This window comes from Neomonachus schauinslandi, chromosome 11 (genome assembly GCF_002201575.2).
Source record: "Neomonachus schauinslandi chromosome 11, ASM220157v2, whole genome shotgun sequence".
In the NCBI taxonomy this organism is placed as follows: Eukaryota; Metazoa; Chordata; class Mammalia; order Carnivora; family Phocidae; genus Neomonachus; species Neomonachus schauinslandi.
In genome coordinates this window covers 49,437,345-49,505,782 of record NC_058413.1, presented here as the reverse complement: position 1 = coordinate 49,505,782, position 68,438 = coordinate 49,437,345, and the positions used below count along the sequence as shown (strand labels likewise).

At 51.0% G+C, this 68,438-nt stretch overlaps 5 protein-coding genes across 6 annotated transcripts; 1 reads left to right on the top strand and 4 right to left on the bottom strand.

Moving 5' to 3' along the window:
• Positions 1–14,299: 14,299 nt before the first annotated feature.
• Positions 14,300–18,495, bottom strand: RRP8 (ribosomal RNA processing 8). Its single transcript, XM_021685711.2, has 7 exons — positions 18,304–18,495; positions 16,631–16,997; positions 15,950–16,403; positions 15,731–15,860; positions 15,237–15,343; positions 15,056–15,152; positions 14,300–14,829 (listed from the first exon to the last, which is right to left on the bottom strand). Exons 1-7 carry the CDS (start codon positions 18,400–18,402, stop codon positions 14,710–14,712), a joined length of 1,374 nt encoding a protein of 457 aa, XP_021541386.1. The 5' UTR covers positions 18,403–18,495; the 3' UTR covers positions 14,300–14,709.
• On the top strand, positions 18,283–25,419 carry ILK (integrin linked kinase). 2 transcript variants are annotated; one of them, XM_021685712.2, is made up of 13 exons: positions 18,283–18,711; positions 19,141–19,275; positions 22,411–22,576; positions 22,729–22,824; positions 23,025–23,121; positions 23,220–23,303; positions 23,405–23,490; positions 23,632–23,741; positions 23,850–23,977; positions 24,060–24,181; positions 24,279–24,378; positions 24,485–24,615; positions 24,801–25,419. In XM_021685712.2, exons 2-13 carry the CDS (start codon positions 19,187–19,189, stop codon positions 24,948–24,950), a joined length of 1,359 nt encoding a protein of 452 aa, XP_021541387.1. In that variant the 5' UTR covers positions 18,283–18,711; positions 19,141–19,186; the 3' UTR covers positions 24,951–25,419. The 2 variants fall into 2 exon arrangements, with proteins under 2 accessions (XP_021541387.1, XP_021541388.1); XM_021685713.2 differs by lacking the exons at positions 18,283–18,711; positions 19,141–19,275 and adding an exon at positions 20,446–20,539 and having other exon boundaries at positions 24,801–25,229.
• On the bottom strand, positions 25,181–26,595 carry TAF10 (TATA-box binding protein associated factor 10). Its single transcript, XM_021685714.1, has 5 exons — positions 26,328–26,595; positions 26,040–26,194; positions 25,740–25,804; positions 25,534–25,648; positions 25,181–25,351 (listed from the first exon to the last, which is right to left on the bottom strand). The coding sequence occupies exons 1-5, from the start codon at positions 26,557–26,559 to the stop codon at positions 25,262–25,264; spliced, it is 657 nt and encodes a 218-aa protein (XP_021541389.1). The 5' UTR covers positions 26,560–26,595; the 3' UTR covers positions 25,181–25,261.
• Positions 26,596–29,085: 2,490 nt separating this feature from the next.
• Positions 29,086–34,496, bottom strand: TPP1 (tripeptidyl peptidase 1). Its single transcript, XM_021685716.1, has 13 exons — positions 34,408–34,496; positions 34,237–34,308; positions 33,823–33,962; positions 32,496–32,646; positions 32,158–32,285; positions 31,826–32,004; positions 31,449–31,647; positions 31,113–31,301; positions 30,812–30,881; positions 30,258–30,378; positions 30,015–30,173; positions 29,717–29,842; positions 29,086–29,548 (listed from the first exon to the last, which is right to left on the bottom strand). The coding sequence occupies exons 1-13, from the start codon at positions 34,449–34,451 to the stop codon at positions 29,408–29,410; spliced, it is 1,719 nt and encodes a 572-aa protein (XP_021541391.1). The 5' UTR covers positions 34,452–34,496; the 3' UTR covers positions 29,086–29,407.
• A 588-nt stretch (positions 34,497–35,084) lies between these two features.
• Positions 35,085–56,246, bottom strand: DCHS1 (dachsous cadherin-related 1). The gene is made up of 20 exons (XM_021685715.1): positions 54,455–56,246; positions 48,352–48,540; positions 48,023–48,254; positions 47,646–47,882; positions 46,277–47,302; positions 45,862–46,055; positions 45,552–45,648; positions 45,308–45,465; positions 44,245–45,109; positions 43,912–44,151; positions 43,697–43,822; positions 42,852–43,061; positions 40,734–41,612; positions 40,501–40,614; positions 40,120–40,331; positions 39,877–40,031; positions 39,553–39,683; positions 39,154–39,437; positions 38,662–38,800; positions 35,085–38,325 (listed from the first exon to the last, which is right to left on the bottom strand). Exons 1-20 carry the CDS (start codon positions 56,243–56,245, stop codon positions 35,714–35,716), a joined length of 9,891 nt encoding a protein of 3,296 aa, XP_021541390.1. The 5' UTR covers position 56,246; the 3' UTR covers positions 35,085–35,713.
• Between the last annotated feature and the right edge of the window lie 12,192 nt (positions 56,247–68,438).

The following is a 68,438-nucleotide window of genomic DNA, read 5'->3' as shown; positions in this document are numbered from 1 at the left end:
ATCACGACCTGAGCCAAAACCAAGAGTCAGATGTTCAACTGACTGGGCCACCCAAACGCCCTTACACTGACAGAACTTTTAAAAAATATATATGATATCTCAATTCAAAAGCAGCATTTGGCAAAATTTGAAATCTAGTTCATGATAAAAATAATAGCAAACAGAAAGGCACATCATTAATCTGACAACCATTAATCAGAACCTCACTGCAAATATCATACCCAATGATGAAATACTGAAAGCTTTTCTTTCAAGTTTGAGAACGAGACAAGCACTTCCACCAACATCACTTCTCTTGAACACAGTAACAGATCTCCTGGCCAGTGGAGTAAAGCAAGAAAAAGAAATAAATGGTACAAAATTGGAAAGAATGAAATAAAATTGATAACTTCAGAAATAATGAGTATGTTTGTAGAAAAGTAAAAAATACAGATATATTATTGAATTAATTAGTAAATGAGGTTATTTATATTTAGTAAAGGTGCTGCTCCATGGTCAACACATAAAAAATAGTAATGTATTTCTATGTATAAGCAAGCAGAAAATGAAATTTTAAAAGATCCCATTTGTAAGTCATTAAAAAAAAACAACCAGTAAATGCCAAGGAATAAATCTAACAAAAGAGATGCAGAACTCTGGGGCGCCTGGGTGGCTCAGTCGTTAAGCGTCTGCCTTCGGCTCAGCTCATGATCCCAGGGTCCTGGGATCGAGCCCTGCATCGGGCTCCCTGCTCGGCAGGAAGCCTGCTTCTCGCTCTCCCATTCCCCCTGCTTGTGTTCCTGCTCTCGCTATCTCTCTGTCAAATAAATAAATAAAATCTTAAAAAAAAAAAAAAAAGACATGCAGAACTCTGTACATAAATCTATAAAATATTATTGACAGCAATTAAAGAAATGGAGCATATAGGCCACAGACTTGAAGACTCACTATTGTAATTCACCCCAAACTGATCCAGTGTAAGAAAATCCCATCAGGGTGTCTGGGGAGCTCGACAATCATGAAAATGCAAAGGGCCAACAACAGTCCTTTCGGAAAAGAAAAATTGTGTGGGACATGCTGTACCACCTATGAGGACTAATATTAGAAAACTATTGCAATGAAAACACTGAGGTACTGGTGCCAAGATAGACATATAGATCTAGGAATGGATTAGGATCAGAAAACAGGCTCACACATACAGAGTAAAATATGGAAAGGAGGCAATGCATAGCAATGGGAAGGTTTTTTCAGTGAACAGTTTTGGATTAATTAGATATCCAGATGGAAATAAAATTAAACTCAGGTTCCTCTTCTAACCACACATAAAAATCAGTTACACATGGGTTGCTGGCAAAATACAAATACTTCCAAAAGATAATTTAGTAGAATATCTTCACCATTAGGGGGTAGGAATGACTCCTTAAATAGGTACACACAGCATTAATCATAAGGGAATGATCAATAAACTAGACTATATTAAAATTAAGACTTCCGGGCGCCTGGGTGGCTCAGTTGGTTAAGCGACTGCCTTCGGCTCAGGTCATGATCCTGGAGAGCCAGGATCGAGTCCCTCATCGGGCTCCTTGCTCGGCAGGGAGTCTGCTTCTCCCTCTGACCCTCCTCCCTCTCATGCTCTCTGTCTCTCATTCTCTCTCTCTCAAATAAATAAATAAAATCTTTAAAAAAAATAAAATAAATAAATAAAATTAAGACTTCTATTCATCAATAAACACCCATGAAGAGTGATAAGGCAAACTGCAGAATGGGAGAGGATACTTGTAATACATATAACTTAAAGGGGTTATATTCAGTATATAGCCAAAGAACTCCAAAAACAGTAAGAAAAAGATAATCCAATAGTAATGGGCAAGGGACTTGAACAGGCACTTTATAGAAGAGTATTTTCAAATAGCCAGTAGAATCATGAAAAGATCAATCCCATTAGTAATCAGGGAAATGCAAAGTAAAACCAAATGACGTTAACATTACACATACAACTGGGGGGAAATGCCACAAGATAGCAGAGATACGAAATAAAATGAATTCTCATATGGATTAAACTCTCATATTCTTGATGAAGAGTATAAATTGAAAAATTTGGAGCAGTCTGGCATTATCTGCTAAAGTTTAAGGATATTCGTACTTTACAACCAAACAGTTCTACTCCTAGTTATAATCCCAACCTAAATGTGTACACACGCACAAGAGGCATTTGCAAGATTATTCATAACATTATTTGCAGGAATCAGAAACTGGTTATTAGGTAGTTCACAAATCTTGTTTGTCTTCCCCCTGGGTACACGGTGGGAGTGTACTTTCTTTGTTTCTTTTTTTTTTTTACCTTGAACTATATATATATTTATTTTTTTACTATGTTATGTTAATCACCATATATCATTAGTTTTTGATGTAGTGTTCCATGATTCATTGTTTGCGTACAACACCCAGTGCTCCATGCAGTATGTGCCCTCAATACCCATTCACCAGGCTAACCCTTCCCTCCACCCCCCCTCCCCTCTAGAACCCTCAGTTTGTTTCTCAGAGTCCATAGTCTCTCATGGTTCGTCTCCCCCTCCGATTTCCCCCCTTCATTCTTCCCCTCCTGCTATCTTCTTTTTTTTTTTTTTTTAACATATAATGTATTATTTGTTTCAGAGGTACAGGTCTGTAATTCAACAGTCTTACACAATTCACAGCACTCACCATAGCACATACCCTCCCCAATGTCTATCACCCAGCCACCCCATCCCTCCTGCCCCCCACCACTCCAGCAACCCTCAGTTTGTTCCCTGAGATTAAAAATTCCTCATATCAGTGAGATCATCTAATACATGTCTTTCTCTGATTGACTTATTTTGCTCAGCGTAATACCCTCCAGTTCCATCCCCATCGTTGCAAATGGCAAGATTTCATTCCTTTTGATGGCTGAATATTCCATTGTGTGTGTGTGTGTGTGTGTGTGTCTACACACACACAACATCTTCTTTATCCATTCATCTGTCGATGGACATCTTGGCTCTTTCCATAGTTTGGCTATTGTGGACATTGCTGCTATAAACATTGGGGTGCACATACCCCTTCAGATTCCTACATTTGTATCTTTGGGGTAAATACCCAGTAGTGCAATTGCTGGATCGTATGGTAGCTCTATTTTCAACTTTTTGAGGAACTTCCATACTGTGCACTTTCTTACCAACTATGGAGTTATACATGGCAAGGAGACTTGTTTTGGCCAATTACATAGAGGCAAAAAGGACATGTGTTACTTCTGGGCTGAAACTTCTGGTGCCAGGGAGTGATGTACCTTGTTCCCTTTTCTTTCCTTTTGGAAGCATGTACTGCATTGGCTAGGGACCCTGAGTGACTATGAGTAGTCCCTGCCTCTTCTGTGGTGTTAAGCCATTAACATTTTGGATTTTTATTTCCTGCAGCATGGCCCAGCCCATTCTAATTGATATACCACTCAAGTGTACATGAATAGTTGAATCAATCAACTGTGGTTTACAGTTGTAATTTACTCACAGAACAGGATAATTCTACAGTAGTAACAGTGAAAGAAATTCATTGGTACTCAACAACATGGATGAATTCCATAAACTTAATGTTGAGTAAAAGAAGCCAGACACATGGAAATATATACTATTTAGGTATAGGTACTTAAAAAGGGGTCTGAGCACCGAATTCCACCATGGGGGGGGGTCCCCCATACCAACAAGTAATTCTCTGAGACACCAGCAGGTTGTCTTACAACTCACCTTAATTCTGACACTATCTGCCTAGAGACAGCATCAGATTGCACAGATTTAGGGCTCAGTCCTACAAGACTGCCCTCCTCCCTCATATCAGACACTAGTTGAAAATCCAGGTTTCAACTGGTACTTCTAACTGCCTACAGATTGGAGATTCCAATGACCGCCCCACTCCTGGGGTTCAATTAATTTCCTAGAATGGCTCACAGTTTACTTACATTTACTGGTTTCTTATAAAAGAATACAATAAAGAATGCAGCTTAACATCCAGGTGGAAAAGATGCTTAGGACAAAGCATGTGGGAAGGCAAACCTTCCATCCCAGGTGACTTGGGGCATTACAAAAGTTGTCTCATTAACACAAAAGACAGTTTCCCAGCTCTCATCACTTAGGAAATTCCAGTGGCTTTAGAAGCTCTGTGTTAGAAATGGGAGGAAGACCAAATATGTTTTTTTTTTTTTAAGATTTTTTATTTATTTGACAGACAGAGACATAGTGAGAGAGGGAACACAAGCAGGGGGAGTGAGAGAGGGAGAAGCAGGCTTCCCACCGAGCAGGGAGCCCGATGCGGGGCTCGATCCCAGGACCCTGGGATCATGACGTGAGCCGAAGGCAGACGCTTAACGACTGAGCCACCCAGGCGCCCCTGTATTTTTTATTATAAATCACAGTATCACAAGGCTTAACTAGTAAGACTATACAGAAAAGCAGGGAAATTAATGTCATGAGAGTCAGGATGATGGTAACTTTGTATGGCTGAGAGAAGAAAGTGGTTGATGTTTGGGAGGTAGCATAAAAGGCTTTCAGGTGCTGAGGCTTTCTCAATTTGGATGGTGGTTACAATGGTGCTGGCCTGTGACAAACAATGGGCCAAACATTTTTGTTTCATTTACTTTTCTATATGGGATGTGTGTTTTGTTTACTTTTCTGATGTGTTTAACTAAAAGGGATTTGAAAAAAAAGATCAATAGTTGCTGTAACAACAAACCTTCAAGGGTGTAATGGTTCAACCATAAAGAAAATGATTTCTCACTCATGTGAAGTCCAAAACAGGTGTTCCTAATGATGTGGAGAACAAAGGCAAAAGAAAAATTAAATTTCCTTACTACTTACAGTCCATTGACAAATCCTTGAAATAGGGAGAGTGACATTCCTCTAGGAACTCAGCTGCCTCGATGTTAATACTTTGCTAACGGCAAAAGGCAATCTTAGCCCGACCCCCCAGGATCCTGTCAGTCAACTTTAACATTTAAAAACTACTTTGGCAATTTCCTTTATCTCTAAACTCCCCCCAAGATACACGTTGACAAGCATCCTCCCGGCATCTGGCCCACTGATATCTGGGGCTTCTCTCAGTCATACAAAACAAAGTTACCATCATCCTGACTCTCACGACATTAACTTCTCTGCTTTTCTGTATAGTCTTACTATTTAAGCCTGTGATACTGTGATTTATAATAAAAAATACATATTTGGTCTTCCTCCCATTTCTAACACAGAGCTTCTAAAACCATTGGAATTTCCTAAGTGATGAGAGCTGGGAAACTGTCTTAACCTAAACAGTAATAAATGACCTTTTCCCAACAAGAGCTAGCCTCCTCAAGGTACTAGAAACCTGTGCTATCCCTAAATACCTCAAAGCCTGTGCTATCCCTCACCCCCTCCCAACTTGAAAGTATATAATCGGCCACTCCTCATGACCCCAGTGCAGTTTTCTGCCCACAGGTCCTGTCCCCGTGCTTTCATAAAACCATCTTTTTGCACCAAAGACATCTCAAGAATTCTTTCTTGGCCATCAGCTCTGAACCCCACCATTTCCTACATCACTAATTGGTGGGTGGCTCTTCTCTAAGTGATGTTTCAGGAATCTAGGCTCCCTCCATCTTTTGGTTCCAGCATCTTCAGCATGTAGCTTTCAAGGTCACATGTGCAAATGCATGAAGGTGGCCATAGTGGATAACAGAGGACTATGCATAGGAAAATATAAGGACCCAAATCTGCAAGTAGCACACATTAGTTCTGCTATCATCCAACTGGCTAGATTCAATCCTGTGGCCACACTTAAGCATGAGGGGAGCTGGGAAACAGAGTCCGGCTGATTTCCCAGGAAGAAGAACATGGGTGTGAGGAACACCAGGCAGGTTTCTGCCACAACACATGTATACCAAAACCATGTATCTGCCCAAAGATACATGGGACATGCTAGGGACATGCAACAAACACCTTTGTGGGGGTGAGGAACAGAAGAGCAAGAATCAGGAATAAAGGAAACAAAGAACAGAAGAGGGGGCTTTCATGAGCCAATCCTAAAACAGGACCACAAAGAGGCTTAACTCAATTCTTAGCATCAATCGATGCAGCAATGAAAGAGACAAGAAGTCCAGCAGCAACGGTGCCAGAAGCGCCATCCTAACCGGACTGACTCTGAATTGTGACCCTAGTCTTTACAGCTGTCCATCCTCTCCTGGTCCAGTCTGTTTTCTAAGCCTCACTCCTTGGACTTCTCACAAGTTCTTATTACTTACTGATGTCCTCCCAGGACTTTCTCTTCTTAACCACACTTTGTTATAGCCAAACTCTACGTGTCACAGAGTAGATGGGATTTTACCTGTTGAACCTCCGTCCCATGTGGAACTTCAGCCATTACAGTAAGCATCCTTACTTCATCCTTGGCGTCAGTGGGAAGGTGGCTACAGAGAGCCCAACATCTAGATAAACCTGCTTTCCAGCAGCAACAGCCAAGCAGCAGGAGGATGACCCTGGCCTCCCAAATCCCGTGAGTGCATCTAATTGATGGAACATAATTTTTATAAGAACGCTAGCTCCAAGGATTTTAATTTCTCCAGGTAGCAAAGAATTTGAAGCAACAAGGTGAATGGAGGCATATTACTATGTGGCTGACAGAAGTGACAAAGTCATTAGGAACGACATGGATTATATCCCTTATTTACCTATTTTCTTTGGGCTCCTAAACCACTACATTATCTCCGCCCACCCCCTTAACACACTCTGGTTGTGTTGCAGCAGCTGAGATTCTGCAAACTCTTATTTCCCAGAATCTACTGCCAGCTGGTTCCATTAGGTCCTGTCAATGGGACATCCTAAAGGGAAACTGAAAGTGAAAGTCAGGAGGAAGGCCCTTCATTCCTGTTTTCCAGATGCTGTCACCCTACTTCAGGGGCAGGCAGCTGTTTCCAGCTACTAGCCGCTTCTGCATTTAGCAGCAGCTTCGCCACACTTGTCAAGAGATTTTAGCAGCAGACAGGCCATCATGCCCTCCCTCAGATGTCCAAGCACTAGGTACATGGAAGGAGCTTCCCCCACAAAGCTCTGAGTATCAGCCAAAAGGGGCCCCTTCTCTGAGCTCCTAGTTTCCGGTGATTATACCATTTCTTCCTGTTTGTTTTCCCAGGACTTGGGATGTTCTCGGATATCTCCAGTTATTAATTTCCGAAATACATCAGCAACTTCTTCCTACTCTTTCAGCCTTCCGACACTTGGAATCAATTCTCCGTATTAAATGCCGTCACTTGAAATACTTAGTGTGGTTTGCATTTTCCTGACAGGGCCCTGATTGATAGGTGAATGGATATTAAAAACACAGCTGAGTGAGGGAGGGGGGTGGGAAAGTAAGAATACATGGTCAGTAATACTCTATATAAATAAAGCGTACACACACAAACAGTTCACACTTCCTAAGAATATGTACATAAGAACGAGGACATTAAATGAGGTTTTCAGTTGTCTAAGATCTTTGGGTAATACACCAAAATTGAACACAATAGGTAACAGGTACTGACACATTCTAATGAAGGTGCTGGGTATATCCACATGGGATTTACTCCTAAGATAATAAAGCTGATCCAGAGCCCCCCAACTTTCTACTGTATAAGAAGTGGGAAATGAAAGATGCATTGATGGGAATTTTTAGGAATAGAGAACTTTTCCTCCCTGAAAGGAAAAGGAGCAGTGCTGTTCCCTCCATCCTAAATCAAGTGAGGAGGGCTCCAAAGAAGCATCTATAGTCATTTTGTGTTTCCACAAGGGACAGGCTTTATATTCATTCAGATTACATTCTCTAGCTAGAGGTCTGCCACACTCAGAAACTTAACAGAGCCATCTCCATATGACCACTGAGGTGGAGCCTGGGGCAAAGGCTTCTTGGGAGAATAGAACCTGAATCACTTATGAAGGTTTGGAGTCCTATGACTGTAGAGATTGATGCTTTATTTCTCACATGGAGAAGTCAGTCGGGCTGGCAGGGGCAAGCAGGGAGAGAGGAGTCAGCTGCTGGGTGGCCTGCACTTTCAGTGTCTGGTGGGACAAATATGCATGAGTTTCCAGTGGGCTTCTTGAAAGAAAACCAGTCTTGAGGTGTTTGCTGGGACTGCTCCCAGGAGGGCTGCCCAGGGGGAGGGATGTTAGTATTAGGAGGCTGTGGATTCACGGACAGGGGCAGGAGCTGAAGGGGAGTGTGGGCTGTGTATCATAAGGAGGGAAGCAAAGCCAGTCAGTGCACAAGTCCCCATGGGGCCTCCAGAGAACCCCAATAGCTCACACAGAGGCAACACTTAAATGCCTGTCTTAGTAGAGCACACTGATGGGAGTTTAGCTTTTTCTCCTCCAATGTGCCCTCCCCATCCCAATCCTAAGTAACAGAGGAGGTAAAGAATGAGTGAAAGCAACAGACCATGTTTCCCCACCCCACTGAGTGGGAGGAAGAACAGCTCTGAATTGGATAAGTTGCTCACAGGTCACTGAGGTGTGGGAAGAGATGAGGGAGACAAATATATTTAAAATGCTAATATTTTAGATTGGCCTCAGTTATGTTGTAGAGAATAATGAAACATATTTACACCAGAGTATTAACAATGTAGAAAGACCCTTGAAGTAAGGTCAAAAAGGTAAGGGCTGTGGCAATCAGCGAGACTCCCAGGAAGCAAAAAAGTAGGGTGTCCCTGCCCAATCAAGAACACATCACCTTGTGACCATCAGAATCAAGAGACCAAGAGTAACAAAGATCTAATAACATCCTTGAGTTCCTAAACCAATGTCACCAGCCACCTACCTTTGGGTTTCTAATAATATTAGAATAAAAATCTAATTTGTTTAGGACATTCTTCAGTGGGATATTTTCTTCTGGTCACAATCAAAATGCAACTGACAGGGGCGCCTGGGTGGTTCAGTCGGTTAAGCATCTGCCTTCGGCTCGGGTCATGATCCCAGGTTCCTGGGATCTCCCTGCTTCTCCCTCTCCCTTTGCCTGCCGCTCCCCCTGCTTGTGTTCTCTGTCAAATAAATGAATAAAATCTTAAAAAAAAAAATGCAACTGATAAAATGAGTATCTCAACTTCCTCATGTGAGCATTTTTCCTCTCAATTAAGATTCAAAGTTATGGGACAGGTAGGAGTGTTGACTGGCACCTGGTAAAACAGTATGTTTGAAGCACCCTGAAGGAAACAAAAAGGGTTTTGTGATCTAGAGTAAGGTGGACAGGATGCCCAGAAAACATATATTAGCCAGGGTATATAATGCTAACTTCTGTAACCTTCCCAAAACTCAGTAACTTAATGTAATAGAGGTTTCTTTTTGTTTAAAGTCCAATGTGGATGTTCTTGGTCAAACAGCTTTCCTCCAAGCAGTGACTCAGACTCTATGTTCTGACTCCACTGTCTTCAAAACATGTGCTTCAAGATTACTGAGGAAGGCAGGAAGGGGTGTGGGAATGTGGAGAAGACTCATCTACTCTGTAGCTGCCTTGGTCTGGTAGTAAAACATCACTTCTACTTACTTTCCATTGGTGAGGACTATTCACAGAGCCCCACCTTGATGCAAGGAGCTGGGAAACGGAGTTTAACTGTGTGTCCATGAATAGGACATTTTGGTGAGCATCTAGCCAGTTTCTTCTACGGAAGAAATGCAGATACTGGCGTGAAGATCTGGAAGATGAAAATGAGCTCATCACGAAAAGTACTGTAGAAAGATGGGGCAGCATGTGTAAAGAGCCAGCAGGAGCAGCTTGGAATGCTTGAGGAAAGAAAAGAAAGCCTGTGTGGCTGGAGAACACTGAGAACCCAATGAAGGATTTTAAAAAGAGAAATAACATATCTGATATACATTTTAAAAATCACTTGGCTGTGTGGGAAATGAATGGCTTTGGGGGCAGGAATGGAAGCAATTAGACCAGTAAGGCAGTTGCTACAGTGGTCAAATGTCCTAGAACCAGGGGGCCAGTCTGAGAAGTCACCTGGGAAGGAGGACGACCTGTGGATAGAGAGCTCTAATTGCAGGTCTGTGTCTGTGAAAAGCTGTGAAGGGCTTTGTGCAATTATGTAAATGCTTGAGTGTTTGGAGCTGAGCTGTGTGTCTGCCAAGATCATGTTGTTTCCTTTGGAACGGTGTTCCCGCAGGACTGTGTTACAGGAACAAAAGCTGGAGCACACCAAAAACTGCAGCAGCAAGAAACCTCTCAAAGCACGCTGAACAAGCACAAGGCACAGGTTGCCATCCAAACCCAACCTTATTCCTACCCCCCCTCCAAACTTTTCTCATTAGCAGGCACTGTTCCCTGCTGTGGAGAGAAGCTGCAGCAAGCCTAGGACTTTTCAGCTCATTCTTAGTTAACAGTCTTACCATCTCATGCAATTAGAATGTCTAACCCTATGTAACAATAAATAATCTGCACCTACTGTAGCTTTAGCTACTTTCCTCTCCCAGCCCTGCCCCACTTACGTCTAGTCTCCAGGAGCCTGAGCTGGGGAGGGGAAGAATAATCTGTATGCTCTCTGCTCTTCTTACCTCCAATCTACCTAACAGCTGCTGACTGCTCTGGGCCCAGCTGCGCAGAAATAAGGGGGTAAGAAAGGAAAGAAGGTTCTTGCTGGACTGGGTGGTTCTGTGCCCTGTGGGCCTGACAGATATTTAAAGGGGACATCCCAGCTGCCCCCTTGACCCTGGTGGATGCAGCTGTGGTGGGTGGTCTCCTGCAACTCCCTCCTCAGCCCACATGGCACACTCCTAGCTGCTCTGTGCTGAGGTCTCCTTGCTTCCTCAAATGGTCCTACTGGAAAGGACCCGAGACCACCCCACGCTTCCTTCTCTCCTGCAAGATGCACAGGATACACACATGCCTCAACTGCAACGGCAAAGTGTGGGAATGCAGGCCAATGCAAAAGCAGCGGCACTCCCCCGGCTTCACCACTGAACAGTTAGTGAGCCTCTGCTTGCCCTCTACATGCCCAGGGCGGGAGTCAGACTCCAGGCTCATCACTCCTCGGCTGTAGGAATATAAATACCTCAAGCTTCCTGAATGGTCCCAGTGGAGTCCGCAGTTAGATCTGAGGTGAGGGGGGTGGGCCCTCACAGTCCAGCTGTGCTGTCTCACAACAGCAAGCTCTCTACAGAGATCCTACACTGTCTCTCCCCATGCATCCTCTTTCTGACCTTGAACCTCAAGCATGCTATTAATACCACCAGCAATCATACTCCATTTCCCTCATTCGTTCATTCCCTCTTAATTCTCGTAAGGACGTTTACGCTCTCCTCGCCTCAAAACTCCAACCCCTTCCCTGCTACTCTCTCAACCCTGCTTCCTGCTTCACTGTGAGAAACCAAAGCAACCAGAATAGAACTTTTCAAACCCTAGCCTGATCTCCTGAATTAGAAACTGGGGGAAGGCTCGGTAATCACTGGGTGATTATAATGCACTGCCTTGCATGGTAGAGCAACCCCCTCCCACTTACCGCTTACTACTCTTGCCCTTCCTTCAATCTTTTCTCCAATTGTTCTTTAAACTAGGTTGCTGTTTGAGCAGCTGGCATGCAGTTATTTCCTAAGGAAATATACTGTTCCCTCTCCAGCCTCGGCTCTCAGCATTAAACACTGAAGTCCAAGAGTCTGGGCTTGCCCAAGAGTCTGTCCTGAAGCTGATGATAGAGCCAGGAGGCCCCAGAGCAGGCTCAGGGGAGTCCTGCTTTCAGAATCAGAGCAACTGATGGAGACACTAGTGGGGCTGGGCTGAGTTACGGGGAGTCCAAGGTCTGAGTCAAACCCAGAGAGATATTTACTTGGGTGGATGGAGCCAGAATAGGCATAGGAAGAATCCAAATTATAAGTGAGGAGGACAAAAAAAGGAGAAAGGCAGACCACAGCTGTCCTGCTGAGAATTTAAAAAAACAGGGAAAATAACCAAGACCTACGGAATATAAACATTTGCAAAAGAACAGAGGTAGGGAGCTGTCAAAGGTAATGTGTGTCCCACAGCGAGATGCCTGCTACTCCAACACTTTCCTTGGACTTTGTGGCCTGCCTCCCCTTACCCCTGGAGGCTCCTGTCCCGTGCAGCTGCTGTAATAATCATTTCTCCAGAAATCCGCAGTGAATCCTGAGAAGCTGGAGAGGACTGTGAGGGTATTTTATCTTGGCTGCCTAGCAGCCAGCTCCTCACCAGCCTCACATCGCTCCCACAATGGAGGTCTCTCTAGTAGGCAGTCCAAACCCCCTGCACTTCTGAAATTCATGCCATCTAGCGTCCCCATCACTTTGTCTGCAGATCTCCTGGATCCACCCCCTCCCTTGAGAGGTTAGCACCTGTTCCATGCCAATTTCTACCATCATCCTGGAGAACGTCAGAGTCCATTCAGACAAGACCTCCCCATAATACCTGAGCCCTCAGTCCATTACCCAACGTATGGGCAACCTCTCTCGCACGCCTCTCAGGCACTAACCCCTGTGGCTTCACTCTAGACGCAGCCATCGCCTGGAGCTGCTGTGCTTCCAACACTAATAATTAAAGCACTCCAATTGCTGACCACCACCTCTCACCTGCCCAGGTCGCTTGTTTAATGATTCCCAGTGCAACAACCTACCCCTCTGTCTTCACTCTCCTACCTCTTCTACAATAGTGCATGATCCAGCAGTGATCAGTTACTTCTGAATGGTGTGAAATGCCTCCTTTCATTTCCACTGCATGGCAAGACTCCAACTCTGGATGATTCCTTAGTGCTCATTTTCCCCACAGCTACATTTAGATTCCTGAGTAGGCAGAGAAAACCACACCACTGGGCTGGCTGGTGTAACCATAAAGTCATGAATAATACCACTATAAATTCAAACAGGCCCTCAAGAGTATTCAGCAACCTTCACTCACTGCAGTCTGACTTCACTGTAAATTTTAACAGACCTTGCAACAGCGTTTGACTTCCCCATCCCTTCCTTCCATATTGAAAGCATCCATTCTCCCAGTTTTACTCCTCCATTTTTGGCCCAACCTTCTCACCTTGTCACCTTGACTGGTCCATTTGCCTTTGCCCATCCATCAAATGGTCCTCAGAGTTTTATTCAGAGCCATTTTCTCTTCTCACTACCTTACTCTGGATATCTTATCTATTCCCATGACTTGAATGACCACCTCTAGACTACTGATTCCCAAATCCTAGCACAGGTCTCTCCTGGCACGTTTACGTCCCTCTTCCAAATGAACATGGAACAGGTACCTACAACCCAACGTTCTAAACGGCAGCACCAGCCCAACCTGTTGCTCAAGTGAGAAATCAGATTCACTGAAGATTCCTCTCTCTCACAACCCTCATCAATCCCACCTGTTCTACCTGCTCAAGTTCTCCTATCTGCTTACTTCTTCCATCATCTCTAGTCCTCAGTGCCCACATCTTGTACCCTGAGCCTGGGTTCCTCCCAATACCCTGTTCTCATCCGTCCCACCCACCTAGACCCTGTTATTCCACCACCTAAGTGACAAGCTCTGGGAATACAAAGATAAATATGACTTGAAAAGACCACAGCCTAATGCACAAAGCAATCACAATGCAGCTTGGAGAATGCAGATGAAGAATTAATTCTGCTTTAGGAGAGGTGGAGTAGGGAACAACTAAGCTAGGATGACTAAGACTTCATCAGTCAGATGAGTATTCAGCAGACACAACACATGCGAAGACACTGCGGTACACTGCCTAGCCTCCAAACATGCCCTCTGGCCTACAGCCTACCTCAAAATCTCCATTCCCTCACTGGAGGCATCTGACTGGCTCAGAGCCCTGGAAGCTGTGTCCCAGCGGGCACTCTCAGTTTTTGCCCTTCCAAATAGGTAAGATGCTGCATCTTTATACCTGGACATGGCAGATACCTTCCAGGAGAGGCCAAGGGTCTATCATCCCAGTTCATCTTTTTCCAACACCAGCCTTCCTTGCCTGTAGCTTTCCCAGGACATGCTGATCTGGGCCCACTGCAAGGTGGAAACAACAGACACTTGTGCCAATGGACAGCCCAATCCCCCAGCCTACCATGGCATCAACCAGTTGTTATTTATGAAGAGACCCAGCTCCCTTACCACGCTCCTCCAAGAACAGCTCAGAGTCTTATCAACAATCTCTAAATACCCTGAAATGAAGCCCGTTGAAAGGCCTATCTTGAGCTCTCCCAGAGTATTCCTCAGTCAACAAATCCATTCTTCACTCTTCAACCTCCAACCCTACCTAGGGAAGGGCTGTAGAAAATAGTAAGGCTTACAACACATCACAGCCATAGCTACAGTTTATTGAGCACCTCTTACGCACCCAGCCCTGGCTGTAGATTTTCTCAGGAGACGGAGATGAGAAGAGAGTAGAGATGCCAGGGCAGAAAGTCCACATGACTCCTGATAGATGGAAAGAGGAGCCAAACCCAGAGATGCCTTGAATTCCAAACCAGCTAGTTCCCACATCTGGAGGACCCATATTTCCCAGATACCCTTGTATTTTCACAATAAACTCCTTATTCTTTAGCTAGCCTGAGTTACTTTATGCTTCTCACAAACAAGAAGCCTTCGTGAGAGCAGGGCTGAGCCAGGGGGTTTCATCACACTTTGGTCTTAAGACGGCGAAAGTGATGTTATCAGTTCCTGGGTCAGAGACTGGCTGGATACAGTCTTCAGAGTTCTGAGCCTGGAGTTCAAGACTTGCATCCCCTTTCAAGGCAGGCCCAGGGGTCACCTGCGCTTGTAGAGACATGGCTGAAGCTTCAGGCCTGTGAGTTGAGCCTTGGGCCCTACCCGAGGAGGCCCAGTCTTTTCAAAGTCAAACAAGAAGAAGTGGCTGTTGGTAAGATCCTAGGGGTGGAAAAAACCTAGTGAGCTCCAAATCCTCACCCCAGCTCCTCAAAACACCTCTGGTCCATGTCCCGCCCTTGCTCAGAAAGCTCCCCAGGGCTCTGCCATGCGTCATGCCTTCAAAGAGCAAATATCTGTGTCTGTGCCTATGGCCTCCTTCCTAAACACCATTACCCTAAAAAAGACCACACGAGACAAATATAGGGAGACTTCTTGAGGCCCTCACCTTGGAGATGACCTTGAAGCCCAGTTTGGTCACAGCCCCCAGAAAGGTCCGAACATCTTCAAACCGGCTACTGACTTCAGCCACTTTCAAGAGACCCCTGAGAAGAATGAGAAGTTCTGTGTATATAGACAGACATACATCTGTGCACATATACACATATCTGTGTCCCGGGAACTCCTACCCTTGCTTCAGCACTCGATTTGCCTCCTCTAGGAAGTCCCTGATGTTGGTTCCCATCAGCGAAAGGCAGAACACAGCCACATCCACAGACTCATCCTCCAGAGGCACCTGTAGAGAGTAGGAGTACTGTATAAAGCACACAACATGGGAAGCAGAAATCCAGCACTGAGGGGCACCTGGGTGGCTTAGTTGGTTAAGCATCTGCCTTCGGCTAGGGTCATGATCCCAGGGTCCTGGGACCGAGCCCCACATTGGGCTCCCTGCTCAACGGGGAGCCTGCCTCTCCCTTTCCCTCTGCCACTCCCCCTGCTTGTGCTCTCTCTCTCAAATAAATAAAATCCTAAAAAAAACAAAACAAAAAAGAAAGAAATGCAGCACTGACTGCTAGCGCCAGACACCAGGATGGGGGTGCAGAGGGAGGGAGCATTAGAGATTAGCACATAGAGGCTGGGTCTAGAGCACAGGCCAGAGACACAGAGAGATAGAAGGGTTTACCTGGGCCATGTCACACACAGTGACCCTGGGGTCCAGAGAGGCCAAGTCAAAGCAGTGCACAGGGTTCCGGATACTTGAAGCCAGGCGGCAGTCCCCGCAGCCGAAGTCAGCTACCACCAGGGACGCAGGCCTGGGAGTGGAGGGGAGGGATCACTCACTGGTCTAGTCTGAGCCATGACTGACCCACATCGATTCTCACAGTGCCCAACCCCCATTCACCGCTGGCGAAGATCCCTGGCGATGCGGTCCACTGGCTGTAGTGGCCACTTCTTGACTTGGCTCTGGAAGCCGCGGTGATAGAGAAGAAAGGCTTCAGGATCTTCCTGGAAGAGACGCTGTGCAGCACTGCTAGGCCCTGAGTATAGCTGTTCGTTGAGGTAGCGAAATCGGGCACCATCCAGCCGCTGTGCCATGCGGGCTCGCAGAGCCCCTGCCCGATCCTCATAGTTATCTGGGCTGGGGGCAGGAGGCATCTCTGTCTCCTCTTTGGGGGCTGTGGCTGGAGCCTGGTCTGGTGGCTGAGGTGGCCGAAACTTGTTCTTATGTCTACGTTTATTCTTCTGTCGGTTCCGCCACTGCTTGCGACTCAAGGTTTGCGGGGGGTTGGCAGAAGTGGACCCAGGACTTTGCTTGGATTGGTCATTTGTCGCACTACTCTTCCAAGCTTTGGGACCTGAAGAGAGGGAGATGAGAAAGCATATTTGGGGCAAGAACCCCTGAATTCAGAGGTTTGGCAATCATCCTGGCCATACCCCTGTCCTTGAGAAAGAGACTATGGCCTGGATGAAAACACTTCTTATTGCCTAACCCCGAACCTAATGGTGGCAGGTAACCTCTGTCATGTACAGGATCAGCTGATCCCCCTCCCTGTCCCACACACATATACACAGCTACTAGTACCTGTTTGGTTATCATTGTCCTGGTGCTGGGCGGGGTTTGAGGGGACCTGTTTCTGGCATTTCCTCTTTCTTTTCTGTTCTTCAGCAGAGTCACTGGCACTGAAAACCCCTTTGAGGCACTTTTTGCTCCTTTTTACTTCCTTTTCTTCATAGTCACTGCCAGGTGGGCCCTGTTGTTGACATTTCTTCTTCCTCTTCTTCTCTACTTCAATAGAAGCACTGGCAGATGAGGCCTTTTTTGGGTGTTTCTTCTTCCTTTCCACCACATCCTCCTCAGAGTCACTGCCAGGCAGGCTAGGGGGTTGCTGGGGAAGAGATGCTGCCTCTAGGGCCCGTAATGTGGCCAAGAGCTGACGGTGCTTGGAGCCCTGAGGGAAAACAAGGGAAGAGAGAAGGGGTGAGGTGAATAGATGGGGCCAGGAGAATAAGAAGGCAGAGATGGAGACCTGATTCAGATGCTGGCAGAAGCATCTGGATTATTCTTAGTTAACTTCACTAGCTTGTCCTGAAGCCTGCCAGACCCTGAACAACTTTTAAGTCACCATCTCAACCTTTGGGAGGCTGGAGAGCAGAGAAACCACCCACCTCACTTCTTCAATTTGCAGATGAGAAAATGGAGTTCCCCAGAGGACTGTGGTAAGGCCACAAGCAACAGGACCAAGGTCAGAGAATAGGAGTTCAACCCTCAATCTCAGCCTTTTGCCTGCAGCTTTCTATATCTTTCTGTAAAAGCTAGGGAGGTTTCTGAAAATAAGAGTGACAGGATCACAGGTGTGTACTTAAGATGAGTCTAGCCCTAGTGTAGAAAATAAACGGAAAGGGACAAGCTGCCGACGGAAAGACCTGTGGCATTGATTGTAGCCGTGGGTTGAGGGAATGAAGAGGAGGGAATAAAGCAGGCAGATTTCATGTTGGATGCTCACTAAAAGGCAGGAAGAGCCTGAGGAAGTACAGCAGCCTTCACATCTGCAAAGGCTTAAAGGAGAAGGTCTCTTGTCTGGGAGGCCTTCTGGATTGAAGTCCTACTGGGAGGTCCCAGGCCAGGTACTTAACCTGGTGGTTTTCAGTACCCACTCTGCACCACTCCTTTAGAATGGTAGCGCTGATAAAATCCTTCATTGTCATTCACTCTTTCTCTCTCTAATCCAAGCTCCACGCTGAAACCAATGACTTTTTCAAAATGCAAATCTTAAAAAATCATTCCCCTGCTAAAACCGCTTCATTGGCTTCTATCGGTAAAATATGCAACACTTCTCCTCTACCTCTCCAACTTCAATGGCATACCCTCTCACTCTCTGTGCTCCAACCACACGGATTACTGTGTGTGTGACCCTAAGAACAGGACATGCTTTCTTGCTCCAGAGCCCCTGCACGTGCTTTTCCGGTCCAAAAATGCGTCTTCACTAACTTCTACTCAACAGCTCTCACTTAGTCGGGTCTTCTATTGGCCGCAGCCCGCCCCCCCATTCTGTTGGCCGCAAGCGTCCCAACACACACACACACACACACACATTCTGTTGGTGGCAAGCGCCCCCCCAACACACATACACACACACATTCTGTTGGTGGCAAGCGCCCCCCGAACACACATACACACACACACACTGCGTGCCCACACGCTCAGATCCACCAGGGTAAGCTCGGCTCGAAACAGCTCCCTGCAGGGCCGCTCACCTTGATTTGCGAAGCTGAGGCGGGCCGAGGCCGCGAGGCTACAGGCGGGAGACCCGCGGCTACTGGAGCCTCCTCGGCCCACTCCGGCTCCTCAAACATGCCGGTGGGGTGGATGAAGTCGCGGGATCCACACAACTCTCCACGTGCAGAGCGCGTCTCTAGCGAACCGAGGGCCCGGAGCCGCCGATACTGAGCCGGAAACCAAAGAGTGAAGCATGGGTAGCTAGAGCGGTCGACGCGGCGCCGGAAACCATCGAGTTTAGGCACTGCTGGCTAGAAGGGCAAGGGAGGCGAGAGGGAGGGAGGAATGGGGGCCCGCGCTGGCCAGAGAGGGCCAGGGGCGGGGCCGGGCGGCGGGCGCGGCCGGACGGGAGTTCCCCGAAGAAGGCTCCTCCGGTCCGAGTCCCGGTGAGTGCGGGAGCACCCGTGGCCTTCCCCAAGACTCGACCCCTGCCAACCCGTCAGCCTTCACTCGGCCCGAATACCGAGTAGGGAACGAGGGCCACCCCTCGGGAAGGACCCCCGATCGCCTCTCCTAGGGTTTAGGGTGCCTGAACTCCCCCCTCCCCCCAGGTCTGTTCGCGGGTAGGGTCCCCGAGCTTGTTTGCCGACACCCCTTCAGGAGACTCTACTTCCTAATCACCCCCCACCTCGCGCGGACCCGCTTTCCCTCGCGCCCAGGGGACACGGTCAGGGATAATCCCGACTTCCCGAACTCCTTCCCAGACCTCCACTAGCTGGGGAGGCAGCAGGAGACCCTCACCCCCTTCACGAACACTTATCTCCAGTAGGGGACAAAGCTCGGGGTTCATCACCCTTCTCTGGATCCCTCCACAGTTGGCAGGCTTCCCCAATCTAGGGGACTCAGCGCCGGGACGCTGCTATGGACGACATTTTCACTCAGTGCCGGGAGGGCAACGCAGTGGCCGTTCGCTTGTGGCTGGACAACACGGAGAACGACCTCAACCAGGGGTGAGCTGAGGTGGCTGGTGGGTGAGAACGGCAAAGACATACTCCTCTCCGCGATGTGGGGTGCTCACGTTGGCTGGGGGCGGCTGACTTTCCTACCCAGTAGGACTAGTGCGAAGCACAGCCTGTGGGGGGCAGAGGGTCTCCACAGAGGAAGCTGTGTTTCGGCTGAATCTTGACTGCTCAACAAGAGTTTCACAGGCACAGGCTGCAGAGAGGCTTTCCAGCCTCAGTGAACTGCATGGGCGAAAGCTAGGAGGCAAGAGAGAGAGCGGAGTGTCTGGAAATTGTCTACAGGTCCTTATGGCTGGAGGATAGACTTCTATGAGCTTCAGTGGGCTGAAGCATTGGGTACAAGTGGTAAACCACAGGAGATAAGACTGGAGAAGTCTGCTGCAAGGGTCAGCCAGATCTTGCAAGGGTATTTATGCTATAATAAGGTCATTATTCTAAGAACAAGGGTTTAAAGCCCTGCTGTGATATGATGAGATTGTCCATTTAAGTGTCATCTTGGATACCTTCTGAAGAGCAGGTGGCCATGTGGAGAAGCAATTGCTTAGTCTGTACCAGAAGTGGTGACTAGAATGGGAGCAGATGAAAAAGAAAGAAGTGATCAGATTCCTGAAATCATTAGGATAAAGAATTGATGAGACTTGGTGTGGGAAGTGAGGAAGCAAAGATGATGACCAGGGTTCTGGCTCAGACTCTTGGGCAGATGGTGGTTGCTTTTACTGAGTTGGACAAGGCTGAAGGATGATGACTGCCGCTGTGACATGTTAAAGTGACTGTACAGTAGAGTAGAAATGTCATGTAGGTTGTTGGTTATGCAGATTCGGATTTCAGGAGAGCTGACTTGGAGAGACAGATTGGGAGGTGTTAGCATATCGATGATACCTGAAGACACGGGTGTGACAGAGACAGAAGCCTGCAAGACTAAAAAGGTGCAGCTGGAGGTTGCAGGAAACAGGAAAATATGTTAGTAAAGCTCAGAGAAGTGAATGTTTCAATGAAGGGGGAGTGGTCAACAGTAGTATAGGCTGTTGAGATGTCAAAGAACTTGAGCACTTTAAAGTAACTATTGAACTTACAATTAATAATGTATTTGATGATTTTTGTGAAGGCTGCCGTAGAGGAAAATGGATGAAGAAACCAGACAACACCGGGTTCCTTCACTTAAAGTACTATGAACACCTCCTGTGCTAAAGGCCCAGAATCAGACATAATGCCAGCCCTCACGGCAGCAGCCTGGTGGCAGGTTCAATGGGAGGTGAGGAAATAGAGTGAATGTAGACAAGTTCTTCAGGGTTGGCTGAGACAGGCAAGAAAAGCAATAGTGATGTTGATGATTCAGGGTGGTGGGTTTTAGGGGTTTTTTGTTTTAAAATTTTATTTCTTCAGTTTTTAGGTTTGAGAGGTAAGGATCACCTATAATCTTTATCTAGGCTTCACAGGTTCTCATTTGGCTTTATGCTCTTCCTCCATAATTCCTGGTCACTTTTTCCCATTTTTCGTACTGTTTTATAATTTCCATAATTCTTTCATAATTCTTCAAAGGGTGCTCAGATAAAGACAGTGAGTACTCTTACTATTTTTGTTGGTAGGATTATAAAGGCTTAGGTGAAGTTGTCCAGGGGAACTTGCATTTTATAAAACTCTTTAGTGCCAAAAGGTGAAGGGGTGGCATTAGTGAAACTGGAAGGCTTTGGGGGCCCAAGCAGGCTATATGCTGGATATGAGGTGGGGTGAACTCCCTGCAGGGCTCTTCGGGATTATAGTCTGTGGCCCTGAGGTGACAGGCATTCTGACAGTGAGTGGAACCTTTGTGCTCATATTTTGCCCTCAGGCTCTGGCCTGCTCGTGCCACAGACTGCAGGAGGCTGATAAACCAGGGCACAAATTAAAGATCTGGGAGGCAAAACTCACTGATAAGTAGGGAATGGCTGCTTCAGAGAGGGGGAGGAGGGAGTAATCCACCTCCCAGGAAAGCTTTTGGCTATCTCTAAGTGAGCAGATGAGGGCAGCTGTGGAGGGAAGTCATTAAAGGCCACACACACCCCATTCTCCTGGGGGGAGGGGGACATCTGGATGGCCTGCAGTGGCCAGACCCCTGATCTGTTTCAGGCCACGCGTAGAGCCCCCACAAGGGAAGTGACCGCAGCACTAAGGCATCCGGAGGCTGCGGTCTCAGACCAGGGACCGCCCCCTGCCCCGCCCCTTGGATCTTCATACACACGGCTGGAGGGAATTTCCTTTTATGGCCCCAGGCTGTCAGGCAGGCCCAGCTCCCACCAAGTGTTTTCTTTTTTTTTTTTGTACAGTTCTTTTACTTTAGAAAATACATGTCCTTGGGGGTGGGGGTGGGGGAGTTAGATAGTTTTCTTTCTAAAGAAGCCATTCTCATTTTCCTCTGTTTTCTGGGACCAGGACTGCTTGAGTAGAGGAATCCTGTTTTACCAAATCCTGGTTTGATATCTGCCTCATTAGTAATGACTTATCAAAAGCATTTCTCTCTTTCGTTATAAACCCTTCCAAAACATTATTTTAATTTCAGTCCATTTTTAGGTCTTAGGTTTCAGTACCAGAGCCAATCAGTAAGCTTGCTTCTTCTCCCATGAGTTGTGGCTTTCCTTCTCCAAGACACCTCTCCCTTGTATTAACATGCACTAAACACCTGCTGTCAGTCCATTCTGTCAAGAAGCTCAGTCTAGCAGACAAGACAGCTCATTAAGATTTTTACAATCCAGTGCCACAAGTAGTATACCAGAGGGATGTGAAATGCAGTGGAAACAAAAAGGACCAACAGATGTTGCAAAAGGAATGCAGAGGAAACCAGATGAAAAATGCTACCATTTAATGAGATAGGGCATGCCAAGGAAGAAAGGCTAGTGGGAGATGGTGATGAAGACAGTGAATCATACGGATTTGTTGAGATTTCAGGTGGTGGTTGGATAGGTTTGAAGCTCAGGGGAAAGTCTTAATTGGATGGCTTTGGGAGTTGCTGGCATGAATGAGAATCAGAGTCCTGGACAGGTACGGTTTTCCAGGGAGATTATTCAGAATAACTATCACTTTTTCCCATATCAAAGCCTTTGCCCCCATCCCACCTCCAGATCAATGACCATTGTCCCTTCCTCAAAGGGATGATCATGGCTTCTCCCCCTTGCACTGGGCCTGCCGAGAGGGCCGTTCTGCTGTGGTTGAGATGCTTATCATGCGGGGGGCACGAATCAATGTGATGAATCGTGGGGATGACACCCCCCTGCACCTGGCAGCCAGTCATGGACACCGTGATATTGTGCAGAAGGTAGGCATGAATGCTCCCTCTCACCTACATTACATACATGTCTGGAAGTCAGTCACAAGCAATATAACACGTGTACTCTTCTCCCTCCTTTCACGCCTCAACTCCCATCTCTCATTTGTCTTCTGCCTCTTCTACTTGGCCATGGGGACCAGCTGCTGCAGTATAAAGCTGACATCAATGCAGTGAATGAGCATGGAAATGTGCCCTTGCACTATGCCTGTTTTTGGGGCCAAGATCAGGTTGCAGAGGTGAGTACTAAGGCCCTGAGCCCTGGGATGGGTAGGAAGCAAAGTCTGAGCCTGAATGGAAGAGTCTAGAACCTTCAGTCCATCCTGTAAGTACTGCTGAATATGTGACACTCAGAGTTGGTACACCACTTGTATTGATGGTTGGTTGTGACTGCCAGGGAGGTGGCAGAGCCCCTCATCACAACCCCTTTTCATTCCAGGACCTGGTGGCTAATGGGGCCCTTGTCAGCATTTGTAACAAGTATGGAGAGATGCCTGTGGACAAAGCCAAGGCACCCCTGAGAGAGCTCCTCCGAGGTCTGTCCCCCAACTCCAGTTTGTATCCTCTTGTCTTGTCCCTGCCTATCTCCTCGCTCCATACTACAACTGGGACCAAAGCTGTTTTTCTTCCCCAGAGCGGGCAGAGAAGATGGGCCAAAACCTTAACCGTATTCCATACAAGGACACATTCTGGAAGGGAACCACCCGTACTCGGCCCCGTGAGTCAGTTGTAAGGGGAGGGGTGGTCAAGGGAATAACCCTGGGCTGCTGGAGCTGGGTTATGGTGAAGCTTGGGTACCTGACCTGCCCACACTCTCAGGAAATGGGACTCTGAACAAACACTCCGGCATTGACTTCAAACAGCTCAACTTTCTGGCGAAGCTCAACGAGAATCACTCTGGAGAGGTGACCCTGCCTTTCTTGCCCCTCCCTCCCCAATCTCCTACAAATTACCTGCTCTGCACCTGTTTTAAGTTTTTCTTCCAGTTAGTGGACAAGAAAGCAGTGGCCTTAGTTAAAGCTTCCTAACCCTTACCTGTCTCTCAGCTATGGAAGGGCCGTTGGCAGGGTAATGACATCGTCGTGAAGGTGTTAAAGGTTCGAGACTGGAGTACCAGGAAGAGCAGGGACTTCAACGAGGAGTGTCCCCGTCTCAGGTGGGGCAAAGCCTAAACAGGAAGCTGCTGGTTCCAAGGAACCCTGACTAGCACCCAAAGGGAGATCTTTTATGCTGATCTCAGCTAGGGATACTGTCCTTCTTCCAGGATTTTCTCGCATCCAAATGTGCTCCCAGTGCTAGGTGCCTGTCAGTCTCCACCTGCTCCTCACCCCACCCTCATCACACATTGGATGCCATATGGATCCCTGTACAATGTATTACACGAAGGCACCAGTGAGTAGTGGATACCAAATCTCATGGGATGGGGGGCAGGGTGTGTGAGCCTCCCCAAACTATTTGACTCTTGCCTCCTTAGATTTTGTTGTGGACCAGAGCCAGGCTGTGAAGTTTGCATTGGACATGGCAAGGGGCATGGCCTTCCTACATACATTAGAGCCCCTCATCCCACGACATGCACTCAATAGCCGTAGTGTAATGGTGAGGTCACACTTCACTCCTGGCCCAGGCCCCAGAGCCCTTTCCCTGTCTAGACTAGGACTTACCTCCTTCCACATATCTATCTTCTCTTCCTCAGATTGATGAGGACATGACTGCCCGAATCAGCATGGCCGACGTCAAGTTTTCCTTCCAGTGCCCTGGGCGTATGTATGCACCTGCCTGGGTGGCCCCTGAAGGTGAGTGAGGGCATCATGTTGGGAGGTAGAGAAGGGCCAGCTCAGTAGTAATGGAAGGGGCAGAGGCAGGATAGGCAGCTGGAACAGTTAAGTCCTGTTCCTCCAGCTCTGCAGAAGAAGCCTGAAGATACAAACAGACGCTCAGCAGACATGTGGAGTTTTGCAGTGCTTCTGTGGGAACTGGTGACACGGGAGGTACCATTTGCTGACCTCTCCAACATGGAGATTGGAATGAAGGTGAGAGCACAACTGTATGCACTTGTGTTGGGGGAATGGTGGTGGTGGTGACAATAACTATAGCAGGGCTGGGCTCTTCCCATATTTGTTCAAATATACAGTAATACTGTCCTGAGGACTAAGAGGCCTCTCCCCACAGGATATTCAAGTTCTGAGACCCATTTTGTTTTTTCCTGTATTTGCAGGTGGCACTGGAAGGCCTTCGGCCTACCATCCCACCAGGCATTTCCCCCCATGTGTGTAAGCTCATGAAGATATGCATGAATGAAGACCCTGCTAAGCGGCCCAAGTTTGACATGATTGTGCCTATCCTGGAGAAGATGCAGGACAAGTAGAGCCGGAAAGCCCTTGCCTAAACTCCAGAGGTGTCAGGACACGGTTAGGGGAGTATGTCTCCCCAAAGCAGCAGGCCCCTGGTTGCCTCCCCTGCCTCCAGTCATGGTACTACCCCAGCCATGGGGCCCATCCCCTGCCCCCATCCCTACCACTGCAGCCCCCAAAGGGGCTAGGCTCAGAGCTTTGTCACTTGCCACACGGTATCTCCCAGCATGGGAGGGACCAGCCCTGCCTGTCACAATAAAGTTTATTACGAAAACAGGCTGGTGTGGGGACAAGGGGACAGACAAGTACATTTAGGTTGGGTGGCTCAGGTGAAGTAGTGCGGCTTCTTCACATTGATGCCGTACTCGCTGAGGGCAGGGGTCAAGTCCTCCATGGTTAGAGTGTACTTGCGGTCCTGAGGGAAGAGGGAAGAGCACCAGCTGAGCACAGGAATCCCAGATTTCAATCCCAGGTGGGTGACCCTGAGTAGGTCTTTCACCTCCCCTAGGGCTTAGTTTCCCCAAAGGGATTTCAGAACAAATTAAGCCTCCGATGCTGTGGGAGGTAATTACTGATTCAATGAGCCTCCCCTCACACCTTGCTCTTGCTTCGGGAGCTGCCAGAAGCTGTGCCCTTCATTTTGCAGTGCTGTAGGGCATCGTTGGCAATATCTGAGATGAATTTCTGGGCAGCTAGGGAGATGAGCCGAATTCTAGAGAGAAAAAACTGGTGTGAGAAGATGGGACAATAAACTCCACACAAGCACTCAAGACTCTTAACCTACCCACCCAAACTGTACTCACATGCGTGGATCCGAGGCCTCAAAGCCAGCACGGTTCAGGTAGTAACCAGTCACTGCGTCTGGGATCTGAGAGATCAATGAGATGACTGTCAGTATTTGCCCTGGGCGCTGCGGGGTTGAGAGGGTGAGGGAAATGGAGGGCAGGCCTGGCTTTTAGGAAGCTCACAGTTTGGGTGGGCAGAGGGGATAAATCAAAGAGCTAGTAGGGGAGCAAGTACAAAAGGAAGCTGGAAATCCACGCGGTGTAGCAGAAAGTTGCCCTGACAGCGCGCCAATAGCCTTGTTCAGGCAGGAAGCCCACCGTAGGCGTGTAATCCTCCAGCTGCATCAGGAAATCCACCAGAGGCGTGCTGGACACCACCGGCTTCACGTCTCCGTTGGCCGCGCTCGGCAGTACATAAACCCCGTTAGACATGGCCCCCTCCGGGGGCGCCGCGCCTCCCGCCGACACCGGAGCTGGAGGAGAACCAGCAAACAGACATGGAGGTGGGAGATGCGGGGCCCCGGCTAGGTCGGCCTGAAACCCTCTGCCCTCACCCGCCACTGGACCCAGCCCTAGGCGCTGCCCTCACCCTCACCCGTCCCTCACCCGCCCCACGCCGCTCGGCCGGCTCCCCGGCCCGCGCCGCCACGGGTCCCGTGCCCCCTGCCGCAGCTCCAGCCCCAGGTCCCCCTGCTGTCCCCGCGGGGCTGGCCTTATTCTCCGCAGCGGTGCCAGCGGGCAACGCTGCGGGGGCCGAGACCGCGGGCGCCGGGCCCGGGGCCGAGGCGGCGGAGCCCGGCGCCGCCTCGGGGTCCGCGCCGGAGCCGCTGCAGCTCATCGGGCCGGTGGGAGAGGCGGCGAACAGAGCCGCTTCCGCTTCCGCTCACGTTACGCACACACCATGGGTGACGTCACACGCCCCGCGCTTTGCCCCTCCCATGCCATGTTTGCTGTCTCTCGGGTCTCCCGCCTCCTGGTTGTTTACCAGCCAGTGAGACGCCTCCGACAGGCCGCCTCCCACCCGCCCGTACTCCTAGGCCCTTTCGCCGGGATGTCAACCATCAATGTCTAGCACGCTTTTCCGCGGGCCTGGGACCCCTCTGGGAACCTGGCGCTTAAAGACCTTGTTTTGGGACACCCCTCAACCACAGGTTGCCTGCCAGTCTGCATCCTTTCTAGTTCCCTTACTCAGCCTTTTAAGGGTTGGAAAGCCCCACTCCCCTCCAGCTGCCAGGAGAAGTGAGGACAGCAGGGGAGCGAATAGTGCTGCTGTAGCTAGGAAGGGAGGTATTTCAGCTTGAGTATGCAAAATCACGTATGTTTGCAATATATGCAAAATCACGAGTGAGGGTGGGGTTTTCAACGCAACAAACATTTATTTAATTCGTATTTGCCACTGAGTTAGGGCCTGGGAGTACAAAGTTCGGTAGGGCAAGACTCTAGGCACCAACAGTCTTCAAAGGGAGGCAAAGAGGTAAACTGGCATTTTCAATACTATGCTGGAGTTACAATACTAGAGGTAGACACAGAGTATGCAGTGCAAAGAAGAAAGGGAACTAACATCTGCTGCCTACTTCTTTGTGTCAGGCACTCTATCAATTTTATTCCATTTAATTATTCCCTGATTATTGTTAGAGGCAGGTACTGATATCCCCACTTAACAGAGGAGGGAAAAGACTCAGGGAGATGGACTTGTCCAAGGCTCTCTCCCAGTCTACATCAGAACCAAGAATCAAACAATGTTTGGTTTGAAAAAATCTGGGATTTTTCTGCTATACCAAATCATTTTCTGCTATACCAAAATCAACTAGCTTCAGAGAGCCAAAGGTTCACTGGAGAAGACTTCTGAGCTGGGTCTTCAAGGAATCCTGGAAACCAACCAGGCAAAGGGAGTCAGGGGTCATGTTAAGGGCACAGAATATCTTGAGCAAAAGTGAAAGGGGGGAAGTGGAGGAAGGGGGAGGGAGAACACCGGAGGATAAACAATTTGTTACTCAGGAAAAATAGCAAGGAAAGGATCAGGTTTGTGAGTCAAAGCAAAAAGCCAGAACTTCATCAGTAATCTTTGAAGGGTCTTAAGTAAATGACCTGATGGGATTTGCATTTTACTCTGGAAAAATGGTTTTATGGACAGGCAGGAAGTAAGGACATCTTTTTCAAGAGCCTCCTAGAATTCAGAGGAGAGAAAATATGGTTCTAAGCTAATTTAGTAGCAGTAGAGATGGAGAGACGTAAATGAGTTCTAGATATTCTTAGGAAATGTTAGGCAGGACTTGTGGATTGATAAAAATATATTTAAGAGGTGAAATCAGTAGGACTTATTGATTGACAGTGGTAATAGGGAGTGGGAGGTGGAGGAAAAGGGAGTCTAAGATAATACTTAGGCTTCTGGCTTGCTTGGAAGAAGCACAGTCTCATCTACCAAGAAGGAACACAAGAGAATGGTCTGGAATTGGGAAGGAGGGAGATGAAGTATTGAGTGTCCTACACCTTGCATTTGAGGTATCAATCATCATCTGATAGAAAGTCTGATTTATGGAGGGGTAGACAAACCATGAGAGACGATGGACTCTGAAAAACAAACTGAGGGTTCTAGAGGGGAGGGGGTGGGAGGATGGGTTAGCCTGGTGATGGGTATTGAGGAGGGCACATTCTGCATGGAGCACTGGGTGTTATGCACAAACAATGAATCATGGAACACTACATCTAAAACTAATGATGTAATGTATGGGGATTAACATAAGAATAAAAAAATAAAAATTAAAAAAAAAAAAAGTCTGATTTAGTGAGATGGTGACAGCTGTGGATACAGGTGACTAACTTGTTCCAGGGAACACTGGGTAGATTGAGAAGAGCAAAAGAGTAAAGATGAAGCAATCAAGTATACCAACATTCAATGAGGAAGAAGAGAAAGAGAAGGAAGAAGAGAGAATGGTCAGAAAAGAAGTTAAGCCCTGAAGGCTAAAGAAGGAGAGGCAGTGGACAGCTGTGACAGAGAGCCCATAAAGCAAAGACTGGGAAGAGTGCACTGGATGAAGCAGCAGAACGGCCATTGCTGTCATTGTCAGGGGAGGAAAGAAGGAAAAATTGAGAGCAGAGGTCTCACTGCAGTGAACTGAGGAGAGAACATGAAGTGAAACAGTGTACACAGAGAGCATAGACAACTCTTTGAAAAAGCCTGGCTGAAAAGAGGAAGAAGAAATGGGGGGGGAGTGAAATAGGGGGGTTCGGGGGTGCCTGGGTGGCTCAGTCGTTAAGCGTCTGCCTTCGGCTCAGGTCATGATCCCAGGGTCCTGGGATCGAGTCCCACCTCGGGCTCCCTCCTTGGCGGGAAGCCTGCTCTCCCTCTCCCACTCCCGCTACTTGTGTTCCTGCTCTCGCTATCTCTGTCTCTGTCAAATAAATAAATATTTTTTTAAAAAAATAGGGGGGCTCGGGGGGGTCCCAAACAATACTAGTTATAGCATCTATAGAGAAACATGAGGCAGGAGTAGGGAGACCTGAGCATGATGGAGCAGCGTAGGGTTGGGAGTCAAGTCAAGCTCACAGAATTTCAGAGTTAGGGAGATAAGCTGTCTGAAGCAGTCTATGGTTGAGGGTTCAGCAGGGCTTCCAACAGGGCAGAATAAGGGACCAAGCCACCAGCTATGGGGCAGGGGATAGGTTCACTCTCCAGCAGGAAAGGGTCACGGGTTGATTAGTGTCTTCAGCAGAGCTGGGAAGTTGGGTGTTCCCCAGCCTGTCACAGGATCCCAGCCAGGGCCAGAGCAGAAACCCTGACCCTGCACCTCTTCATTCAGACAGGACTCATGGCAGCCATGGGTTACCTAGGGAGAAGGTGGATATCAGATCTGGGCCTGTCTGTACCAGTACTAACAGACTAAGCCCCCTTACCTTGTATTTACATTTCAGGACCCCGTCAGAACTGCCCTCAAGTTCATCTTTGCACTCCCCATATCCATGAAAATGTCCACACCCTTCCCTTCCATACTCACATCAAACAGTCCTGCTCCACGCTGCTGGTAGAGCCTTGGGTTGAGAAAGCCAAGAGGGGGGCGGCCACTGAGGATTCTATGTTCATTTATCAGGGACAGGACCCCACCAAATACTGGAGTAGAGGCCTATAAGAGTGAGGGTGTAAGTAGAAGTTAGGGGTTCAGAGTGATTGGATTTGGGGGAGGGATGTTTGAAAGGATCAGAGGTCTCTGAGGAGACAGGGGTTCTGGGTGCAAGGTCTTAGTAGAGGGTGAGAATAGTTCCTGAGTGGGGGCTTGGAGCCAGGCTGATTCTTACCGAGGTGCCAGACACCCATGGAATGGGCACGCTGTTGCTGACCACCCAGTAGCCATCGGAGAGTGCAGCCACATCTGGATAGGCACGGCCACTGGCATTGAAATAACTGGATGGTGGTAAGTGGGGACTGGAGCTCAGGAACTGGGCTACAGCTTCCTCCTGAAAGATGCTGTTGAGTGAGTATTGTCTGCTGAACTGAGGATCCCTCCCACCCATCCCATCCATACAAACACATACACATACCTGGTATGAAGGCTGTGGGAACACATTGCTGAAGCCACCACCACTGATGTAGTCAACGATCTCATTTGTGACTCGGAATGGATTCTGGAAGGATGTGCCTCCCACTGTGGTGACATAGGGGCTGAAAGCAGAAAACAGCACTCACATTGTATGGGTTCCAAGGGGACTTCCAAAATGTGTGGAGATGGGTAAGTGTGGGCTCGCTTTGCTAGAAGGGCTGGACTCTGTGGGGAAGCAGGTACATGAGAAAGACTAAGAGATTTTGAGCCCTCAAGGCATGGCCTGAGGTGACAGTGCACACTTTTGTCTACAGAACATTCACCAAATCTTCTACTAAAATGCCTGGGAACTGAGAAGAGGAATACTGGGAACTGCATTCCACTCAGAAGCCATGGGGCCTAGACATGTAGGAAGAAGGGAATGCAGCAACCAGAGCTGGTTAAACTGAGGTCTTAGCTACAGGAGCACCTGGTGGGGTCAAGGCAAAGTTCTAGATCATGCAGCCGTAGATGAAGATTGGTGGTCACAGGTAAGTAGTGGGCTGGGGTGCTTACCTGGAGGCAGGGAAACTGGGACGGAACTGGTGTCTTCCAGAGACAGACCAACACCCAGCCCCACTGTCACCTGGGAGAAAGACCAAGTTTAGCACTCAGATTAATTGGTCAGAGCTTGATATGTGGGTTCAGATGTCAGAGAAGAAATTCAAGAGTTAGTCATTACTGCAAGAGGTCTGAGTTTAGAGGTCAGATCAGTGGTCCCTACTGAGTTCAGATTGTAAGTCAGCGATCACAGGGGTCCCCGTGGGGTCAAAACTCCTGAGTTGAGGTAGGGTCTAAGTTTAGAGTAGGAGGTCACCTGAGGCAAAGAGCAGGGTAAGACCCCGAGCGGCCGCCTTCATGAGCTCCGTGTTGACCCGCTGGGTGTAGGCGCTGCTGAGGGAGTCCTCGTCATCCCCATAGCTCACGGTGTGCACGTGCGGCAGGGCTGACTCATTACTCAGCAGCAGGAGCCACTGCAGGAAGGGCTCCTGTGACTCATGTCGGCCTGGATTTGGGGGGAGGGGAGGAGCACAAGGGTGGTCCTTTGGGAGGTTGTCACGGTCTCCCTCTAGCTCATGGGATTCCCTTGAGGGAGCAGTGAGCACCACTCACGACCACCCCTCTCCCCACCCACCAGTCCCCTTGACAGTACCAGGGCTACTGTAGACCCAGGTGGAGATGTTGGCGCCGGCACTCATCAAGTACTCCACGTCTAGACTGGCCTCGATCCCAGCCCGGCCCCAGCCCTGCTGTCCAACCACACGGGCTACTGATGCCTGGTGTGCAAATTTCCCACCGAAGAGGCGCATGAACTCAGCCAGGTCCGAGTCATGGAAATACTGCTCCAGGAACTACAGAAGGATTCAGATCAGGTATCATGGGTCAGAGGATGCAGCCCCAAGGTCAGGCCAGGGGACACTATTCCAGATAGGGGGTGAGGACCCAGGGGAGGAGTGAGAAAGCAAGCCCCAGCCTGGGGAGGCATCTTGGGTAGGGTGTCAGGACCCTGGAGCTCTCTGTCCGGCTCACCTGGGCACAGGCTTGGCTGTTGTTGGTTGTGCCAGAGCCCACGTCTTGTGCTGTCAAGTTGTATCGCTGACGGATCACGGATGGGGTCACCCCCAGGTGCAGGCCAACAGTCCCTGACACCTGTGGCTCTGGGCGTTGCCTCAGGGATGATGTGGGGGGAAAGCGGTGCAGCCCGCCCACTGTGGGGAGGGGTCAGGCTTGAGGAGGAGATCTTTTAGACTCCAACCCCCACTTTACCACTGATCCCACCCCAAACCCCCCCCATGGCACCTAAACTTTTCCAGCCCCTGGTTCTGCCTGCTTCAAACCCCACCGACCCCACTGGGTGTTACCAAAGTCCACATGAGGAGCCAAGGCCTTCGGCAGGTGGTATGGACGTGGGGACCTTATAACATGGATCTCTGCAGGTCCCCCCACATAGCGATGAAACTCAGCCCCAGGGAGCAGCAGTTCTGCCTGTCTGGAGGTCAGAGATCAGAGAACAGAGGTCAGAAAGCAGCACAGACCAGAGCAGAGGAGGCTACCTGAGCATTACTGCTCATCCTTGTCTCCCTGTGTGTTAGCTCTCACCCACAAGCTCCCACCAGCTTCTCAGCTCTCTCCCATTGGGGTGACTCATCTCCCTGATGGGATGATTGGTACCCTCCACAGGGCAATCCTTCCCTCTCACCGGACACTCAGCCAGCAAGTCAGAAAGTCCTGTGTGGTCACTGAGTGGCAGTTCCGGGCTCCAGCTGCCAAGAGCCATTTTTGGACTGTGCGGAAGGTCAGTGGTGATGGCCGGACCAGTTCAGCCACATCCTCTAGGGTCAGGTATTTTCCTGCAGGGATTCAGTAGAGGATCTTGACTTCATTCATTGCTTTTCCAAGTTGCCCATTTTGGACCTCAGCCAGGACACTGGGACTTCCCAGGGAACCTGGTACAGGGTCTTGAGGGATAGGTGGGAACTTTCTAGCAAAAAGGCAGGCTGTGCAGGTGCAAGCTATATTTGGGAGCCAGGAGAAGAAAAGGCTAGGGAGACTTGGAATGCCATGGCCAGAAATATGGATTTACCCTAAAGGCCAGAAGGTTGCAAATGCTGCATCAGAACATGTATTGCCATAATCATAAACAACAAATGAGGTTAAAAATTAAAATTTCCCATATTAAGTTTATTTCCAGTAAAAGTTCTCAAAACTTTCAGAACCAATTATAAAGTGACATCTAATTCAGTTCCAGTCTTCGTACTTGTTGATTTTAAGCTTAACGTGATGGTGAGTCACTATTTTCCTACAGAGTGCCATGTACACAGCTCCGGGGTGAATCTGAGTCTGCCCCCTCACACACATACCACTGCCACCCAACCATGAAGGGCTTCATGCAGGGGAGGGACACTATCCAGCATGACCACTGGAACAGAACACTGTTTGGGAGCAGAGTAGGGGGCAGGGTGGGGAGTGGGGTGAACCACTCCAGACTGGGCAGCAGTCTGGGTGCAAGAATAAACAAATGGGTGGGCGGTAACAAGCAACGGTAGAAAGCAGAGGACTCCAAAGGCTCTTTCAGAACCAGAACTGGAGATGATAGCTCTAGAGTCTGACTGGAGGAGGAAACGGGCATGGGTTTGAGGGTGGGGAAGGAATTTGAGTTGATGAGCACCTATCTGTACTGGATACTACGTCCCATGTGTCTGGTAAGTAGTAGCAGAATTTGAGTCCAGATTTGATCACACAGCCTGTGCTCTTAACTTTCAGGTTTCTAGCCTGATAAACATAGGTGGGGAGTTTTGGGGGAAGGAATTTGAGTGAGTTTTGGACAGTTTATTTCCTGTTCCCTTTTTTTTTATTCAGAAACTCTTCAATGAGGGCCACTGCCATTCAACTGTCCTATATCACCACCTCCCTAGGCACCAAGGGCATGACCCTGACGTTATGTGCGCCATCCCACACTCAGCCCAGCCCTGGAGTCCCTTCACTGCATCCCACTTCCCAGCCCCAGTCCCTATTCCAATAGGCACCATAACGAGCAGAGCCAGGATCCGACACAGCCTGCACCAGCTCGGACAACGTTTCCACGTTCTGCTGTCTCAGGGCAAAGGTGAGACTCAGCTCTTCCTCGTAGTCTACACGGCCCAGGGACACCCAGCCTGGGGGCAACCTGCAGGGTCAGAGGTCAGGAACATGGCCTTTGTTAGTGTGGGGATGGGAAATATTAGTCATGGAAGGTTCAGGATTAGGGGCTGAGACCTGGGGTAGGATCCCAGGGGCAGATACGGCTCACAGGAGGTGAATGGGGACTGAGCCTGGGAACCTGGGGATAAGACTATGGAGTGGGTACCAGGAGCTGGTAAGGGGGTGAGGGAGGCTGGGCCAAGACAGTGGGCATAGGACAGGGCATAGGGAAAGGGGCGGTCTGTGCTAAGTCAACTCACGTCCGCTGCTGGTCCGGCTCGGGGCTATAACTGCATTGGCCAGCGACGAAGAGGGCAAGGAGCCCGACGAGGCTGCAGAGGCGGCAGGCGGGTTTCAGCAGGGGCCGGGCTGCCACTGTATTCCCACCCTCCAACCTGACCCCCTCCTCCCGGGGCCCCCTAATTTCTTACCAGGTTCGGAGTCTCATTCTGCCTTTCTGGAGATCCGCTGTCATGTGACAGATCACATGAGCCTTATAGTCTACCGCGAGCACCACCACCACGCGGCTGCGGGGAAACTCGTGCCCGTGCTGGCTCCTCCTTCAAATGGGTGGTCCTAAATGCTGGAGATGGGTGGGGTTGCCGCCCGGTCCTTCCTCTGCGGCCCCGCCCGCACTGGGTTCGTCCCGGGCTCCAAACCCCACCCCACCCCGCCACCGCCGCCCCGGCTGCCGGAGTCCAGCTGGCACTAACCAGGGGGTATAGGGCAGTGCTTAAGGAAGGGGCCCTTGGGCACACAGACCCACAGACCAGGGTTCCTCCTTAGCTGTATGATATCGGGAAAGCACCCAACCTCTCGGAGCCTAGGTTTCATTTAGAATACGGAGGCGGCTGTATTTAAAGTGCTCTGCCTCACAGGATTGCAGTGAACATGTACAGAGATAAAGCAGGCACACCGCTCAGCAGAGAGCCTGGTGTGGCAAAGGCTCAAGAGACGTGAGCTCTTGTTCTATGTGGACCCTCAGGCCTAGAGCTGGCCATCCCCAAGATCTTTCCTCACCCAGCCAATCCCTCTCTATGTCAGTGCCTTAAGGAAGCCCCTGCTGTCTGCCTTCTGTCTGGCCCTTGTGAGTAGGAAAGGCCAACTGCAGACATGTGACACTCAGCCTCAGGCTCGGCTTGGGCTCCCAGTGCCATCCCCACCCTAGATGCCTGTGTCCACCACCCCTCTGGGCCCCCTGCGGTGTCCACAATGTATCAGATGCCTGGCAATCCTCCCCCGGCCCCACGGCCCCCACAGAATACAGCCGGACACTGGATACAAACTGCAGTTTATTAAGGCTCCAGAGTGAGAATTGGCACTTGGTTCTGTGCAGGGGCAGGGGTGTCAGTGGAACCCAAAGGAGCTGGGCCCAAATAGGTTGGAGGGACCTCCCCCATCCCCCTACCCCCCAATAAATAAAGTCTCAGCTCCACCTCAGGGTGCTGGTGCAGGGCAGGAAGCCCTCACTGAGGAGAACCCAGGGCTGCTGCCTCCTTCGTATTTCTCCCCGCATTGGACCTGGCCCCAGGTCAGTGCCCAACAGAGCCTCTGTGGCACTGTGCTCTGATGGGGCCGGGTGAGATGTGGGACCTACCCTCACTGGAGGGGTTTAGGATGGGGAGCTGGCCTCCCCCGTGGTCAATCATGGTCCGAGGCTGCCCAGGGCAGGCTCAGATGGGGCCTGCATTGGGGACGCTGTGCGCATCCCAGGTCGGGGCCCAGCCTGGGCCACAGCTAGATGTGCAGCTCTGTGTCATCGGGTGGCTCCAGGCCGGACTCTGCGCTGAGTGCTGAGGCTGAGGGGCCCTGGGCCACCCCAAACGGCGAGACAACGGGTGAGCGAGCAGCCAGAGGAGACAGCGAGGGTGAGAAGCTGGGAGACATGGCAGCTGAGGATAGGGAGCCTTCGTGGCTGATGGGGGAGCGGTGAGAGGCTGGTGGGAAGATGGCCCGGGTTGCTGCCGTGCTGGCTGGCTTAGGGGGCACAGACTTGGCTCCTGGGTGGGCCACAGCAGTGATGAGGGGTGGTGGGTCAATACGGGGAGCCGGGGGGCATGGCCGAGCTTCATCCTTGAGCCGGGCAATCTCTGTGAAGACACTGGCCAGTGGCTGGAACTGAGGGCACCAGCTCAGCAGGTAGTCCCAGTTATAGCTGCCACGGAGCTCCTCCTCACCAGCCACAATGGCTGTCAGTGCACCTGCCACACACGGCTTGCCATCTGCTGGGAAGCCATAGTCCCCGGTGGGTGCAGGGCTCAGGCCACAGCCCCCCAGGAAGGCTGTGGCAGGGGCTGGTGGGCCCTCTTCTCGGTACAGAGTGGCTCCTGCACCTGGCAGCAGCAGCCCTGCCTTGCGGCCCTTATACCAGGTGTCAGGGGCAGGTGGCTCGCAGGATGTGTCACTCAGTCCATCTGCATCCTGCTGGATGCCTGAGTCGGGGCCACGGGCAGCCAAGGAAGAAGCCACACTGGCCACACGCGGGAATTCATTGATCATGCGGATCTCGTCATCCTCTGCAGCCTCTGCTGAGCCTCGACCACTAGAGTGTGAAGGGTCCAAGGAGCCACCTCGGGGGTAGGGTCCTCCAGCTCCTGGCCCACCATAGCTGGGGAGAGTCTGGTGATAGAGGTGCTCTGAGGGTGGTGGGCTGGGTGGCTCTCGGCCTAGCTTCTGCAGAGAGCCACTGGCCAGGGGCGCTGCCTGTGACATCGGACCAGGTGCTGCCTCAGCCTTGCGGCTACGGGCCCGCACCAGCCCTAGGACCAGGGCTGCTAGTGCAAGCACCACCACAACTCCCAGGGAGGCCGCCACAGCCCCCACCAATAGCAGGTTGAGATCGGGTGCCAGGCCTAGTGCAGTGTGGGTGATATCCACAGTCACGGGCACTGTGGCACTCCGGGAACCAGGCAGAGGCCCCCGTGCCACCACCTCCAGCCTCAGCTCCCGTGGTGCCTCACGCCGTGTCCGGCCTCCACTCCCAGAAGTGCCTGTTCTGCTGCCTGGTGCCCGGCTGTCCACTCGAAGGTACAGGGCACCTGTAGTCTGGTTGATACCAAAATAGGGGGAAGAGGTGGCAAGGGAATAGAGAACCAGGCCATCGGCACCTCCATCCTCATCTGTGGCCTGCACATGACCCAGGCTGTAGCCACGCCGGGCACCTTCTGGCACCTGGAAGTGGAAAGCCGGAGCCAGGAATACTGGGTCATACTCATCCTCCCCTGTCACCAGTACGGACACAGTGACCGAGGCTGAGAGATTCCCAGCATCCGCAGCACCCACCAGCAGCTGGAAGCTTCCTGTGTGCTCATAGTCAAAGGCCACTCGTGCCCGCAACTCCCCTGTTGAACTGTTCAGTGCAAATGCTTCACGGCCCTCAGGCCCTGGCCCGGCCTCCAACAGGCTGTAGCGGAGCCTCCCGAAAGCCCCAGCATCCCCATCAATCGCATGCAGAGTGGTCACAAGAGTGCCTGGAGGCTGGTTCTCTGACAGGCTGGTGCTGAGCAAGCTCAGTGGGAAGACTGGGCCATGGTCATTCACATCCTGGACCTCGATGGTCACTGGTGCCAGAGCAAAGTGTGCCCCAGCAGGGTCGGCAGCCTGCACTACAAGCTGATGTCGAGCCTGGGTCTCACAGTCCAAGGGGCGGGCGAGTCGCAAGGCACCTGAGCTCTCATCCAGTTCAAAGAGCCCAGAAGGGTCGCCTGAGCTAAGGGTGAAACGCACAAGGCCATGAGGACCCGGGTCAGCGTCAGAGGCCTCCACATGCAGCAGCTCAGCTCCAACAGGTGTGTCCTCCGGAACCGCCATGCGGTAGGACGCTCGAGTGAAGACAGGGGGGTTGTCATTGACATCCAGCACAGTGACGGTGACAGGCACGGCTGAACTGCGAGAAGGCTGCCCCCGGTCAGCTGCAGCCACAGTTAAGTTGTACTGGGTTAGGCTTTCAAAGTCTAGAGGCTCAAGCAACACCAGGCAGCCCAGTGCCCGGGGGCCTAGTCCATTACCTTCCTCAGTCTCAGCCAGCCGGGGTTCCAGCTGGAAGACTCGGCCCCGGTTGCCACTGACAATGCTATAGTCCACGGTGGCATGGGTGCGGCTTCCATCGGCATCCGTGGCCTCCAGGGTGAGCAGGGTGGAACCAGGGGGCAGATCCTCAGTCACAGCCACACGGTAGTGTGGCAATGTGAAGCTGGGGGTGTGGTCATTCTGGTCCTGCAGCTGCACATGCACTGTGGCTCTTGCTGCCCGTCCTGGCATCCCATGATCTCGTGCTTCCAGCACCACGTCCACCACTCCTGGCCCCTCCTGGCCCAAGGCCACTGTCCCCACTGTTGTGAACAAAGTCCCTGAGAGATGAGAAGGGAATGGAGAGAAATATGCATTCAGCAGACGCTGTAGGTGAGTACAGGGGTGATCCTTTAGGGGGCCTAAGAAATGGCCTTGGAAGTCAGACTCCAGGGAATGGCCTATGTGCTGGGAATTTATGGAATGGTCTCCAGGATTCACGAAATGGCTTCTGGACATGCAGTCAGGACAGAGCTTAAAACAGAGACAAAGGAGGGAAAATGTTCTCACTGGGTCAGAGATCCAGGAGTTAAGAATTCAGGCAAATTCTAGGAATGGAGTGAAAATACGGCCCATCATGGTCAAAGATAAGGGGTCAGATCCTGGGAAGGACGTACCATTGTTGGAGTCAACACTGAAGCCCTCAGCAGGGGAAGCTAGGTGGTAGGAAATGTGACCATTGGCACCTGAATCCCGGTCAGTGGCAGAGACGGAGAGAATGGCACTGCCTGGAGGTGTGTGTTCAAGCAGTGTCACCTGAGGAGTGAGGACAAGTGTTTATGGCTGTTTCCCAGCTGCCCTATTGTCCACTCAGCCTATGTTCTGGAGCTTGGTCCCATGAGCCCTGCTTGGCATCCATGCCAGCTTGAAGCCCATACTCAGTGTTCAAACTGCCCATCTTCCTCCATTTCTGGGCACAGGATGAAGAACCTGGACATAGCTCCTAGGACTTGGAAGGCTGGTTTGAGATGGGACCCTCCCATCCCCAGGGCTCCATCCTCAGGTCAGTTCCAACATCCAGCCCACCTCAGACACTTCTAGCCTTGCCACTTCCTTCCAACATGAACAACCCTGGGCCCAGGTGTGGGGTCAGCTGGGGGCATCAGTACCTGGTAGAGGCTCTGTGAGAAAGCAGGTGCATTGTCATTGACATCCTCCACAAACACTGTGAGGTTAGCATGGCCCTCATGAGGCCCATCATGTGCCAGCAGCTGCAGGTGATAGCAGTCACGTTGCTCAAAGTCCAGGGGGCCCGTGAGGGAGAGGCGGCCTCCATAGCGACCTACACTGAAGGGATCCTGGGGTCCAGATGGGCTCAGCACATACCACAGCACCGGTCCTGAGTCCACATCATTCCCTGTTACCTGTGCAATCTCTGAGCCCAAAAGTGCATCTGCAATACATGGGACAAGTGTGTTTGGCATGGTCCAAGATACCCCTGGAGCCCCAGGGTGGGGTAAAGTGCTGCCCTACCACCCTCTCTACCTCTCACTTTCCCAAGCCCTCACCTTCTGACACTCGGAGCTCCCAGGGCTGGGGAATGGTGGGACGATTATCATTGGTGTCGATGACCATCACCGTCAGGGTAGCTGAGCCCACCAGGGCTGGGCTTCCTCTGTCTGTGGCCATCAGTACCAGCCTGGACACAGAGCACAATCAGAGGTGGGGCCTGGGGATAAGGGAAAACCCTGGGCAGGGCTAGGAGGACTCACGACAGCCTGGGGGCCTGGGGGACTCAGGATGTGGCCTAGAGATTGAGAGGGATTCAGGGCAGGGCTTGAAACTGGATGGAGCCAGGATGGGGTCTTGGAACCTACAGGGCCAGGCCTTACCGTGTTTCAGCCCAGATCTCACGGTCCAGGATGGCTGTGGTAGTAATAGTGCCTGTGCCTGGGTCTACATGGAACAAACCCCGAGCTGGTTGGGATGCGGCCAGGCTGTAGGAGATCTGTCCACTGGGGCCTTGGTCCAGGTCATCTGCCTCCACCTGGTGGGAGGAGGAGGCTGCTGGCACTGGGCTGGCCACAGACAAGTCTACCCAGCCCTGCCCCCCATCTTCCCATCACATCCCACACCTGCAGCAGAGGTCCCTCCAAGGGCCGGGACTCAGGCAGGAAGGCCACGTAGTGGGGCCGCAGGAAGCGGGGAGCATTGTCATTGGCATCTTGCAGGGTTAGGGTCAGCACGGAGAAGGCAAAGGCTCCCCCACTCTCTGCTTGCAGCACCAGTCGCAGTCGTGGGCTGGCCTCGAAGTCCAGCCCCTCTGCCGAGAGAACTGTGATGGCTCCTGGGGGGAGGCAGAAAGCATCACAGACAGCCCTTGCTTGCCCTGGAGCCTCCCTCTCTGATGCCCCTTCCTCAAGGGCAGCCCCTCCCCAACCAGGGCCTTCTCGGGCCCAAAGAGGAGCACCCCCAGGAGCCTGTCCTCTCACAGAGCCCCTGCTCCTGCCCCCTACCTGTACTCGGCTGGATGGAAAATGTCCCTTTCTCATTCCCACTGAGAATGCTGTAGGTGATTGGTCCACTTGAGCCCCCTGCATGGACAGCCTTAGGGGAGACAATGGGAGTCCCTGCAGAGAAGATGGTATTGGTTGGACCGTGAGCACTGAGGGAGTTTACCAGACATTTTTAGTGAGTAACCCCAGCCCATCCAGGGATACAAAGCTGGGAGGCATGGTTGAGGACCCACCTGCGGGCGCATTCTCACGGAGCATGGCTTCACTACTAGCCCGAGGAAAGCGGGGTCCACGCTCAGACTCCCCCTGCAGCCCAACAATGACCACACCAGTGGCAGAGCGAGCTGGACGGCCAAGGTCGGTGGCCACGACGAAGAGGACACGATCCCGGGGGCCCAGGGCTACAGGTGAGCGGGCCACACGTATTTCACCAGTGTAAGAGTCCACGGTGGTGCCAGGAGGTGGCGTGCCTGCCAGCCGGTATAGGATGGAGGCATTAGCACCAGCATCACGGTCTTCAGCTCGCAGAGTGGCCAGAGCCAGGGTCGGGGTGCTAAGGCTGGGGCCTGGGCGGGGCAGGTGCAGCCTCAGGGGACTGGTGGGGAAGGTGGGTGCATGGTCATTGACATCACGCACGGTGATGGTGACAGGTACCGTGGTGCTCAGGGGCCCAGCAGCTGCACCATCCACCGCACTCACAGAAAAGGCATAGCTGGGACACTGCTCTCTGTCTAGGGCTGTGGCTGTGCGTAATTCCCCGGAGCTGGGCTCCAGCAGGAAGGCTCCTGCTGCACCTGTACCCAGGTAGTAGGTCACACGGCCGTTGGCCCCAGCATCAGGGTCATGAGCCTGTAGCTGCAGCAACAGGGTCCCTGCAGGTGCATCCTCAGGCACCTCCACAGAGTAGGCAGGCACAGGGAAGGCTGGGGCATGGTCATTGGCATCCAGCACTGTCACTGTCACAAGCAGAGTAGCACTGAGAGCTGGCTGGCCTCCATCCCGGGCCTCTATCCGCAGCTGGAATGCTGGCTCCACCTCTCGGTCTAGTGGCCTCATGGTGCCAAACTCCCCAGAAGCTAGGTCTAGGACAAAGGCTCCTGATGGATCCCCATCTGCAGAGAAGTACATGTGCACATAGACAAAGATGTGTCAGCCCATGGGAGTGAGGGTGATATATAGGCAACAGCAAATGGGAAGGGGTGGAGGGGAGAGAAACTGGGAGAAAGGAAGAGAGGAGAACCACAGATGGTAAAGGAAGATACTATAAAGCAGCTGTTCTCAGAGTGTGGTCTGGGAACTCCTTTCAGGGAGTATATAATCAAAACTAGTTTCATAGCAATACTAAAACATTATGTGCCTTTTTAAATTCTTAGTATCTCACAAATGTAGAGTCAAAATGCTTCCATGACAAGTGATGACATCACTTGTATAGTAATGGAATGTGTGCTTACGAATTCTTATGTCTTCTAGAATATAGATACAAAGTTTAGAGCATAAACGTGTATTTTCAAAGACTTATTCAGTTTTTGGTTGCTGTTGTTGTTTTAAAGATTTTATTTATTTATTTGACAGAGAGAGAGGAAACACAAGCAGGGGGAGCAGCAGGGAGAGGGACAGGGAGAAGCCGGCCTGCTGAGCGAAGAGCTCGATGACGTGGGGCTCATGGGGTTCAATCCCAGGACTCCAGGATCATGACCTGAGCTGAAGGCAGACGCTTAACCAACTAAGCCACCCAGGTGCCCTGACTCATTCAGTTTTTACTGGCTTACTTTTAGTTACACCTGCTATAATCTTTGCAATCTCACTGCTGTCCAACAAACTATTTGAACCCCTAATATTTCTTTGTGCCTATGAAGAAATACAGTAAGTAGGATACTTCACTGGCTGTTTTACAATGGTGTTTTAAGATTTTTCTCAGCTTTAGTATCTAATATACTAAATATTGATGTAATGTGTTTATTATACATACGTATTTGTATTATATGTTTGTTATAATATCATATTATTATATCAATAAATACTGATATCATATAAACAAAAACTCTTCAGGGTTCTCAAAAATTAAGAATATTAAGGGTTACTGAGACCAAAAAGTTTGAGAACAAGTGCTCCACAGGGAGAAACAAGAAAGAAAAAGAGAAGAAACAGGAAATAAAAACAGAGACACAGAGAGACATAAAGAGCTGAAGAGGCATAGAAAGAGACACCTAGAAACACATATATTCATGATTGAAAAGGTAGAAGACCAAGGAAAGGGAAAGGAAACCCAGACACACTGAGGCTGACATAAGCCCACAAGGAGTAAATCTGGGCAAGTGGTGCTAGATTAGCAAATGTGGGACATTTCTCACCCAGGATGTGGTACTGCAGCTGCCCATTGGCTCCCACGTCTGGGTCAGAGGCCCGCAGCACCGTAAGGGTCTGGGGGTCCTGGCCCTCTGGCACCTCCAGGGAGAGGTGGGCACTCCCAAAGGTTGGGGCATGGTCATTCTCATCCTCCACGGCCACTCGCACTGTGACATGGGTCAGCAGCGGGGGTGAGCCCCTGTCCCGGGCATACACTGTGGGGAAGCAAAATCAGTAATATGTAGCATCCATGGATAAACCCACACCACACAGCGTTCACACATGTTCACCAGGTGCACATATGAACCAGAAAATGTCCATCTCTCCACACTCTGCAAGCACATGGGTGCCTACATGTGTACATGCACACATAAACATACATGTCAGAAGACTTTTTTTTTCCCCACTTCCCATACTTAGTGCAAGAAAGATGTATCTTGGATTACTGGTAATGTGACAGAAAAGGCACTAAATAAGGTATCAAAAGATGTGGGTTCAAGTCCCAGCTCTACTGCTTCCAAGCTGTGTTAGCTTGCATAGGTCACTTAACCTCTATGGTACTCATTATCAATATGCTTTTCTGTTAGATGGCCACAGTATAATCTGAGGGAATCCTAAAGGACAGAGCTGTGGCATTATGTATTTAAGAGTTTGTGTGATCACAACGGTAACAGCCTAAAAGTCAGATCACCTTGCAATCTGCCCAACTCTTGCCTCCCCAAAAGGATCCAAAAATATAACAAGCTGTGCTATAATAGGTGGAAGCTTCTAGAGGGTAGTTTGGGGGTTCTGCTCATGAAACACTGGTGCTTACAACACCTCAGGCTTTTGGGGTCCTGTCAATGTGTACCTGTCAGGTTGATCTCCTCCTGCTCCTCGCGATCCAGGGCCCGAAGAGTCGTGAGAACTCCAGTGTCTGGATCCAGGGAGAAGCTTTCGCCAGAGATGCCTCCATAAGTCACTTGCCCATTGGCCCCTGAGGAGGGGCAGCATGGAAGGAGATCAGAGGATAAATATACCCTTTCTTGCCCAGTGACCCTCTCCACTCATCCCCTCAGGTCTTACCCAGGTCTGGGTCGGTTGCCCGCAGAGTGAGCAGAGAAGTGCCAGGCGGGCTGTTCTCACGCAAGAGGACGCTGTACTCCTGCTGCTGGAAAGCGGGTGCCTCGTCGTTGACGTCAGCGACACTGACAGTCAGGAGCTGCGTGGCTGAGCGCGGCGGGGAGCCGTGGTCCGCGGCCACCACTGTCAGTACGTGCTCAGCTCGCTGTTCCCGGTCCAGGGACCGCACCACGGACAGCGCTCCTAGGTGAGCGGTAGGGCAGGTTGGAAGGAAACCTCAACACTCTCTTCCCATCGCACCCTCCCTCGCCCCAACCTCCTCCAGGCCCAACTCACCTGTGCTGGAGTGTAGCCGGAAGTAGCCGTCCCCGCCAGCTGCCAGGCGATAGGACACGCGTGCGGCTTCGCCCAAGTCCGGGTCCCTTGCTACCACGTGCAGCGCCACCGGCCCGGGCGGCTGATCCTCGGGGATGCGCACACGTGAGGGCGAGGCGAAGACGGGCGCGTTGTCATTCTCATCCGTGACAAAGACGCGCGCCGAGACGCGCACTGCGCGCCGGCGGCTGGCGTTGGCGGGCCGGTCGGAGGCTTCCACGAGCAGCAGCAGGGCGGGTGTGGTCTCCCGGTCCAGGCCTCGCGGTGCACTGAGCGCCCCGGTGCGCGCGTCCAGGCGAAGCGCAGGCACCGGAGGCTCCTGGCGCAGCAGGCGGTAGCGCACGTCGCTGTTAGGGCCCGGGCCGTCGGCGTCCGACGCGCGGAAGGTGTACAGCGCCGCGCCAGGATCCGGGTTCTCCGGCAGCGCCAACGCCAGCGGATCGCGCGCGAAGGCTGGCGCGTGCTCGTTCTCGTCCTGCACGCGCACCTGCACGCGCAGCAGCCGCGCCCCCGCGCCTCCCGGGCCCTCAGCGCGCACAGTGAGAGCGCGCCACGCCGGGCCCGCCTCGAAGTCCAGGGGCCGCGCCAGGTACAAGCGCCCTGAGGCCGCGTCCAGCGCGAAGGTGCCCTCTGGGTCGGCGCCGCCCACCAATGTGTAGGTGAGTGCGCCCACCCCCGCCGGCTCCGGCGACGCCACAGAGCCCAACAGGGAGCCCGGCTGCAGCCCTTCGGCCGCTGTCACCGTCAACACGACGGGCACTGGAGCCGCTGGGTCTGGCTCTGAGGGATCTGGTGGGGGCTCAGCGGAGCGAACTGAGGGAAGCACCTGTTGTGGACCGAAGAGGAAGGACAGAATCAGTGGGACCCGTGTAAAAGGGGTCTGGGCTGGCCGACTGGGTAGCTGAAAGGGTAGTCAGAGTAGCCCGACTAGAGGGCATAAGGATTCTGTGAAGGTGTAGCTCTTGGAGAAGCCCAAAGCGGTGGCCAAAGAGAAGTGGACAGATTTAAGGAAGGGCAGCCGTACCTGCACCAGCAGCTGGAGGCTGGAGCTCCGAGGGGGGCTGCCTTGGTCGTGAGCACTCAAAGTCAGCACGTAGTGTGGCCGCTCTGCTCGGATCAGGGGTGCGGCAGTGAGCAGCTCCCCCGAGTGAGGGTGAAGAGTGAAGAGCTCTGAGCCAGGACCTGGGAACAGTAGAGGAAGAAGGGTGAGAGTTCAGCAGGTCATGCCATCACCACCAACTCCCTTCTCTCCACACCACCCCCCATACCAGTTAGCGTGTACAGGATGGTGCCGTTCTCCCCCTCATCTGGATCCTTGGCCTGCAGAGTCGTCACCAGTGTCCCTGGAGGCACTCGATCTGGTACCTGTGGGGACACATAACTCACCTACAGCTGTGTCCTTCCTGTTCTTGAGTTATCTCAGGGTCAAGTTCCCCTCACTTGAATGCAGGCAGAGCCCCTTTCTTGTTCTCACACCTGTTCCAAGAGCCAGTCTCTCTTACCTATACCTACAGCTCTGTGGGGAGCCCCCACTGCCTCTCACACTTTTTCAGGGCAGAGTCCTGCCACTTCACATACCTGTATAGGGAGGCCCCCGCCAGCAGCCCCGGAAGCTTGCAGGAAGCTGGGGCTGTTGTCGTTGAGGTCGAGTACTGCGATGTGCACGGTGCCTGTGGTACTACGGGGTGGGCTCCCCCCATCCTGCACCTGCACCAGGAGCTGGTAGCTGCTCTGCCGCTCTCGGTCCAGGGTTTGGAGTGTGGTCATCTCTCCTGGGAGTGCAGGATAGGGATCATGTATGGGGTAGCTAGGGATGTACAGCCTGAGGCCTGCAGCTAAGAAGCTGGGGTTTAGGGAGTGTGGGAGGGAATGCCAGGGTGAAAGTCCAGGCTCAGTCCTGGTCCTCATGGCAGGGGTCTGGGGATTCTGTCTGGGTATTCACCAGTCTGAGGATGAGGCTATGAGGTCTCAGAATTTGGGCCCCAGTGCTCACCAGTCTGGGGGTGGATGCGGAAGGCCTTGCTGTCTTCTGACAGCGGTCGCAGGCTGTAGGTCAGACGTCCATTGGGTCCTGAGTCTCGGTCAGTGGCAAAGACCCGGCCCACGCTGGTCCCTGGGGGCTGGTTCTCAGCCACAGCCAGGAAGGTGGGCTCCTCAGACAAGCGGGGACTGTGGTCATTCTGGTTGAGGATGCTGACCCTCACGGTGGCTGTGCCTGTCTGCTGCCCCAACTCAGCTTTGGACCCAGACACTGCCATTACCTTCAGTGTGTACAACTCCTGGGCCTCACGGTCCAGTGCTGCTCGCACCCATAGCCAACCACTCTGTGGTTCCAGGCCAAAGGGGTTACTTGGCCCATCTGCTGCAAGATGGTAGGTGATGGGGCCCCCATCTGGTGCTTGAGCTTGCACTTGCAGGACCTTAGTTCCAGGGGTGGTGCCTGAGGGCAGGTCCACACGGTAGGAAGGGCTGTCAAAATGAGGAGCCAGCCCACGGGTCCCCAAATCCTGTACCACCACCCGTAGTCGAAAGTGGCTGGTGCGGGGTGGGGAGCCTCCATCTTGGGCCTCCAACTCCAGCTCATGGGCTGGCCCCCCTGGGGGCCCCAGAGGTCCCATAAGCCGTACATGGCCTGTAGTGGGGTCCACAGTGAAGGCCCCACCACCCCCAGAAAGCAGGGTAAAGGTGACTCGACTGTTAACACCTGCATCAGGGTCCAGAGCCCGAAGTGTATAGATGGGGGTCCCTGGGGCAGTGTTTGGCGGCAGCAACACTGTGTCTTCAGGTGCAGGGAAGGCAGGGGAGTTATCATTCACATCATCCAGCAGCACACGCACCCGAGCTACAGCAAAAGCCGGGGGCACTCCACTGCCTGCCCGCACCTCCAGCTCCAGCACTGGTCCCAGCAGCTCCCGGTCCAGAGGGCGAAGTGTTTGTAACAGCCCTGAGGCCCCATCTAAGGAGAAGAGTCCTCGGGGATCCCCGCCTGATAGGGCAAGGGTCACAGACCCCAAGCGACCTAGGAGAAGGAGAGAGGAATCAAGAAAGAGATGGGGGCACCTATTGAGTTGGGGCCTAGACTCTGATCTCAAGGAGGGCTAAGCACCATCCACACCTGTGTCTTTCAAACTATTAAGGGGAGGGGCAGGTGGTGGCAGAGATGCTGGGTGGCACTACGGTGATACTTCATGTGCCTGGGGATGAAGCAGAGTGCCTGCACTGTGCCCAGGGGTGTGTTGGGGATTTGAACCTGCACGTTTTGTACTGGGGCTATCTATGGTGTGATACTGTAGGGTGCTTTGAGATGGGTTATGTTGGGGTGGCTGGGTAGAGCACCAAATGGGTATAATGATAAATAATACCTGGTGGATTGTGTGCCTGGACTATGCCCACACTGGTGCCTGGTGCCACATCCTCTGGTACAGAAAAGACATACTGTAGTTGCTCAAATACTGGTGGCACAGGGGTTCCAGGCACAATGCTGACGTTGACTCGGGCACTGGGCTCTGCCTGCAGGCCACCTCCATCCTGAGCCCCAATCTCCAGCTGCACCACAGAGTTGGCCCGTCTGGCCAAGGGCCAGGCTACTGTCAACAGCCCTGGGAGAAGGGACAGAAGCAGAGATGTATAAGGAAACAGCATAGAGGTAGAAAGGTTATGGGAAGGGGGGGCAGTACTTCATTTAAGTAGGTGGGAAGAGGGGTCTGGGGACAAGCCCTGAGAATGGGAGGATCCTCACCTGAGTGCTCATCCAAGGCAAAGAGTGGGGGGTTATTGCCAGCCAGGATGTGGTAGGAGAGTCGCCCGTGGGGCCCCTGATCAGGGTCATGGGCACGCACCCTCAGCACAGCTGTGCCTGGTGTACTGTGCGCACTCAGACTGGCAGCATACTCCCGTGGGTAAAACTGCGGTGGGTTGTCATTCTCGTCTGACACAAACACCTTCACGTATACCATGGACTTGAGGCCTCCCTAGGGAGACAGGCAGCCATAAGACCGATGGGCCTTGTCTGGCTCTGGTGAATGCCCTATCCCAACACCCCAACCTGCCCACGGTCTGCCCACTCACCCCATCCACAGCCGTCACTGTGAAGTCGAAGCTTGAGGGTCCCTGATCTCGGTCCAGGGTCCGGGTTGTGCACACATCACCACTGTGGGCATCGATGCGGAACGGGGGAGACCCTGAGGCGCCCAGTCCGGCACCCAAGGAATAGGAGAGGAGGCCAAATGGACCACTGTCTGCATCTGTGGCTGTCACCTAGGGAGAGGCTGGGGTGAGTGATGCCCCGTCTTTTTGACAGAAGAGCCAGAGCTAAGTGGCAATTAGAAGGGGCAGGCCCTGGGCCAGCTGGGTGCCAGAGTCTCTGGATGGTGGACACTGAGAGGGGACCAGTAGGACGTGGGCCAAAACCCAACCTCACCACCTCAGACCTCACCACCTGGTTTAGGTTCCTGTGAGCTTCTGGTCACAACATTTTTGTCAGCTGGTCAATAGGTCAATACATAAACCTTGTTTTATGTGTGTTTCTGTTTAAAGACACCTAATATATTGTTGATTCATTAACACTGAATCCACAGCTGATGGCACTATAAATCATATCTGAATGAAGCTTATCTAACACATATATTGTCTTCACAAGGCACTTCATAAGGTTCCCCTTAGGAACACTAGGCAGCACTTTAGTACTACACTTAGGGACCATAGTAAAGAGCAAAATCACCAAACAAAAGGGACAAAAATGCGAAAAATGTGGCACCAAATAGATGGCAGAAAGGACCCTTGTTTACAGTATGAGCTGAAACATGAAGGCAGAGTGTTGCCTGGAATGTGCACATCAGTCCACTTGAATTTTTCATCATTCTGCACATGTGCTGGAATGACTGCAAAAGCTCCATGAGTATTGATTCGGGGGTTACAAATACATTTTAGAGAGTCGGCAAATTTACAAATCAGAATCTGCACATGATGAGGACCACCTGCACTGATAGAGGAGCGTGCTTGGGGCTGTGACTGCAAATTCCAGGTGGGCCACAGGGGGTTAGTGACCATCACCAAGTCTCATAATCACTCTGAGCAGAGAACTAGATGACCAATGGAATTACTGGGACTGATGTTCTAGCCCTGCTTTTTCCTGAGTCTGGCCATTCCAGAGTGGGGTCTGATTGATTTGGGGATCTAATCACTGGAGTGATCGGGGTCTGCTCTGTGAATTTATGGATGTGGCTCATGCACCTGTGGCGTTCCTTGCCTCTCAAGCCAACCTCACTGGAAGTGAGAGAGGGAGAATGGCAAGTCTATGGGATGTCAAGGTCATTAAGTCCAGGGGGCTCCTCAAAACTAAGAAGTAGGGGAAGGATTTCCTGGTTAATTCTTGGGTATCCCCCAGACTGGCTCAGGAAAAGTTGAACTATCAGACACCAATGTTAGGAGCCTCTGAACATTTCAGAACCAGAGCAGAGGAGACATCATTCTGAAAGCTTCTGAGTCTAGGACAGGGCCAGGCACACAGCAGTTACTCTATGTGTATTTGTTGAATAAGTGGACATTCTGATTACCCTGACAACAAAACCTTCCTTCAAACTACATTTTATATGTTGGGTGCACATTAGACCCCTGACAGTGTGTTAGCTGGTGTTGACTGCTGTAGACTGTGACAAAGTACTCTCTATGGATACAGGGGTCCTAGGGTCATGTCATGCTGTAAGAGGAGGCTGGAGAGTTCCCTCTTCTTAGCCAGAAAATGTTCCTCAGAGAGAAGGCTAGCCAAGAACTTCTGATTGTTGCACAGGCCCTTGACAGAAGTGATTTGTGGCACTGTTTACCCTCCAGAGAGACACTAAGACCCTGCCATGGCTGAACCCTGGAAACAGATCCTGCTCCAACTCTACTATGGCTGTGGGCCCAGATATCCCAGGAGACAAACATCCCCCCACATCAATCCAGGCAGGCTGCAGCACAGCTGCGGCACCATCTCCAAAAGCTGCTAAAGACCTTTGCCCTCTGACTTGCTGCAGGAAGAAAGCAATAAATAGTGGTCAGGGGAAGTTGTCAGGAAGTGACCCCAAAAGGCATAGGGGCCACTGACTGGAAATGACCAAGGCAGAAGTGAATTTCCCGCCCTGTGCAGCTCCTGCTAGAGGTTCCACTGCAAATGCACAGTCTCCCTTTCCAGCAGGCTCTCAGACCTGCTGCCCAGGCCAACCTTGGTCAGCTCCCTCTCCCACTCATCTCTCTCCTCTTGTCCCCACCCACCTCTAGCTCTCATCGAATGCACTATTTCAGGGAGAAAATAAAGACCCTTATCTGTGAATTTTCTAAAGTTCCTACCAGGCCACAAACTTACTGCATCCACCCCGTCCTGACCTCCTTCCCAGGTGTCTCCTGCTTCTCCCGCTGCCAACCCCCTCCACAGATTCCTCCGCCTCCCTTTCTCCTGCCTGTTCTCATACACTGTTGCTCCCTGGAATCTCTCCTTGGCCTCGTCTCACTCTGCATGCTCCCTCAGGACCTTCTCTTCCACTTCCATGGCTTTGACCATTGTCTGCACTTTGACCTAGACCACTCCTCTGAGATCCAAACCTGTACATCCAGATGCCTGCTCAACATCTCCAATTGGATGTCCCACAGGCACCTTAAATTCAACCTGTCCAAAACTAAACTTATGATCATTCCAACCCCCTCTAATGACTCTTCCATCCACGCAGTTGCTCAAGCCAGAAATCTGTTCTTCCCTTTTCCTCTCCCGGTATATCAATCAACTGGGAACTAAGTAAATCCTCACTATCTCTCCTATTTGTCTATTCCTCTCCATCACCATTATCACTGTCCTGATTTAGGCCTGAGTCATCTCTCTCCTGGACTATTGTGATTCCTTTCTCATAGGTGTCTGACCCTCCAATCTGTCCTCTACCCCAGGATTTCTGATCCTTGGTATGACTGACAGTTTGGACCAGATAATTCTTTGTTGTGGTGTTGTCATGTACATTATGGAATGTTTGACAGCATCCCTGGCCCCTATGCACTAGATGCCAGTAGCATCCCACCAGTTGTGACTATCAGAAGTCTCTAGACATTGCCTAATGTCCCTCGGGGGCAAAATCACTCCCAGTCATGAACCACTGCTCTAGACTACCAAAAGCATCTTTTGAGAAAGCAAATATGATCATATTACCCTTCTACTAGAAAATCTTCAACATTCTCTAAAGAAAAGTGCTCAAACGCCTTGGCTTGGCTTGACTCCTCGCTGTGTGACCTACCTGCACATCTCACCTCCCACTCTCCCACTGCACACCTTGAACTCCAGAGACAGATACTGAGCCACTTATAGCCCTGAAAAAATCAGGCTCTCCCACTGCTCTGTGCCTGGAGCCCCCCTCCCCACCGTCTGGCCCCCTCACAAACTCCTGCTCAGCCTGTGAGTCTCAGCTTAAGGGTCACCTCTTTGGGGATGCATTCGTACTGCCTATCTGTACATCACATAAGTCCCCATTATGGAAGTTCTTTTTATTGCAGTACAACTATATTTTTGTACAAGAATCTCCCCTTTAGACTATAAACTCCATGAAGTAGGGGGTAATGACTCATTCATTACTGTATTCTCTGTCCCTAAGACAATGACTAGCACTTGGTAGATACTTGATAAATGTATACTGAATGAATCCAATATTAAGACTTCTTCTAACAGGTATGAACACCCAGTGGTCATTTTTACTCCTGCTTCCCTATAGTTACTAAGAGTAAAAACTCCAGGAAACCCCCTGGAGAGTTACTCTCTTTCTTCAGGCACTAGTGAGGAAGAAATTTGGAAGCCATCACCCATTGGTCCTGGGCCAAGAGGGAGAGTAAACACATGGGAGAGTGGGTGGGAGCTGGACAGCAGCAGGCAGGCAAATACCCTAGCCAGAAGGCAAGGCGTCAGCTGGGCCCAGGCACTGCCTAAAGTCTAGGCCAACAGGCAGCCTCTGAGAAGATGCTCAGGCATCTGGTGGACTTCTGAGAAGTAAAGACTTTAAGCACTAGTCTCCTAAAAGGCCTCCCTACCTCCTGTTTTCTGTCCTGCATCCATACTCCATGATGCAGCCAAAGCAATCTTCCCAAAAGACATATCAGATTTGCCCAGAGCCCCTCACTGGCCCGCTGTGATTTTTTTAAATTATCTTTTTAAAAAAAAGATTTATTTATTTGACAGAAAAGAGAGAGAGAGCGGGCACAAGCAGGGGAGCAGGAGAGGGAGAAGCAGGCTCCCCGCTGAGCAGGGACCCCAACATGGAGCTTGATCCCAGGACCCTGGATCATGACCAGAGCCGACCATAGACGCTTAACCGACTCAGCCACCCAGGCGCCCCAGCCCCCTGTGATTTTTTTTTTTCAAAGATTTTATTTATTTATTTGAGAGAGAGAGAATGAGAAACAGAGAGCACGAGAGGGAAGAGGGCAGAGGGAGAAGCAGACCCCCTGCTGAGCAGAGAGCCCGATGTGGGACTCGATCCCGGGACTCCAGGATCATGACCTGAGCCGAAGGCAGTCGCTTAACCAACTGAGCCACTCAGGCGCCCGCCCCCTGTGATTTTTAAGACAAAGAGGTGGTTCACAACTGGGAGTGATTTTGTCCTCTGGAGGGGACATTAGGCAATGTCTAGACCAGCTTGTAAATCTGGTCCATGTCTACTATTTTGTCTCAGCTCTCTGCAGTTCTTAGCAGCACAGTTGAGGCCAATCTGAACAATGCAGTCACCTGAACACATCATGGGGTTCTGCAGCTCTGTCTGAAGGCCTGGAATCCCCATCCATATACTCTATATAATCCATTTGGCAAAGTCTCATTGGTTCTTCAAAGGTGCCCTCCTCCAGACTCCCACAGCACCTCATATGCCATCTGATGCAGCACTAGTAACTGATGTGTCTCCCTGTCTAGACTGGGACCTGCCTGGGAATAAGACCGTGTCCTTTCTTTGTTCCCTGGGACCAGAAGAGTGCCAAGCTCATAGTGGGTAAGTTAACTCTTGAATATATCACTTATCCACTGATCTAATCCATCCTTCACCCTTAAAGCAAGTTAGCTTCCCCAAAAAACAATCTGTAGAAAGGAGGGAGGGATGAATAGGTAGAGCACAGAGGATTTTTAGGATGGTGAAACTACTCTGTATAATACTGTAATGCATGTCATTATATATATCCATTATACATTTGTCCAAACCTATACAATGTACAACATCAGGAGTGAACCCTAATGTAAACTATTTTGGGGGGTTTGGGGTGATTATGTGTCAATGTAGTTTCATCAGTTGAAACAAATGAACCACTCTGGTGGGGATGCTGATAATGCGGGGAGGGGGTATATGAATGGGGACAGGGGATATATGGGAAATCTGTCCTCAACTCAATTTTGCTGTGAATCTAAAACTTCAAAAAATTGAGACAGTCTGATCATGCCCTTTTCTGGCTCAAAGAAGTTCAGTGACCTCCTTTGCCTTCCAGGTAAAGACCTAACCCCCTTAAAGCTTGGTGTCCAAGGACTTCTGTAATCTGACCTCAGCCTGACTCTTCAATTTCATGCCCCCTCTGTCTCCTCCAGGCCTGACTTGCAGGCACTCTGTGGCTCCCAGAGTCTGTCCAGGGCTCCCACCTCCTCCTCAGAGAGGCCTTCCTGCTCTGGGCATGGGCATGTGAGCTCACTAATAGTTCTTGTTATCTCTCATCCTTGTGCCTGAGCACAAATGTCTCATCAAGGCTCAGCTCCATGGAGGGAGATGGGGGTCTCTTCCAGCAGAGCCGAGCAATGGGATGAAGGCTCCATAAATGCTGGCATCTCTCTTGGAGAGCAGGAGCCACATGGGTGCACAGAATCTCCATCTCTGCCTTTCAGAACAGCTTTGAGATTTTGTAGAGTCTCTCTCCCTTCTTGACACCACAGGACACTTTTTCCTCTAGATCCAATCTTAATTCCCTCAACTGCCTTACCTGGCCCACCTCTTGCACCCTGCTTTCTCATCTTGTCATGAGCCCTCACCCTCTGTACAGACTTTGGAGCTCACAGGATAGGATCAAACCCTCTGACATAAGTCACCATAAACATACACCTGCAAGGCTTGGTTTCTGTTCTGAAGTCCCCTGTGACCTCTAATTCACTCCTGCCCACAGCAGCATCCTGCTGTGTGCAGGACTTACCCACCTGCAGGAAGCAGGTTCCAGGCTGGGTGCCCTCGGGCAGTGAGGCATTGTAGAAAGTTCTCTGGAACTGGGGCTCATTATCATTCACATCTTGCAGGGCCACACTGACTGTGGCAGACGAGGCAAGAGGAGGCAAGCCCCCATCTGTGGCCACCACAATCAGCTGTGGCTGAGGTTCCAATTCATAGTCCAGCGAGGCAGCCGTGGTAATGATGCCTGAAGTGGGGTCGATGGAGAACCAGCGGGTGTGGGCACCAGGAGCCAGGCTATAGGTGACTTGACCATTACTGCCCTGGTCAGGATCCCGGGCCATCACTCGCACCACGAAGCTGCCAGGCAGTGCAACTTCAGGAAGGGGCTCAGGTCTGTAGAGCTGACGGTCAAAGGTAGGCGCATTGTCATTGACATCAGTGACATGTAGTACAAAGGTAGCCTCAGCCCGCAGTGGGGGTGAGCCTGAGTCTGTGGCGGTAACCCGCAAGTTATAGGCATCCCGCTCCTCCCGATCCAGCTGCCGAGCCACACACACTAGGTAGATGACACTGTCCTGAGTGCTGAGGGCAAAATGGCCCTCTCCACCCTCCAGGGAAACGTTGACATGAGCAAAGTCGCCATCATCTGGGTCTGACACAGAGATGCGAGCAACAAGCTGGCCAGGTGGGGCAGCCTCGGACACTCGCGGGGAGCCATCTGCACTCAGGAAGATGACAGTCATGGAGGGCTGATTGTCGTTGGCATCTCGCACGTTCACAGTCACAAAGGCTGAGCCCAGCTCAGGGTGAGCCCCACCGTCCCGCGCCTGCACCACCAGTTCATGGACCCGCCGTTGCTCAAAGTCCAGTGGCCGCTCCAGCCGCAGCAGTCCTGTGTGTGCGTCAATGGAGAAGGGTCCATCACCCTCACTCTGCCTCCGGTTGATCTCATAGGTCACAGCTCCATTGGCACCAGCATCAGCATCAGATGCATACACCTGCAAGACAGGACTGCCAGGGGCCAGGCTCTCAGACACCACAGCGTGATAGCGGCTCTGATTGAAAGCTGGGGCATGGTCATTGATGTCCAGCAGTGTCACATCCAGCAGGGCCTGGGCCCTCCGCGGGGGTGAACCACCATCGTAGGCCTCCAGTTGCAGCATGTAGTGTGAGCGGTTCTCTCGGTCCAGCTCCCCGGTAACTACCAGTTCTGGCACGGGAGCCCCATCTGGACCAGGACGTGTCTCTAGCTGGAAGGTCTCTCCAGCCCCATCACCAGACAGTGCATAGCCCTGGGTTCCTAGGCGGCCAGCATCTGCATCACGAGCAGGCTCCAGCGGGTAGCGGGTGCCGTGAGCTGTATGCTCGGGTATCTGCAGGGCAGCCCGAGCCTGTGGGAAAGCCGGAGCATGGTCATTGATGTCAGCCACTCGCACAGTCACTTCTACGGTGGCGCCATCAGGAGTGACTGCAGTGAATCGGTAGCGATCTCGCCGCTCACGGTCCAAGATGCGGGCTGTACGGACCACTCCGCTGTGCTCATCGATGGCCAGGTCTGTGACCACCCCACTGCCCTCTTGGGCGGAGATGAAGTACATGGGAGGCGCTGCTGTGCCTGGAGGGAGCCCTGCACTGATGTCCCCAATCAGGGTGCCTGCTGGCTGCTCCTCATCGATCTGTAGGTCCAAACTCCCGGCCTGACCCCAGGCACCTGACACCCCAGCCCCCAGCAGCAGCAGCAGCAGCAGTGGTAACAGGGGGAGGGGCCTGCAGCTCTGCATGCCAGTGCAGGAAGGCGCAATGCCCTCCTCCTTCTGCATGACAGGGGCAGTCCAGTTATGACTTGGGTTCCAGCTCCGGCCCAGGCTCCAGGCCCAGCTTGATTTCAGGCTTTGGATCAGGTCCAGCTTGGGCCCTGGCTCCAGCTCGGGCCCTGGCTCCAGCTCAGGCTCCCTGACCTGGGAGGAAAGCAGAAGGAAAAAGGTCATGATGGTAGTGGGGTGGGGTGGGGGTAGGGGAGGGGAGTGGAATCAATGGTCCAGGGAGACTGGAATCTAAGCCACAGTAAGACTCCAGCATGTTCAGCCCCTCCATAGGGCATTTGTGCTGCCATATATCCATTTCAGACCCAAGAAGCTCCTGCTTCGGAACTCCTCAGGATTTATTCCAGTCTTTCCCTGGCAGGTCCCCATCCCACCCTAACCACACCCTACCCCCAGCAGATTGTTTTTTTTCCTATTGTTCAGGTCTCAATGCCCTTGGACTCCCTTCCTTTCATGTCTGGACTTAAAAATATGGCCAATCCTTTCTCATTTTTCTTCTTATTCAGGACTAATATCTCAACAACCATGTGCTTTTGGTAACCTCACCTGAATCATCAAACTTCACCTTGAACCATCATGTTCTTGAGCTTTCTATCAGCATAGGAATATACAGGAATTCCTATATATAGGAATATATATGTATTCCCTTAGCCCCACTTCCCTCTCCATTCAACAAGGGATTGGGAACACATCAGTGACTAAAGGAAACAGTCCCTGGCTTCAGGGATGTCACAGTCCAGGGATTGGACAAGTAATTACAAGTATGATAAGAGCTGTAAGAAGTGCAAGCAGCTCTGAGGGCATATATAGAAGAGGGGTTTGTCATAGTCAGGGAGTCAGGGAGAACTTCTCTGAGGATGTGACCTTCAAGTCAGGATCTACCTAATGAGTAGGTATTGGCTAGGCAGTGGTGGGCAGAAAAGGGGGTTATAGAAAGGAGAGAACATTCAGAAGAGGGAACAGACAGAGGGAAGGCTTAGGGTCTACAGTGAAGAAAAGGCTGAGAGTGTTTGGGGGTGAGTAGGGACAATGTGTATGAGATGTAGAGGTGTAGAGTGCTAGGGGGAGGGGATATGAAATGGGGCGGGGACTCATAAGCCATATGGATGATTTGGATTTATTTCTAGGGGTAAGGGAAAAAGCATTTTAAGAAGAGGTATCATGATATGACTTACATTTTGTGATGATCACTATAGATAGGTGCCCTTTGGAAAACAGAAGGTATGCACATGGGACCGTTATCTTAGGACAGCCCCTATAATACATTTGTGGGAGTCCAGGTGATGGTGGTGCTTTGATGGTGACTTGATGAGTGTTAGCAATAAAAATGGTGAGAAGTGGATAGGTCTGCAGGAGGCTTAGGAGGTAGAACAGGCAGGGTTTGATGACAGCTTGAAGGGATTGTGAGCAGTCAAGGATGATGGGCAAATTTCTGGCCTTAACCATCAACTGGAGAAAGGTATCCTTAACTGGCCAGAGAGGGAGATAAAAAGAAACCCAGAGAGGGACAGAGCCTCTGAGGCTAAGGGGAGCCAGGATTTCAAACACTGCATAAGTTCAAGAGGGAAGAAGCCTCAAGCCCCATATGAAGGCCTTAGTGATGGAGGGAGAGCAGAATCATTGGAGAGGTTGCCCTGTCTGAAAGGTTGGTTCATTTCCCCCAGTTTCTCACTTCTCACATCCTCCTCCCTCCATGCCATGGGGCTTCCCCTCCTGTGACAATGCTCTCACTAGGCTTCCGATCATCTCCATGCTGTACATCCAATGAACACTTTTTTCTTATCTTCCTCTTACTGGATCTTTCTGGAACACTGGATCACTGATCATTGGCTTCTTGGAGCCTACTCCTCCTGGCTTCACATGGTGATACCCCACCTCTTGCTTCCATTGTACTTCTCTGTCCACCCCTCAATTTCCTACACAAATTCTTCTTCCTCTGCCCATCCCTTAAAAATTGGTGCTCTTCAGGCCTCAATCCTGGGCCACATCTTTTTCAAGTCTCCTCCCTATTCTGCCTGGGTGATCTTTCTTATCCATTCCTGTGCCTTCAATTCAATTGCATCAATTATTTTTCATGCACTGTCTAATTGCTGACGCCTTTCCAATTTCCTTCCATCTCCAGCTCTGGAGACACATGGCCGGCTATATACTGGACTTCCTTAACAACATATCTCTAACCCTCTCCTCAAGCTGATTTTCTTCCTCCATTCTCTTTCCTGTGAGCAGCACCACCACTCAGAAACTCTCCTTGCTTCCTTGCTTTTCTTAGGTCTGATTTCCAGTTAGTTATCAAAACCTGACAATCTCAATGAGACATGTCTCAAGTCTGCCCTTTCCTCTCTCTTTGCACTGCTACTGTCCCAGTCTGAGCACTATCATCTCTCCCTTTGATTCCTACAATAGCCCCTAACTGCTCCCCCTGCTCCTGGCTTGGATCGTCTGACCCATCTCCACCTGACCAGAGCTATCCACATAGCTTTCACCAAATCACTCCTGAAGAGAGGCTTCCATGGGTTCCCCATTACTGACAGCAGAAAACTGCTGTCCCTCTCTGCAGATACACATACACACAAACCGTGTCGGCAGTTTCAGGGGGTTCACGGACACTAGGTGTAAAACTTCTAGCCCAAAAGATAAAGTACAGCTTCCTTAATATATCTTCCTGATCTGAGCCCTGCTGCCTCTCTAGTGCACCCCACCTTTACTGTCTTCCACCACACCCTGCATCCCAACACTAAAGCCATCCCCAAGTTCCTTCCCACTCCTTGCCCTGTATGTACTACTCTCTCGTCCTGAGATATCCTTTAAACATCCTTTCCAAGTGGCCATCTCCACTCAGACTTCAAGATCTGGTTCAAATGTCCTGTCTCCTGTGGAATTTTCTGCGACATCTTTCTCCCCCCACCTGCAGGAGCCCCTCCTACCCTCTCCTGGGCTCCCACTGCCATTGGTCACACTGACAATAAATTGCATGGCAGCCCTGAATTGCAGCCCCCTTGAGGGCAGTGAGTTCAGGGTCTTAGTTGGTTTCTGTCCAGCACAGTATGAGAGGCCATCAGGGCTGAATGCATATTCAGAGCCTTTTAATTCTATGCCACCACACTCACATGCTGACCACAGACAGAAACGTCTGTGAACATGCCAACTCAGATGACATACACAAACACAATGAGAGCCTGTGTCCCTGAGGCACCGTGGTCAGTCCTGTGGCTACAGAAGTGTGTCCCCGGATTTTATGTATTAGCTCTGCTTTAGGACTTCCTGTCCTCCCAAGGGAGTTCTGACCTCTCGCTTACACTTCCAACCCCCAACTCTCCCACCTGTGTGAGGCAATAAAAAGAGCAGGGATTCTAGAGTTTGAGTTATTTTCCTAATCCATATGATTCTGTGAGAATTAGAGACAATGGAAGCAAAGAGCCTAGAGCTGAGCATCTGGTAGATGGATCCCTTCATCCTGGCTTCAGAGTTCTGGAGTTCTCTGTGTGCACTAAGACCCCTGTCCTTGGGGACTCAAGCCTGAGGAGCTCATGGAACTGCCACATGGGATAAACAGGTCAGAGGAATTCAGAACAAGAAGGTCTGAGTGAACATAGGTCTGACTCAGTGGGGGAAGAGGCTGAGTGTACGGGGATGGCCCAGGGGCCCAGGTCAGGAATGTAGGCCTAGAGACTGGGTTAGGGGTCAAGGGTTTAGAGATGGTCCTATTCATTTAATCAATCAATGGAGAGCAAGCAGTTATGGTTGGTGGGGAGAGAGGATAATGGACAATGAGGTCAATGTATTTATTACTGTATTAAAGTTTTCTGTCTCCACATCCAGAGACAGAATGTCAGCTATATGAGGGCTAGGATTGTCTCTCATTCACCTTTGTGTGTAGCACAGAGTATGGTACATGATCAGTATGTTTTCTGAACGAAAGGATGTATGAATGGTATGAGATAAAAGCTCAGGTGAATGATCAGCCTTGAAGAAAGGGGATTCAGGCCCAGACAGATACCCCTTCTCCAACCTGTGTAGACCCTGCCCTCCTCATCACCCAAGTGGGGTTCCTCTCCATTGCAGACTCCCCCAGTACAGTCTCACAGTGGACGCACATCGGTGCATACTCACAGTCACAGACCCACACACAGCCAGATACACAGATGCACAGACTCACATACAGACAGGCACAGTCCACACACACACATACACGAGCAGGGGCTACTTCAACATATATGCAGTCAGTGCACGTACGTAGATACCCCTCCTTACAGAGAAGCGTATTTTCACACACACGGATGGGGATGTTCATTCCCATGGATCCTGTCCCCCCCCCACACACATACAGGCATACACAGAGACCCACACATGCATGCCTTGTGCACACAGAAAGGCAAGCTTCTCACAGGCCTCACGTGGACAGGCACACTCCCATGATACCCTCCCTCACACATACACACAGGCATCCTCACACACACCCTCCCTCCCACGTACACAGACAGATGAACTTCCACGTGCGCACACAGTGGCAGGCACGCGCACACACACTTGAAGACCCGCCCACACACAGGCATGCTCTCACACATGCTGCCGGGGCACTCGTGGTCAGCTCTGTGGCTGCAGCTGTGACCTTTCGGTCCCTGGGGCCTCTGTCTGGACTGTGCCTCATCACTTCCTGCTCCAGGGCTTCTAGTTCCAAACTCGCACTCCAGACTCTCTCCAGAGACCGTCTCATCCTCTCTCCAGCTCTCCTCTCAGCACCATCTCCCCATCTGTCCAATGCTTCTCACAGCCTCTTCCCCAGCACTTGTTCCTCCTCCCTGTTCCTGTCTCTTTCCCTTTCCAGGTCTGTCCTGTCCCTTCCCCCCAGATCTGGCCTCAGCTGTCCACCTGTCTCCTGCCCAGACCTGTCTTCTTTCTGCCCTCAGATCAGTCACTTCTCTCCCACCCAGTTCTGCCTTGCTGCATGCCCTCACTGTCCCGGTCCTGTTGCTCTGTCCTCTGGCTCCATCCTGCTCTCCCCCTCTAGCCCCACATCTGGGCCTCTGGAACCACAGCTGGTTCTCATTAGGAGGGGGAGGGGCGAGGCTGTTCATTGGGGCCTGCAATGTGATGTCAATCCTCCCCTCCACCCCACCACAGCCTGTGTGTCTACAGGACCTGGGAGCAGGGGGAGCATGGGAGAGGAAAGAGAGGTGGGTTGGGGAGGAGAAGTAGGGGGAACATAAGGGAAGGGGGTGCTCCAGGAGGAAGTAGAGGAGTGGCGGAGGTACAGAAGGGAAGCAGGCTGGGGGAGCTGGCACCGCCCAGGCCTCCTCCCTCAACTTCCTGTCCTAGGGCCAGGGAGGGGCAGGGACCAGAAAGACAACAGGGTGGGTGTGCGGTGGTGGTGGTGGGGGGGGGCTGGAAAGGCAGATTGGAGCAGAAGTGGCAGAAGAGGGTAGCCTTGGTAAGCAAAGGGAGGGCCAGGCATAAAGGGGAGAGGAAGAGACTGAGAATGCTGGTGGGGGTGGTTGGGGGCAAGACTGTGGGAGAGTGAGCTAGTGTGACAAAGGAGAGAGCATGTGTGGCAAAGGGCAAAGGAGAGAACAAGCCAGTTACTACAGAGAGGGGAGCTAAGTCAGAGTTGGCTACAGCTAGCCCGGAAAGGTGTAGGGAGGTAAATAGAGGCGGGAGGCAGAGCTGTGCTGGGGGACAGAGAGGAGAGGAGAGTGAAGAAGAGAGGGAGAGGGAGGGAGGAGAAGAAAGGCAAACTGGCCTCCCAGGGTATCCCTGACAACCCATGGGACGGCTGCATCCCTCCAAAGGACTGGTGCCCAGGAGCCACTTCAGGGAGAGGCTAGGGACAGATATGAGCGGAGGGAAAGCCTCTTTTCTGAACACAGTGTGCTGGGCTCTACGCCAGGCAGTTCACAGACAGTATCTCATTTAATCACATCAACCCTATGAGGAAGGTGTCCTGCCTTCCACTGAGGAAACAGGCTTAGCATGAAACAACTTTCCTGAATTAACACAGCCCCAGTTTGATCCCAAGACTATACACTCCCTGCTGCCTGGGATGCAGGGTGAAGGGAGAGATGGAGAAAGGGAGAAATGATAGGGGAGTTGAAGGGAGGGAATCCTAGCAAGACAATGGAGGCCTGAAGAAGAGAACCCATGGGAGGAAGGGGACCAGGTATGAGCGGTCTGTGACAGCCCAGGTCAGTAGCAGTGGGATCAAGAAGACACAGATAAAAGTGGTGAGGTTGACAACACTTGGCCACTGACCCTTCGGGAAGGGTGGTGGAATGCAAGCGTCCAGATTGACTTCCAGGGTTTTGGCCTGGTTACTAAAGTGGTGCTATTAGGACACCCCAGAGGAGAGAAGCCATTTCTCAGATGCCCATTGGGAACTCCATGTGGCAATGTCCCAGGCACACTTGGATTTGCAGGTCTAGAGGTTAGGAGAGAGGTCTGGGTTGGAGATAGGGATTTGGACAAATCCAGGGGTAACAGAAAACCATGGGCATGGAGACCCATCAGCAAGGATGTGCAGAGGGAGAAGAGGGTCTAGGATAGTACCCTGAGGAGGAGTCACATTTAAGGGGCAGACTGAGGAGACCTTTATTCTTCTTGGAGGAGAAAGAAAAAAAAAGAGTCAGTATCACAGAAGTTAAGGGAGGAAATATTTCAACAAGAAGGGAGGGATCGATAGTGTCCAAGGCTGCAGAGACTTCAAATAGGATGAGGGCTGAGAAGTGGCCATTGATTTTAGCAGTAAGGAGTTTGCTGGAGATCTGGGGAGAATGGTTTCAGGAGAGTCCGAAGGGTGCAAGCCTCCTGCAGTGGGGAATGATAGAGAATAAATCAACTAAACAACTCACCATAGACCAGACATCAGCATAGAGTGATTGATCAATACACACTGCACTTCTACAATAGGGAGGCAATATATCACAGTAGGGTAGGACAGGATGAAGTGGTGAAGACGTGGACTTGGCCAAACCAAATGTGTTTTGCCCAGCTTCACACTTTCTAGCTGTGTAACCTCTGGCAAGCCACTCAATTTCTCAATGCTTCTAGTTCTTCCTTTATAAAATAGGGACAATAATAGTACTTACTACACTGTGTTTGTGGTTAGAACGGTGTCTGGCACACAGTTCTTGTTTTGTAAGCACACAGGTGTGATTAGAAGATGGGCTCTGCTGTGAGGCAGACTTCAGTGGCACTTACAGTGTAGCTCCAGGTGAGTTGTTCAGCCTTTCTTAGTTTCCTCCTCTATAATGTGGGGATTAAAGTGCCCACTTTATATGGTTGACAGGAGTGTTAAATGAAAGAATGTTACCAAAAACTTAGCACATCACCTGGCACACAGTGAGGGCTCAATAAATATCAGCTGCTGTTGTTGTATGTCAGACACACAAAATAACCCTCAGACAAGTGTTAGTTCACAGATGAGGAAACTGAGGTTCAGCGGGTGGCAGAGAAATGTGGGACCCAGCTCTGATGGACTCCAAAGCTAGTGCATTGTTACCCTATATTGCTTCTCTGCTGGAAGGCTTGGAATGCTCTGATGAAGGGTCATGTCACTGGCCAGGCAACACAACAGGGAAGGAGAGCAAGCAGAATTCTGTTATAGGAGAATAACTCAGGCAAAGTGCACAAGGTGGGTTAGAGGAGATCAGTGATGAGGATACTGCCAGGCCAGGCAGAGGGTCAGGTGGGCATGGACCCAGGTGGTGAGATAGGAGAAAGGACCAGAGGATGCTTGGAGGTCTCTAGGAGACAAAGAGAAAATGAGAAGAGGCAAACTCAGGGCATGCATGTGAAATGATTCATTAATCGATTTATTCAACAAATATCTATTGAAGATGGGCCAACCATCATACTAAGCAGTAGAGATAAAGCAGTGACTTGGACAGATGGGAGTCCCTGCCTTTGTGGTGTTCACACGTAGGCAGGGCACGGTGAGGGAGAAGGGGTGGTGGTGATGGGCAGCAAGGGCCTCTTCCTAAGGTCTGACCCTGACAATCAGAGTCTGGGCTGCAGAAGAGGCCAGCGAGGCTGGAGCAAGCAGAGAAGGTGAGAATATAACAGCAACCCAGAGATACCAAGAGGGAAGAACAAATGTAGGGAAGTGAGAGGTTGAGGGGCAGGAGAATACAGTAGAGGGATGGAGATGTCAGAAGGAAAATTAGCTAAGTTAAGAGTTGAATCCTTAAGAGTTATTTTCTTTCTGAATTCTCAAACAACTCTCTTAATATTACCTCCACTGTCACCAAAGGGAAGTGGAGTTCAGAGAAGCTAAGGTCACCCAGGTGGCAGATGATGTGGCTGGAAGGTCAGAGGGGGAGCCTCCACCCCCCTCTTTTCCTCCCTTTCCTTCTCCTCCTCCTTCCTCACCAACCAAAGGGTGGTGCCGTCTGGGCTCTGAGAGATAACAGCTCCTTCTATGAGCAGCTTAGAGAGAAACATAAACAAGGACATTCTAGTGTGCCAAGGGAACACAGAGGGGCATCCTGACTCACACTTGGGGGTTACAGGCTGACTGATGGGAGGAGGAGCTCTCTCACCAGGGGACACAGGAACTGAGTAGTATCCCCTCCCAAGTGTCAGTAGTTGAAAATTCTTGGAAGTCAGAGGGTTACCCAGGAAACATGGGCCCTAGAGCCGAAAGATGGGGCAGGCAGCAGGAAGCCAGGAAGAAGATGGGATCCAACAGCCTGAACACCTGGAAGGGGCTTTTGCTTGCAGGTCGCAAGGCATCAGAGAGTCCAGTCTTGCTTCTGTTGCCACTGATAGGCTGGACAGGGAAGAGGAAGAGGGCACAAGTGTCTGGGAACCTGATATGGGGAGGGGCAGGACGAAGGGTGCCAGGATTTGGGAGGGCCCAGAGTGGGTGTGTGTGAGGGGTGTTGGAGAAAGGAGCAGCCGACAGTACCTCCCAGGAAGGGGACTTGGTGGAGCAAAGTGGATGGTGGGCATATAGGGCCTTGTGGCCTAATGGCAGGTCACAGCTTCCTCATTTTCCTCTCCCTCCAGGAACCCAAATGGGCACCTGGTGCAATATATTTGAATCTGCAAACTTCTGGTGCTCCTTAAATAATTTGCCAAACTGAATGAAAGAGAAATAAAGTACAGAGAAGGAAAGCAAGAGGATCCAGGAAAAGAGAAGCCCAGGTAAAAGGCAGAGAGGAGGGCATAGGGTGAGGAAGGATAGTTTGTGTGGGAGGGGAGCGGCAGTGTCTCCAGTGGGATACATGGGTATGTGTGGAAATGTCTCAGTTGTGTAGGCTGCTGAGACCAGATGTCAGTCTTCTGAAGAGTGAGTGAGGGTGAGGTATGCGCAGTGAGGGGCCTCATTTATTCATTCATTTGTTCATTGTCATGAATGTGAATGTGGAGGGCCCCTGGGGACATGACAAATATAATATGTAACCCTGCCATCAAGAGGCCCCAGCCCAAAGGTACAGAACAGGGAAGAGGCAATGACAAGAGTGAGACAAGAGGATCTCAAGCCTGCATGCTGAGTTTGAGAGTCTCCTAACTTGTCCTAGAATTCCTAGGTTTGAGACTAGATCTGAGGATGGGAAGGGGCTAGCCAGAAGAAGAGGGGAGTGAAGGGCTTTTCTGGGCAGAGAGCAGTATGAGCTAAGGTCCAGAGCATGGAAGAATACCATGTCTCTGAGGAACTACGAGGAATTCAGTATGGCTAGAACTTCCAGTGTGAGGAAGGTAGGGAAATAAGACAGATGATGAGGCTGGGGAGGCTGAGGAGAGTCAGATCTTGAGGGATCTCATAAGCCTCAATAAAGTAGAGAGTTCACCCAAGATAATGGAAAGACACTGCAGAATACCAAGCAGGGAATGCATGGCTAGACTTGCACTTTAGAGAGATCCCTCTTGCTGCAATGAAAAGAATGGACCGGAAGAAGGAAAAGTAGAAGTCTAGGGAGACAAGTTAGGAGACTCTTGCAGTAATTTGTGTGGAAGGATGGTGAGGTGAGTGCTGTAGCTGGGGCCATGGAGCAAAGGGGATGGGATGCCAGAGAGAGCTGGAAAGGAGGTAGGACCAGCAGGTTCCGGTGACTTTCTGGGTTGGAAAAAGACATGTGGAGAAGGAATTGGCTGCAGTTAATTTCTGGATGTGTAGCTTGATAACTGAGTAGAGATGGTGGTTTGGGGGAGGAAGGAATGAGTTCAGGTTTGGACATTTAGGGGCTTGTGAGCTATTCAGCAAAGATCAGGTAGGAAGCAGATATGGAGGTCTGGAGGTCAGAAGAGAGGTCTGGAAGGGTAGATATTTGGGAGTCATCAGCCTATACAGGTGATAAAGCCCTGGAAATGAATGAGATGGATCATCTAGAGGAGTGTATACAGTGAGAAAATGAGAAGATCCAAGTCAGAACTCTAAGGAATGGTAACATTTAGGGGCTCCCCAAAGGAGCCCTCAAAGCAGAGTGGGAAGGAAGGGTAAGGAGGAGCTCTGGGGAGAGAGATGCACGGACCTCATCCTATGGTAACCATCTGTTTATCTGCCTGTCTCCTCCACTGAGGTTTAAACTTCCTGAGGGTAGGAATAGTGTCTTCTCTCACAGTGTTCCTATCATCTAGCAGTGTGGTTGGCACTAGAGAGCTCACTAAATGTGGACAGAATAAAATGGTGGCTCAGAAGCCATAAGACAAGAGTGGCTCAAAGGGAAAAGAATGATCAACAATGTTAGACCATGCCAAGGGGTCAAGCAGTTGAGGACTTTTGAAAAGAACCTCTAGTTTTGGCAGGTGAGAAGTCACTTTCTCTTAGGAGAGCCATTATACTGGAAGGTTGGGAAAGGGGAAGTGGGAACAGCTCCATGCAGAAGACCCTTTCACAGTGAAGCAAAGTGAGAGATCACTTTTCAGACACTCCTTGGCCACTCTTTGTCCCATTGTTCTTGAGCCCACCCATCCCACAAAGTCTCAACCTAAATTCTCAACCACACCAAGTGGTCGGTAATTTCCAATAAGCTAAGCTTAGCTTAGTTTAGCTCATTGGGGATTACCAAGTTAAGGGAGGCAGGGGAGACTGGAGGCTCTGTGTGTGCTCACAGGAGGAAGGGGTATAAAGGGAAAAACTGGAGACATGGATAAGACATGGCATAATTAGTTGAGTTAGGTCCCCATGGAGGCGGGAGGGGATGGATGAAGTAGTCTTAAATAGAAGAGACACCTCTTCATAATTATAGGAAAGGAGAAAAGATTGAGGAGAATGCAGATAAAAATTTGAGGAAGGAGGCAGGAAGCTGAGGGAATTCATACTGGATGGCCTCACTTTTCTCAGTGAGTGAGACCAGCTCAGCTACTCTTACTGCATCCCTTTCCTTCAACCTCCACATCCATTCTGCCACTGAGCCCTGCTGACCCCGCTGCCTACACAACTCTTGAAACCATCTACTTTCTCCTTCTCTGCTGCCCCCACTCCAGTTCAGGCCAGGGTCCTCTCCTGGCTTCCTGCAAGAGCAAACCATCCTCCTTTTCAGAGCCTGCCCTTCGGTCTTCACACTGTCAGACTGGTAGTTCTAAACCAGATCTGATCATATCACAGTATAGCCTCAAATAATTAGGTGACTCTCCATTATTTTTGGATTAGATAACCTTTTTCCTATGACCTACAAGAACTGCATGATCTAACTAACTGTCTATCCACCTCTCCCAGACTTTCTCACCTCTCCTCACATCATGCTATTAGTGCCAGGCTCACTGGGTTGCTTTCTCGCTCAGATATACAATGCTTTCGGCAAGTGGACTTTTCCATGCTTGCTCCCATGGCTTTGAATATTCCCCACCCAGTCCATCTCATCGCCGCCTCTCCTCTGCTGACTCCTTATTTATCCATCAAGCTTAAGCACCCACACTCACCTGATAACCTGTAAGCGCCATAAGGGCAAGGACCATGTCCATTTCATTCACCCTTGTAATGCCAGCACCCACCACACTGCCTGGCACAGGGGAGGTAATTAATATGGGTTTGCTGAATGAATGAACCAGTGGTTTGACTACTTAATCTGCTGTAAACAATGGGGTGAGGGATGTGAAGTTAAGGAGTATGAAGAAAATAGAAAAAAATTTTATTTATTTATTTATGGAGGGCCAGTTGAGGGTGGAATTTATAGAAGCATCACCTGGTGTGGTTGAGAATTTGGGTTGAAGCTTTGTGGGATGGTGGGTGGGTTCAAGGACAATGGGACAGAGT

Coding starts and splice junctions, on each gene's coding strand:
- RRP8 (XM_021685711.2), bottom strand. CDS start 18,402: ATGTTTGAGGAGCCGGAGTGGGCCGAGGAGGCTCCAGTAGCCGCGGGT. Junction 16,998..18,303: donor CCTCAGCTTCGCAAATCAAG/GTGAGCGGCCCT, acceptor GTTTTCCCTCAG/GGCTCCAAGCACCGTCAGCT. Junction 15,344..15,730: donor CTGTGTGTGACATGGCCCAG/GTAAACCCTTCT, acceptor TACTCTCTACAG/GTGCCTCTGGAGGATGAGTC.
- ILK (XM_021685712.2), top strand. CDS start 19,187: ATGGACGACATTTTCACTCAGTGCCGGGAGGGCAACGCAGTGGCCGTT. Junction 23,978..24,059: donor TGTATTACACGAAGGCACCA/GTGAGTAGTGGA, acceptor TTGCCTCCTTAG/ATTTTGTTGTGGACCAGAGC. Junction 24,379..24,484: donor TGCCTGGGTGGCCCCTGAAG/GTGAGTGAGGGC, acceptor CTGTTCCTCCAG/CTCTGCAGAAGAAGCCTGAA.
- TAF10 (XM_021685714.1), bottom strand. CDS start 26,559: ATGAGCTGCAGCGGCTCCGGCGCGGACCCCGAGGCGGCGCCGGGCTCC. Junction 25,805..26,039: donor TGGAGGATTACACGCCTACG/GTGGGCTTCCTG, acceptor TTGATCTCTCAG/ATCCCAGACGCAGTGACTGG. Junction 25,649..25,739: donor GAGGCCTCGGATCCACGCAT/GTGAGTACAGTT, acceptor TTTTCTCTCTAG/AATTCGGCTCATCTCCCTAG.
- TPP1 (XM_021685716.1), bottom strand. CDS start 34,451: ATGACAGCGGATCTCCAGAAAGGCAGAATGAGACTCCGAACCTG. Junction 31,302..31,448: donor CTGGGTCTACAGTAGCCCTG/GTACTGTCAAGG, acceptor CCCCAAATCCAG/GCCGACATGAGTCACAGGAG. Junction 29,843..30,014: donor CATGGGTGTCTGGCACCTCG/GTAAGAATCAGC, acceptor TCACTCTTATAG/GCCTCTACTCCAGTATTTGG.
- DCHS1 (XM_021685715.1), bottom strand. CDS start 56,245: ATGCAGAAGGAGGAGGGCATTGCGCCTTCCTGCACTGGCATGCAGAGC. Junction 40,332..40,500: donor TTCCATCCAGCCGAGTACAG/GTAGGGGGCAGG, acceptor GCCTCCCCCCAG/GAGCCATCACAGTTCTCTCG. Junction 38,326..38,661: donor CAGTGTTGACTCCAACAATG/GTACGTCCTTCC, acceptor CTCATCTCTCAG/GGACTTTGTTCACAACAGTG.